At 37.8% G+C, this 72,089-nt stretch overlaps 1 protein-coding gene and 1 pseudogene across 1 annotated transcript in view; one reads left to right on the top strand and one right to left on the bottom strand.

Annotated features, from left to right (window-relative positions):
• Window positions 1–43,272: 43,272 nt before the first annotated feature.
• On the bottom strand, window positions 43,273–50,227 carry LOC107519015 (annotated as a pseudogene).
• An 18,891-nt stretch (window positions 50,228–69,118) lies between these two features.
• The window catches only part of CXCL13 (C-X-C motif chemokine ligand 13), a 5,397-nt gene continuing 2,426 nt past the window's right edge, over window positions 69,119–72,089 (top strand). Inside the window, exons 1-2 of the mRNA XM_036227815.1 lie at window positions 69,119–69,239; window positions 70,751–70,886. Coding sequence (XP_036083708.1) covers window positions 69,176–69,239; window positions 70,751–70,886 — 200 coding nt within the window. The 5' untranslated portion in view covers window positions 69,119–69,175. The remainder of the gene's footprint in view (window positions 69,240–70,750; window positions 70,887–72,089) is intronic.

The following is a 72,089-nucleotide window of genomic DNA, read 5'->3' as shown; positions in this document are numbered from 1 at the left end:
AATACAAATCAAGGAAGCGCAGTGGCAAACAAGATGGACCTAAAGAGGCCCACACCAAGACACATTATCATTAAAATGCTAAAGTTACAGGCAAAGCGAGAATCTTAAATGCAGCATGAGAAAAGCCATTAGTTACCTACAAAGGAGCTCCCATAGTACTGTCAGCTGATTTCTTAATAAAAACTTTGCAGGCTAGAAGAGATTGGCAGGAAATAGTCTACATGGTAAAAAGTAAGATTACTCTACCCAGCGAAGCTATCATTTAGAATTGAAGGACAGATCTAGAGAGCTTCCCAGACAAGAAAAAGTTAAAGGAGTTCATCACTACCAAGCCACTATTATAGGAAATGTTAGAGGAACTTCTTTAAGAAAAAAAATAAATAAGATAAAAATATGAATAATAAGAGGGCAATAACTACATATCTGTCAATAATTACTTGAATGTAAATGAATTAAATGCTTCAATTAAAAGATAGGGTGGTGAATGGATAAGAAAATAAGATCCTTACATGTGCTGCCTACAAGAGACTCACTTTAGATCAAAAGACACACACACAGACAGAAAGTAAAGCGATGAAAAAGATGTTTCATGAAAATGGAAACAAACAAAAAAAGCTGGGGTAGCAATACTTGTACCAGAGAAAATAGACTTTGAAACAAATGCTATAATAAGAGACAAAGAAAGACCTAGTAATCCCACTTCTGGGTATTTATTCAAAGAAACCCAAAGCATGACTTCAGAAGGAGTATGGAACATTCATATGTTTATTATAGCACATTTACAACAGTCAAGATCTGAAGGCAACCTGAGTGTCCATGAATGGATGAATGGATAAAGAAGAGGTGGTATGTATATACAATGGAATATTACTCAGTCAAAAAAAATAATGAAATCTCACCATTTGCAACAACATAGATGGACTTAGAGGGTATTGTGCTGAGTTGAGTAAGTCAGACAGAGAAAAACAAATGCCATATTATTTCACTTATTTGTGGAATCTAAAGGACAAAATAAAAAAAAACAGAAACAAATTCATAGATACAGAGAACATTTTGATGGTTACTAGATAGGATGGGGTTGTAGGGATGAGTGAAAAAAGGCAAGGGATTAAGAAGTACAAATTAGTAGTTACAAAGTAGTTATGGGAATATAAAGTATAGCATAAGGAATATAGATAATAATATAGCAATAACTGTATGGTGTCATATGGTTACTAGATTTATCTGGGTGATCACTTCTTAAGTTATATAAATGTCTAATCACAATGTTGTATACCTGAAACTAATACAATATTGTATGTCAACCATAATTAAAAAATAAAAAATCGTTTAAAAAAATATTTCAACCACAAGGCATCTTTACATGTTTATTTAGTTTTGTCATTATTATAGACCCCTGGAGTTGGATAGAGCTGAGGATCAAGAGACTTAGAGAGGTTTTGACATTGTGAATTCCATGTGTCTGATCATCCATCCAAACAGTTATTGGAGTCACCCAGGAAAAAAACCAAAGTGCCTCAGATAACTTCTAGACCAACAGTTGGTGGCAAGATATCCTACACATATAAAAATATGAATGGGCGAAGATAAACTGCCAATTGCAACAAGATTCTCATGACAGTCGAACTGTATGGGAAATAGTGAAGGAGAGTAAAAGAATTTTTGACAATCTTTTTAGCTAGAGAACCCCTAAATCATAAACAGGAAAAAAAATAGGATTTTATTTGTCTCTCTAGCTTTTTCATAATCTGATCAAATGTAAATTTATATTTTCAATTCTGTATTTTTTCTCAGTGTATAATTGTATATCAGAACTTTGCTTTCTTTTGAAAAGCAAGATTGCTCCCCAAATTCATTGAATTACAACTCGTTTTCCATTTCCAAAAAATGATCCAACTTATTGGAAGTCTAATTTTTAACAGAAGTGATTATCATGAGTTATTTATGTAATTAGAATGAGCAGTAGGGTAACATTTGCTTAAAATGGTTTATGTTCTAGGATTCAAGTTGATATTTAAGCCACAGTTTTGAAAAAGAAAGGCTATGGCCAAAACCAAACAAAAACACATCAGCCTAATGAAAGTAGATTCATCCTTACAGATGTATGGTTTTGAGTTGCACCCACAGTATATCAACAGGAAATTACTTGGATATCTATCATCTTAAGATTGAGAAGACAAATGTGGCTATTCTCTCTTTGCACACCATTCCCAAGACTGTTAATATAAAGTGTCTTTAAGTTGTCATTTTCCACAAGCCCATTGATATGAATGTTAACAATGTTTTCCTCTTGCAACTATGAGTGTTTAATTTATTGGTAACCTATTAATCTTGATTCTAAGGTACCATCGATGAAGTGTTTGCTTTGAGCATTTGGGTTTGCTAGTTTACATGGAGGTGCATTACTTTTATTTTAAATTCTACTAGTAACTGAGTATTTTTCCTTCAGATATGACTGTTGCAGATAGCCAGGAAGATATAGTGAATAAAAGGAGCTTTCTTGGGCTGAGGTATGAGGAGGATAGAGGCTAGAGGGCAAGGGGAGTCAAGAGCTATTCTGCATTTCCACCTCCATGGCCAAAGCTGTTACCTCACTATTTTAATCAATCAAATGGTTTCTTTAGTGTTTGTTTCATGTTCTTTTCAACCTGTATATCTGGTCATTATTATAACTTCTACAAAAATAGTGTAAACTTAAATTTGGTGAGGAACACCACTAGTTACTGAAATAACAATCAATCCTGTTATGGTATGTGGCAAATTTTAATTAGATTTTGACATAGAAAAACACACACAATTGTTTCTGGGCATATTTGCTATTTCTCAGGCTGCCTGGTTTAAGAGACATATCATGTGCCCAGGAGAGAATAGGAAATATACTGTAGAGATTACTTCGTGAAAAAAGGTACATGCATAGAAACTTGACAGAGTGCCCAACTTCAGTATTGTGTTATCTCCTTGGTTCAGCGACTCCTTTTCAAAATGATTTGAATTTATGTGACCACCATTCTTTGCATGATAGAATATACTATCGTTATTCCTTGGTTCTAAGCAAGTCTTGTTGGTATGATCATCCAAACACAGCATTTACCTTTAACACCTGGAGCTTTTAACACCTGTCCAGCTCTGGCAGTACCGGATGGACTCCAGCATGAGATCTTCAGAATCCTAGGGACCTGGCAAAGGAGTTGTGATGGACACACACCTGTTCAATGAAAGATTTGTTGCCTCAGCTACTAAAGTGTTGTTGGAAGACAGTAAGGTGACCAGCCATTCCTTTTATCTGGTATTTTTCAATGCTAAAATCATGACAGTACTGGAAAATATGGGATGGTTTGTCACCCTACCAAACGGACTTCAGTCATCAGGACCTTTAGTGATTATCTCAGTTGTAGGGAGCTAGCTAGTGTTAAGGTAATGTTCTCAGCATAGCTCACATCCAATGACTGATCTATGAGAGAATATAACAGGCCTGGCTATCTGGGCCCATTTACCTCCAAAGCTTCTCTGTGGGGTTAGCTGAGGCTATCACTGACCCTGTATCACAGCTAGACCTCCCCATCTCTTTCATACTTTTGAATCCCAAGGATGTTTCTTAATAACATACTGAATGCTAAAATCAATCCCAGAGTCTGCTTCTCAGGGAACCTAAAAAGCACAGTGGTTCATGATCTGGGCTTCCAACAGAAGAGTATCTAAGTTAATTAGCATTTGCATTTTTTTTCTTAATAAATAACCTCAAGTGCTGTTTCTTTGCTTGTGTGTGTATAAAGATTTTATTTTTTAAGGTTTAAATGAAAAGTCTGTTGTATAAATATTCATTTAAATCTCTTCATTTCTTCCCCAAATTGTAATACAAGTCTAGTAAATATTTTCTTTTTTTAAATTAAATTTATTGGGGTGTCATTGGTCAACAAAATTATATAGGTTCAAGTATATAATTCAATAATACATCATCTGTATATTGCATCGTATGTTCACCACCCAAAGTCAAATCTTCTGTCACCATATATTTGACCCCCTTTACTCTTATCTACCTCCCTAACCCTGTCCCTCTGTTAACCACTAAACTGTTGTCTGTGTCTATGTGTTTTTGTCTGTCTTGTTCATTTGTTGCTTTTAGTTTCTGTCCCACATATGAGTGAAATCACACGGTTCTCAACTTTTTCTGACTTATTTCACTTAGCATGATTATCTCAGGATCCATCCAAGTTGTCACAAATGGCAGTATTTCATCTTTTCTTATGTCTGAGTAATGTTCCATTGTATACATGTACCACAGCTTCTTTATACAATTATCTATTGAAGGGCACTTTGGTTGCTTCCATGTCTTGGCCACTGTGAATAATCCTGCAATGAACATCGAAGTGCATATATCTTTATGAATAAAATTTTTCAAAAATTTGGGGTAGTTACCGAGAAGAGGGATTTCTGAGTCATATAGTAATTCTATACTTAATTTTTTAAGTAACGTCCATACTGTTTTCCTTAGTGCTGTACAAATTTATATTCCCACCAACAGTATATGAGGGTTCCTTTCCCCCTACAACCTCCACAGCACTTGTTACTACTTGTCCTGTTGATTATAGCTATTCTTACAGTTGTGAGGTAGTATCTCCTTATTGTTTTGATTTGCATTTCCCTAATAGCTAGTGAAGGTGAACATCTTTTCATATATCTTTTGGCTGTTCGTACGTCTTCTTGGGAGAAGTATCTGTTCAGGTCCTCTGCCCACTTATTAATTGGATTGTTTGTTTTGTTGTTGAGTTGTATAAGTTCTTTATATATTTTGAATATTAGCCCCTTGTCGGAGGCATTGTTTGCAAATCTCTTCTCCTATTCAGTTGGTTGCCTCTTTATATTGTTGATGGTTTCTTCTGCTGAGCAGAAGTTTTTAGTTTGATATAGTACCATTCATTTATTTTTGCTTTTACTTTCCTTGACTTTGATTTTAAATTCATAAAATTCTTTCTAAAACCAAGGTCCATAAGCTTGGTACCTATGTTTTTTTCTGTGCAATGCATTGTTTCATTTTAAGTTAAATGATCTTTGATTCATTTTAAGTTAATTTTGGTGTATGGTGACAGCAGTCTCGTTTCATTCTTTTCATGTGGCTTTCTAATTTTTCAGCATGATTTATTGAAGAGGCTTTATTTTTTTCTATTGTATGTTTTTGGCTCCTCTGTTGGAAATTATTTGCCCATACACATGTGGGTTTATTTCTGGGCTCTCAATTTTGTTCCATTGGTCTCTATGTCTGTTTTTCTGCCAATACCATACTGTTTTGATTATTGTCACTTAGTAATATAATTTGAAGTCAGACAGTGTGATACCTCTGGCCTTGTTCTTTTTTTCTCAAGATTGCTTTGGCTATTCAGAGTGTTTCATGATTCCATACAAATCTGATGATTTTTTTGCTCTATTTCTTTAAAAAATGCTATTGTGATTTTGATGGGAATTGCATTAAATCAATATATTGCTTTGAATAATATGGGCATTTTAACTATGTTGATTCTTCCAATTCATGAACATGGAATATATGTTTCTTTGCTCTTGTCTGAAATTATGGGAATGCTCTGATAACAGTAAATCTCTTGAATTGACCAGGAGTGATGAATAGTAATTATGTATATTCTCACTGATTTTCTATTTAAATGTTTAAATGTGGTTTTATATACATATTTAAAAATGTATTCCAAAGGTAGGATGAATATATAATACAAAGAGTCCTGGAATTATAGGGTACTTTTGAGTGGCATTTGGTCAGGCAAGGTGACATAAAGTGACTGACTCAAGCTAATTTCACTTTGTGATTTTTGTAGGGAGTGGGGGTTGTTGGAATAGTTTGCAGAAGTCACTTGCTAATGCCTTTTTCTTTTAAGGATGGTGATTTGATTTGGCTCTTCTGACTACTATAAGCATCTCAGGTGATAAATTTGCAATATTGATAACACAGTAAACCCCATCTCATGGTCTTTCAGCTGCTGCCACCTCTATTTATCCCCTTCTCTTGCAAGTCATTCCTAGTTCAAATTCCTGAGAGAGAACCTGACCAATAACATTGCTTGACATAGAAGGATGAGCAGTATCAATATACAGGCCTTGGATAGGTGACTCTTTCATTGGGTGTCTATCTTTGTCCAGTCAACTGGTCATGTGATACTAAACATGATCACCTAGTGCTGCCCATTTACTGTGGGCCACAAATAGAGCAGATGTTGACTGACATGTCCAGTAGCAGTCAGAGAACCTGGTTCATAATTTGAATTTTTATTTTAATTCTATTTAAGTTCCAACTTGAGACATGGCCTGAATTTTAAAAGCATATTCCATTTGGCCACATGCCATGGCCAAATTGAAGATTTGGAAGATACTTTCAAATGAGAAGCGTAGCATGTGTTGAAATATACCTAGCACTATTCCAATGGAAGTTATACTGGTACCATGACCCTTCTCCCCAGTTTAGTACCAAAATTACAAAGAAGAGGGAATGAGAGAAGAATATTAGTGTTTGGAGTCATAGAAAATTATTTTATGATACCCACAACACAAAGGGAAGTAGGCAAACAGACTTTTGCTTCCCCTATCATAAAACAGCTAATACTGCATTAATGAAGAAAGCCAGAATATATTCTAATGTCCAATGATTAGAGGCAAAATTGAAGATAAAATGTTACCAAAAATTCACATATTAGCTCTTTGAATTCTGTTTTTTTAAAAATCATGATACTCTAGGCAGAAAGAAGAAGGAAAGGACAAAAAATATCCTAAACTGGTAGAAAATAATTATGCAAATGTGTAACAATATAAAGTTCTTTTATCTTGGGCTAATAATGTCAGTTCCCAGGCAGAGAATGAGAGAAAGAAATAAATAAAATTTGTGCCTTGAATTCTTTCCAATTCTGCATACATACTAGGTGTCTTTAGGAATACTTTATGAGAGGTCTCTATAGCATTGGGCCTCTGCAACATTAAATCATTAATGTTGTTTAGCAAAAAGTATTTTTCATTACATTTTTAAGTCTTTCCAGTTTTGGCTATTTCTCACTTAACATAAAAATATAACCTAGCAAAGCTAACTGTACAAAAAATTTCATTTATTTGCTATAACAAATGATCCTATGATGGGCAAGCTTCTTTCCAAGAGCAAAGAAAACAACCTACAAAATTTGAGCAAAACTTTTTGGTGGCAAAGGAATTAGTGGAGAGGTTAGATACATGGCATAAGGGATGTTATGGTCCTGATAGTGTTTTACTTTTTGTATTTTCCCTAAAATCAGGATCTTCTTTTAGCTACCTCCTCTGTTTTTATCTCCAGAGGCAGCTTTTTCCCTATTTTTGTGGATTTATTGGTTTACAAGTGCAGCTCTAGTAAGATCATTCCAACTCTAGGACCTGGATTTTCTTCTCTTGTCTCACTATTTACTGTCTTTTAGTGGAAACATTCATTTCTCACCTTACTGCAAAGCCTCCTGATTAATCTTACTGCTGCTGTAAGAATTACCTAGCATGGGAGAAAGACCCTACATGGTGTAGATCCTACCAACTTCATCATTTTCACCTCGCCTCTCACCCTTCCAGGTGCTTTAAATGTCTTGTAGTTCAAATGTGCCATTCAGGTTCCCTAGGAGCTGTGGCACAGCTTGCCTTGACCGGGTATTCCTCAGTGTTGTCTATGTACCCCTTGTGTATTAGCCAAGGTCCTAAGCAAACAGACGGGAATTTGAGAAGAATTGAATAAAAGCACTATTCATTAGGGTGTAGGCAGGTATAGAAAAGCCACATAGATAAAGTAGTATTCTGGTAGGGCACTGATCCTTGACCTAGGCTGGAAGAGGTGAAGGGAGGGAACCCTTATCAGAACCTGGAGACAGAGTTGTGAAGAGAGTCAGTTGAATGAGCTGTGACTCTTCAAGGACAGAAGCGAAACTCCAGGATGGCAATTTCACAGAGAGAATTGGGAACAAGGTCTCCTCCCTTCAATTCTCCTCTTCCTTCTGAATTCTGCTAGTACTTGTCCTTGGCTGAACCCCACTGGAAGCCATAGGGCAAGAAAGCTCCTTGATGAAGTCCAGGGTGGTCAGCCCCTTAGCACAAAGGGTGTGGAAGGGTGGACAGCGGCTTGGTAGAGAAATGAAAGTGTCTGTCATGCCCTGTTTTCAGTTACCTGCAGGACTTGTTGGGAAGCAGATTATTGAGGCCCATCTTGCCTGCTAAATCAGAATCCCTGTCTTGCATGTAGCAGAGCTAATGAGCCACTCACTGAAGAGCTTAGGTCCGCTTTCATAGTGTAGAGCCTGAAAGTGGACTACTTTGTATCTAGATGAAGCCCTACGATAAATTTTTACTAATGGGATATCGGTGGAAGTGAGTATATGAATTTCAAAACTCTCTTTCCCCTACCTATCTGAGCACAGAGAATGTGCAGGCACCACAGAGGCAGAGTAGAACCACAAGATGAAAGAAGTGGGGTCCCTGGAGCATTGCGAAGAGGAAAGCATCACACTACCCAGAGAATCACAACAAATTTTTGGAAAAATGATTATAAAACATTTTAAACATTAATAAAATTAGAGAAAATAATGGATCACAGTTATCCATCACCCGGATTTAACAATTATCAAGATTTTCCTCATTAGCTGAACCATCACTTTCGCCTTTTTCTTTGGTAAATTATTTCAAATTATAGACATTGTGTCATTTCACCCTTGCATACTTCACTATGCGGCTCTTAAAAAGTAAGAATGTGTTCTTATTGTACCACAATACCAGATTATACCTAATAAAATCATTAACAATTCTTTGGCGTCATGTACAAAATCCACATATCACATTTCATTGTTGTGTCTTTTGCATGTAGAGTTGTCCCCTTTCCCAGTGTTTTCTCTGTTACTGCCGTGTTGCAGAAAGTGAGTCAGTTCCGCAGAATGTTCCCTATTCTGGATTCAGTAGTTTGCTTCCTTCATGTCGTTTAACTTGTTCCTCTATCCCTGTACTTCCTATAAATAAAAGTTTGCACTAGAGACTCTAGATTCAGGTTCAACATTTCTTGGCAAGAATACTTTATAGTATTAAATGTTGGTGTTTTGTATGGTAAAAATACAGAGTTTTAGAGTAATAGTAGATATTATAGCAAACAGCCCAAAGTAATCCAAATGGACCCTTCTGTTGAAAACAAACTAACCTGGAATGTTCTCTTTCCACTTGCTGGAGTCTTATCTCTTGGAATTAAGCTCAGGAGAGTTCCTTAACTGTATGAGAAGCTTACTAACACCTCCCTTCCTTAGTATGGACTAGTATTATTTGCTGCAAAATCTTTCGTATGTTTCTATTCTAGCATTCACTTATCACATTAATCATATATATGCTAGCATTACAAGATGGGATTCTGTCTTAGTTTTTGCTGAGGGCCAAAAAGCAACCAGTCTTGCAATCCAAAGCAAGGTACTGTATGCCTATGTAGAATTTGCAAAGGAGTTGGTTAGAAACCCATGGCTATGTGGTCAATTAACCTATGACAAAGGAGGCAAGAATATACAATGAGGTAAAGATAGTCTCTTCAATAAACGGTGTTTATTAAACAGTTACATGCAAAAGAATGAAAATGGACCACTTTCTTACACCATACACAAGAATATATGGATTAAAGAATTAAATGTAATGCCTGAAATCATAAAAATCCTAGAAGAAAACACAGGCAGTAAACTCTATGACATCACTCTTAGTAATATTTTTTTGGATATGCCTCCTCAGGTAAGGGACACAAAAGAAAAAAAATTAACAAATGGGATTACATCAAACTAAAGAGTCTTTGCACAGCAAAGGAAACCATCAACAAAATGAAAAAACAACCTACTGAATGGGGGAGGTTATTTGCCAATGATACCTCCATTAAGAGGTTAATATCCAAAATATATAAGAAACTCATACAACTTAACACCAAACCCCTCCCAAACAATCCAATTAAAAAATGGGCAGAGAACCTGACTAGACATTTCTCCACAGAGAATACACAGATTACCAATAGATGTATGAAAGGATACTCAACATCACTAATCATCAGGGAAACCCAAATCAATACCACAATGAGATATCACCTCACGCCTGTCGGAATGGCTATCTTCATTAAATCAACAAACAACAAATGTTGGTGAGGACATGGAGAAAAAGGAACCTTTGTGCACCATTGCTGGAATTATAAATTGGTGCAGCCATTATGGGAAACAGTATGACAGTGCCTGAAAATATTAAAATAGAACTACCACAAGACCTAGCAATCCTACTTTTAGATATTTATTCAAAGAAATCTAAAATGCTAATTTGGAAAGATATATGCACCTCTATGTTCATTGCAGCATTATTTACAATATCCAAGATATGAAAGCAACCCAAGTATCCCAATGATAGATGAATGGATAAAACAAATATGGTACATAAATACAATGGAATTTTACTCAGTCATAAAAAGAATGAAATCTTGCCTTTTGTACAACATGGAAGAATCTAGAGGGTATTAGCTAAGTGAAATAAATTAGACAGAGAAAGACAAATACCAGATAATTTCACTTGTGTGTACAATCTAAAAAAAAAAAACCCCAAAACAATAAAACAAACAAACTAATAGATATGGAGAACAAATTGATGGTTGCCATTTGGAGGGAAGTTGAGGGGCTGGGTGAAAAGATGAAGGGATTAAGAAGTACAAATTATCAATTATAAAAATAGTCATGGGATATAAAGGACAGTATAGAGAATGTAGTCAGTACTATAGTAACATTAAAGTGAGAATGGTGTCAGGTGGGTTCTAGACTTATTGAGGTGATCACTTCATAAGGTATATAAATGTCTAATTACTAGTATGTTAACTGTAATTAAAAAACTAAAAAGTAAAAATAAATTAAAAAGAAACAAGTCTTTTTCCCCTGGTCATATCCAGGCCATAAAAGTGAGAATTAAGAATTTGGTTAAGAAATTGGAACTTAGAAAAGATTTCTTTAGAGAGGATTATTAGCATGCTGTAGGCCTTTTCTACATCATGGAAGAGGAGTTTCTTCATGCTTAGTGATCAGGGTTTCCATGAACTAGGCGAGTTTGATCTATGTTTCTCATAGATTGGGGGACAGAGTGAAGAATTCCTGTAGGACCTAAAGACAAGAAGCTGTGCTAATTAGCCAGATGCAGCAGAACAAAGAGAGATTAACAAGGCTGCATTGACAGCCAGCTAAATTTCCCTTGACAGACAGCTCAGTATTCCTTGTCAGTCAGTGAAGGAGAGAGTCAGCCTAGAGCTATTTCAAATTCTGCCCCAAAGGACTCCCTGCTGAGGGTGGGGTAAGGATTATTCTAATTGAGAGATAGATCATTCAGTTGCCAGCATTTGAGGGACAAGATATAAGCAGCCATCCAGAAGAAAATGCATCACTCATGTCAGAGGAGGTTCCTTTGCAGTTACCAGTGGGGGCCTTCAAACAACCAATAGGGGACACTGTCACCAAACATCTGCCCAGGCCTGAGGAAACCAATGTAAGATTACCTGAGTGGCAGCCAAGCCTGGTCTCCACTTTCACCTTTGGCTCCAGCCTTACGGAAGCCAGCGGCAGCCTGGTGCATGGGAAAGGAGGGGCAGGACCTCTGAGAGGGAGAGAGAGAAGCTTTAAATGAAATTCGGAGTTTTGATGGGGTATAAATTACTGAAACAAACCTTTTTTTCCCCTCAAAAACTGACCACAAGACTTTATAATTTGGGATGTACCAGAAAAGTCATGAGACTTGTTTTAGATTTCTTCTAAGGGGAAGGAAGAATCTGTTCTACAGAGCGAGTCAGAGCAGCTAGCTGGGGAGAACAAAATAACATTTTCTGATCACAACCTTGAGACTCCTTGTTCAAATTAGAGTCACCTGTGTTTGATTCTGCCACCATACTGAACTCTTCTAAAGGGCAAGGACTGACCTATTCAATTTTCTTTTTCTTTTTTTAAAATAAAATTTATTGGGGTGACATTGGTTAACAAAATTATATAAGTTTCAAGTATACAATTTAATAATACACAGTCTGTATGTTGCATTGTGTTTTCACCACCAAAATCAAATCTCCTTCTCTCACTATATGTTTGACTCCCAAGTTTAGTTAATGTCCGAGAGAGTACATGTGGTAGAACTATAATATAGTTCAGTACATATTTAATCCTTTAGATCTGGAACTCAAATGAATCAGTTCCCTATTTTATCAGTTCCTAAGTACTGTAAAACAAGTACCTGTATCTGTGCATCCCGAAGAGAGGAAATAATTTATCAAAAGAATAATTATCGAACAATATTTACTGGTGAGACCGAGTTCATTTTTATGTATGGCACAAATTTCTCTAAATGTTAATCAATCTCTTTATATTTTCCAGATGTAGTACTGATAGGATTTTAACTTCTAGTACAACGTTGTAAGATAAGCAATTAATTTTGGAACATCCCTTAAATGTATTTCCCTCTGAGATATTAGACAAGGCCTATCGAGGGAATCCAAAGTGCTGTTCATAGCATGAGAAATTTGAGGCTTAGTACATCTCCGAGGATTCTTTATCTCTAACTTCAGATTGAGGTGGACTGCTATAAATATTCTGCATGTACATTTGTACATACACAGTACTCTGAGCATTTTGCGGTCCTAGTTGTCTCCCTGGTGAAATGAGGATTGGCCCAGTCAATGAAGGTCCTTAGGTCCAACAGACTTTATCTAATCATATCTTGGCCTGTTACACTTATTCGTGGGAGTAGAAGAAGAAGATGTATGAACAAATTGACCCTGCTGATGAGGTGAGAGGTTGAATGTGTCATGTCCACAAACTCTACTGCCTGGTTAACTTCCAGAGCAAGTGTCCATCATTCCTCTTGGCCTGGGGCAGCCCTGGTCTGGAATTTGTTTCCAAGTAACTACATAGGGATGAATGTAGTTTATTCGTCCTGTGAGTCTCCAATCAAGGGTTTGGAGGCATAGTACCTTGAGCACTGTGCCATGGAACACATGAAAGGTCCACTGCCAGGTAAGAGATACAGGCCGTCCTGCCTGTGATCAGTCTGTTCAGAGGACCAACTGTTTAGCATACTTTCCTTTGACCAAGACTTTAAAAAGCTCAATCAACTTCAACTATGAATTTGATTTTTATTTTCAGATTCTTCAATGACAAGAAGATTAATTAGCCAATTTGTTTCTTCTTTATTTATTATATTCTCATTAGTTTCATCTCAATCCCGCTCCATCTATTAGCTCACAGAGGGTAGCATTAACATAATTTTAGTGACAAAATTAGAAAATACAGAGAATCAAATAGTAAATTTCCATAATTCTTTCATCATGTATTGTTGCTGTTATTAGTTTGTATTATTAGTTTGCTAGGGGTGCCATAACAAAGTATCACTGACTGCATAGCTTAAATAACAGAGCTTTCTTTATTTTCTCATAGTCTTAGAGGCTAGAAGTCCAGGATTAAGGAGTTGTCAGGGCTGCTTTCTTCTGAGGCCTCTCGACTTGGTTTATATGTGGTCGTATCCCTGGGTCTTCATGTAGTCTTTCCTCCATGTGTATCTGTGTCCAAATTTTCTCTTCTTGTAAGAGCACCAGTCATAGGATTAGGACCCACCATAATGACCTAATTTATCCTTAAATACCTTTTTAAAGACCCTGTCTCCAAGTATAGTCACATTCTGAGGTATTGGAGGGTTAGGACTTCCAACGAATCAATTTTAGGGAGATACAATTCAGCCCATAACACTACTATATACCTCAATCATAATAAATATTTTTATTTTATGAAATTGAATTATACATTGGATAACAAATACACTAAGTAAAAATTTTGTATATTAATATTCATCTAGTATGCTTAGTGGCTGAATGCAACTCGATCTAAAATAAATCTTCATATTATTGAGTGCTTCACATGGTAAAATATAATGTATATCTTAGTTTAATCTTAAGGATGGTGATAATGATAATATATAAATAAAAAAGGAAAATGATAGAAAATATATTCAAGGGGGAAAAATCTGTGGTAATTTAAAACCTGGATAAAGTAACACTGAAATGTACCTATTCATTCACCAAATCTGAGGATTTATTACATACATGACAGTTAGCCCAGGTGCCAGGACTTCAAGTGAGATAAGACCCAAGGTCCCTGGCCTATTGGAACTTACACAACATGATGTCAGTGAAGGGAGTGGCAAGCAAACAGATAAGTAAAATTGAAGACTGGGGTAAACACAATCAGAGGGAAACCAGAGCTATAAGAAAGACCAAAAAAGAGGACCAACTTAATGAAATCAGGCAAGACCTTCCTGAAGTAGCCTTTAAACTGACACTCAAAGTTAAGAAGGTGGGTCACATAGAGAACCAAGCAGATTAGTCCCAGGGCCATTGTTTTTGCTGGCCAAATAAAAAGTGTTTGATGTTCTCAAGATGCTGATAGAATAGGGGAGTAAAGCTGGAGCATGCTGGACAAGTTGGTGAATATCAGCTTTCTTTTGTTAACATCAGGACTGGAAATTTGATAAACAAGACCCCTCAGGATGAGTGGGTCATATTAAATGCTAAAAATTACCCACTATTACGCATTTTACCAAAGAAGAGATAGAGATGGCAAATAAGCTTATGAAAAGGTGGCTAATATCATTAGTCATTAGGGAAATGCAAATTAAAACCACAAGGAGATAGCGCTACAAACAACTAAAACAGAACAACTAAAATAAAAAGTAATGATAGCATCAAATGCTAATGGGGATATTGAGAGACTGGATGACTCATTCATTGCTGGCGGGAATGTAAAATGATACAGCCAGGTACTCTAGAAAATAGTTTGGCAGTTTCTTTAAAAAACAAATATGCAGCTACCATATGACCTAGCTATTGCATTTATTGGCATTTTATCCTAGACAAATGAAAACTATGTTTACACACACAAAAAAACTTGAATATGATGTTCATAACAGCTTTATTTGTAATAGCACAAAAATGAAAACCCAGGTTTTTTTCAACAAGTGAATAGTTAAACAGCAATACATCCATTCCATGGAATACTACCCAGCAATAAAAACAAATTATTGATGCACTTGACAACCTGGATGAATCTCCAGAGAATTATGCTGAGTGAAAAAAAGCCAATCCCATGCATACTATATGATTCCACTATGTAGCATTCTTGAAATGATAAAATTATAGAAACGGAAAACAAATTAGTGTTCGTAAGGGGTTAAGGAGGGAGTAAGCAGTAGAAAGTGTGTGTGGCTATAAAAGGGCAACGTCAGGGATTTTAGTGGTGATGGATGTGTTCTGTATCTTGACTATATCAGTGTCACTTTCCTGGTTATGATATTGCGCTATCATTTTGCAAGTATTACATTGGGGAAAACTGGAAAACATGAGACCTCTGTTATTCTTACAGCTGTATGTGAATCTACTACTATCTCAAAATAAAAAGTTTAATTTAAAATATATAGCTCTGAGAACTGTGTGTGTGTGTGGGGGGGGTGTTAAATTGGGACCTATTTCAAATTCTTCATAAATGGTAGAAGTCTAAGCAGTATAGACCTTAGGTGTGCCACTTAACCTCTCATCTCTAGTTTCCATGCCTGTAAAATAATGGGTTTGGGCTACAAATAGACTCTAAGGTCTCCTTTTGCTTTTACAGCCCCATGACTAGAGTAAGCTATACACATTTGTGGAACCTTGTTTTCAGCCTTATCATATTTAGCAAAGACTCTCTTAAAATCTTTATGGAAACAGCACTAACTGCCTTTCTAGTATTACTCCAGAAAAAATATATCCTGCCTTCCTATGTTCCTGAAACCACTTTGCATAATATAGCAAGATTACTGGAGTTATAAAAGGGGAAATGCTGAGCATTTTTTCCCTGGCTAAAAATATTTTCCTACCCATATTGTCCTCACGATATCCTTTTTCAAAGAGAGAGAGCAGGGAGGGAAAATTTTCTTTCAGAGGACATACACAATGTGGTCAAGAACGTACATTTGTGTAGGAAGTACTGGGGGGTATTTTAGGAACTCTGTATTTAAGTACTTATTTATTTTTTTAATCTCTTGAGGAACCCTGAATAACAGTTGTATAACTTTTCTTTTTTGACATTTTCATATTTTCTACAATACGTTTCCCCTCCTAGGCATGTCTTTCCAGTTGAGCCATACTCAGATATACAAACTTAGTTCTCAAACCTTAATCTATGACCCATTGGATTTTTCCAAAAATGACCACAAAATATCTCCCATTCTATATACTCTTCTTATAATGTGACCTTGACATTTCTCCCATCAAGAGTTGGGAAAAATGTTCCCTCTCTTTGAATCTGGGCAGAGCTTTGCGATTGTCTTGACAAATAACAGAACTGGCACTGTGCAACTCTGAAGGCTAGAACATAAAAATGCCATGCACAGCCACCAGCTTTCTTGGGGACATCCACTATAGGAATCCAGCTGTGATATTAAGTTGAAACCTTTACTCACCCAGGTGAAAAGACCAATGAAGAGGCTACATTTTGGTCAAGCATTCAGCTGAGGACCCAGCCAATAACTAACATTAGCTGCTAGACACATGAGTGAACATGTATTGAGATTAATTCCAATTCCCAGCTATGAATCCACCTTCAGCCTTGGAGTACAGATAAGACTCTAAACACAGTGTGGTAGAGACAAGCCATCCCTACTATACTGTCTGAATTTCTGAACCACAAAATTTGTAAGCCTAATAAAATGGTTATTTTATACCACTAAATTGGGGTCAGGAAATAACTATACAGCTTGTTAGAATATATATCGTAGCTTTACTTTCCTCCCTAGTGCTTTTGCTAGTGTGCCCCACTGGCCAAACCCAACTAGAATCCAAAAAGCCAGGGAGCCCACTGATATAACCCATAAAAGTCAGCTTTCTGGGACAGGAAGCAGGGTGTAGTGTGGATCTGGATAGACTAACAGATTTCCAGTAGAGTTTGGAGTTTTTTTATACTCTGTCTTATTTCAGTAATAATGTAAGGTAGATGGGATAAATATTAGAATGACTAAATTTGGTCCAGGATAGGATAAATAACCAACATCAATAATTTAACCATCCTTTAGTTGACTATGTAAAATGAGGAGTTTGAAGTAGTTTTTAAGTTCCATTTTAGCTCTGGTATTTATCACAAAGAAATAGTAGAGTTTAATTATTAAGACCCTGGTCCCATACTACCCAAAGCCATCTACGGATTCAATGTAATTCCTATCAAAATACCAATAGCATTTTTCATAGAAACAAGAAAAATAATACTAAAATTCCTATAGAACCACAAATAGCCAAAGACCCCAAATAACCAAAGCAATCCTAAGAAAATTTAAAGCTGAAGGCATCATACTTTCTGATTCAAACTATACTGCAAAGGTACAGTAATCAAAACAGTATGATGTTGGCATAAAAAATAGACACATAGACCAATGGAACAGAATGGAGAAACAAGAAATAAACCTTCACATATATGGTCAATAAATATTTGACAAGGATGCCAAGAATACTCAATGGGGAAAGAATAGTCTCTTTAATAAATGGTGTTGGGAAAACTGGATAACAACATGCAGAAAAATAAAATTGGACCACTGTCTTATACCACTCACAAAAATGAACTTGTAATGAGTCAAAGACTTAACTGTATGACCTAAAACCATAAAACTTCTAGAAGACAGCATAGGGAAATGCTTATTGAGATTAGTCTTGGTTGAATTTTGGCTATGACACCAAATGCATAAGCAATAAAAGCAAAAGTAAATAAGTGGATTACATCAAACTAAAAAGCTCTGCACAGCAAAATAAACAATTAACAAAATTAAAAGGCAACCTATGGAATGAGAGAATAATATTTTCAAATCATATCAGTTATGGGGTTAGCATCCAAAATATATAAAGAATTTATACAGCTCATGGGCAGTAAACAAACAAACAAACAAATAAATAAATTCAGGGCAAAGGACCTCAACTGACATTTTACAAAAGAAAACATGCAATTGGCCAACAGATACATGAAAAGGTGCTCAACATCGCTAAGAAAATACTGTATGATTTTACTTTTATGTAGAACTAGAAAAGTCAAACTCATAGAAACAAAGTAGAATGGTGGTTGTCAAGGGATGGGGGTGTGGAAGAAATGGGGAGATGTTGGTTAAAAAGGTATAAACTTCTCATTATAAGGTGAATAAGCTCTGGAGATCTAGTGCACAGAATGGTGGTAATGGTTAATAATACTGTATTATATTTGAAAGTTGTGAAGAGAGTAAATTTTAAATACTCTTACTACACCAAAAAAAAATGGTTATCATGTGAGATGATGGAGGTGTTAGCTAATACTATGGTGTTAATAATTATGCGACATTTAAATATATCGAATCATCACATTATACACCTTAAATTTGCCCACTGTTATATGTCAATTATTTCACAACAAAGCTAGGGGTAGGTGGGAAGGAATATAGATTCAGCAGCCACTCTGCCTGGGTTCAAGTCCCGACTCTGCTGTTAACTAGCTGTGCAAATTTGAATGACTCCCTTAGCCTCTCTGTTTTTGTTTTTTTATGTAAATGGAATAAAAATATTCCCTACAAGTTTGTTATGAAACTTAAATGAGCTAATAAATGTAAAGCACTTAGCATGGTGCTGGGTGAGAGTAAACACTAGAAGTGTTAGCCATTAATTATAGCAGGAGAAGATTGCAGGGTACAAACTGTGAGGAGAAAAACAGGGGATGGAAAAGTGGCAAGTTTTTTCCCTTTTCCCTTAATTTTTTTTTTTTTTTGTGAAACAATAGGTCTGCCATTGTCTCTGATCCTTAGATTTCTTTATAAAGACTTTGTCAGATAAAAAAAAGTTGAAGAGAGACAACAGTGAATAAGAAGGAATAAAAACTACCTCGGAACATTTTTTTTCATGAGCTAGAGATGTGGTCTATTGAGTTCTCATTATTAGAGCACACTACTTTGAGGTAGCTCTGCTACCCTGGTAACCTCTTCCTAGCTTCCATTTCAAAAAATAAAATATGAGGCAATAGTTCTATAAATAATAATCCCTAAATACCACTAGTATTAATCAGATTTCAACAAGAAAAAAATGGCATACTCAGATTGCATTATGAAAAGATTTACTAAAGGAAATAGTTATAAGAATAAAAGCAAAGAATAAGGAAAGAAATGATAAAGGATGAGCACTTCCCTATTTCCAGTAGCCATATGGGTATTATTACTACCCCTAGACCTGAGGATGCAAGAATAGAAAGTTGACAGTGGGACCTGGAGAGAAAGCTGTATGGAGAGGACTACAGAGGGGAGCTGTGTGGCCTTTCATCAAGAAGTGTAACTGATTCATAAAACCCTGAAATATAGAGTCAGAGAGAATAAATACCCCAATATTGCAATCCTTAAGCCTCCAATATATTGACAATTGCCTGTTGGTTGAACCCAAATAGAAGCCAGAGGGAAAAAGAGTTGTCATAATACATGTAAGTCAGCCTCCCAGGGCAGAGAGCAAAGCTGGAGAACAGGTCTGGAGGGACAATGGAAGACATAGTGAAGGACATGTTTCACCAGTGTGTTGGATAATAGTTGTCCATTCCCTTCTGCCAGCACAGAAAATTACATGTATTTGGCTAAACTCAGATATTTTCTGTTAAATAGTGTGTAATGGATAGCTGTTTGGTTGCTTTGTTTTTCTTACGTCCCAGGTCCCAGTGTCTGTTTTAGATTTTCTTTTTCTTTTTTTCTTTTGGTAGTAGCACGTCAATTTTCTTTGGATAATTGCTCTTCCTGTTTTCTTAATCCATGTGGTTCATGTGACCTGACTCCATTCATGGCTTCAGAATGAATATGTGATTCTACCAGAGCATTTTGTCCCCCTGTGTATGTGGATGGACTATTCATTTAAATCTAAATCAATCCGTGAGCTTCAGTCCTGAAGTTTTTGCTGTAACTATTAGGAAAGGGATTCTTGGTTTCTGTTGAGGTTATTAAGCTCATGGAATCTATGTTCAAAGCTTAGGTGATTTGGTCATTTCTACTGTCACTCAGTGAAAATCTGAGAATATAGACAACAGAGAAGAAGACAGAGAGTAGTGATGGAGAAATTGAGTCACACTGGAACTGACTGAACACCTTGAGCCCACTGTGAATAAAGCCAGGATACCCCTGGGTATTTTAATTATATGAGTTAATCAATTTCATTTTGTTTCTTGTTCAACAATTGGAAGTCTTTTGGTTGCAATAAGATAGGAAGAAGGAAGCTACATAGAGCAATAGGGGTCAAAGGAGTCCTAGAAATGGCATCTGGCTGTACTATTAGTATATTAGGAAAAATTAGCCCTCAAACCAGAAGCAAAAAAGATCTTAAGCTGTAATTAAATATTTTATTTCCTCATTTTGCGTTACATAACATAGTCCTATAGAGGATGTTAGCTCTGCAAAGTATTTCTTCACTTCCAGTAAGTGGTTTTTAGCACCATTCAAAGTTTCTGTTTAGAGAACAATGGGCCCTTTGTATGTCTTCTTGGGAAAAGTGTCTGTTCAGGTCCTCTGCCCATTTTTAATCGGATATTTTGTTTTTTTGTCGTTGTTGAGTTGTATGAATTTTTTATATATTTTAGATATTAGCCCTTTATCAGGGGTATTGTTTGCAAATACCTTTTTCCATTTAGGTAGTTGCCTTTTTACTTTGGTGATGGTTTCTTTTGCTGTGCAGATGCTTTTCAGTTTGATGTTGTCTCATTCATCTATTTTTGCTTTACTTCCCTTGGCTTTGGGGTCAAGTTCAAAAAATTCCCTCTGAGACCAAGGTCCATAAGTTTAGTAGCTATGTTTTCTTCTACATATTTATTGTTTCAGGTCTTATATTTAAGTCTTTAATCCATTTCGAGTTAATTTTTTTAGTATGGTATCAAAAGCCAATAGATATATGAAAAGATGCTCAACCTCAGTTGCTGTTAAGGAAAATGCCATAGCTATAAATCAAAACCACAATGAAATACAACCTCATACCTTTTAGAATGGCTATAATCAATAAGACAAAAAATAACAAGTGTTGGAGAGGATGTGGAGAAAAGGGAACTATTGCATATTGCTGATGGGACTATAAATTGGTACAGCCACTAAGAAAAACAATATGGAGTTTCCTCCAAAAATCAAGAATAGAACTACCACATTACTAGCAATTATTCTTTTGTGTATCTACCCCAAAATTTTGAAAACATTTATTCATAGAGAGATATGTACCCTTATGTTTACTGCAGCATTATTCACAATAGCCAAGACATGGAAACAACCTAAGTGTCCTTCAATGAATGATTAAAAAAATATGGTACATATGTACAATGGATCACTACTCAGCCATAAAAAGTTATGAAATATTGCCATTTGCAATACCATGGATGGATCTTGAGAGTATTGTGCTAAGTGAAATAAGTCAACAAAAAAGGCTGAGAACCATATGATTTCAGTCACATGTGGGATAAAACAGAAAGCAACAAACAAACGAACAAACAAAATAACAAACTCATAGACACAGACAACAATATAGTGGTTACCAGAGAGAAAGGGGGTTGGGGGAAGATGAAGATGGTAAAGGGGGTCGAATATATGGTGAGGAAAGGAAACTAAATTTTGGGTGGTGAACACATCGTGCAATATACGGATGATGTATTATAGAATTGTACGCCTGAAACTTGTGTAATCATATTGGCCAATGTTACCTCAATAAATTTAATATTAGAAATTAAAAAATAAAGAGAATAATGGGTATTTTCAGTTTCAACTACAAAACAGTTCTTAATTCATCTCTTTAAAATGGTTTTGCCAGGAATATGATACTAAAACAGTCCATTATTAAAATAGAGTACTCAAACAATCTCTTATAGCATATTCATTCTTAGGGAATGAGTACAATTCTAATGATATTTAGCAGTCTGTTTCCTGCTCCAATTTCAAAAAGAGAGAATAAGTTAGCATCTGGAAAAGGGGAAGATTTTTTCCTTGGCTACGATTTCTCTCCAAAAGGTTATAGAAGTGTAAAACAAAAGTGCTGTCGATAATAATGGTAATGATAACAGCTAGCATTTAATGAGCTAGACACGGTTCTAAACACTACATATACAGGTTTAGAGTGTAGAAGTATAGTTCTTTTTGCATATTGAAGTTTAATGTTTCTTGAATGAGAACTGACAGGCATAAATGGGCATCTTCCCTGGCTAATTTTACCTCCACCTGCAGAGAGAAAGATAAGAGTTTTATTTTGCAGCTGTTTCTCTTCATCTTCTACGAACACTGGGATGTTCTTTCTTTTTCTTTATGTTTTCTTCTTTATTTACATCTTAAACACAGGGACTCAATGAAGTTGAATAACAGTAAACCCACAATTCAGCCACTAGACAAGGAAGTAGGCAAGAGCAGGAGAATTACTCATGTAGCCTTTTCCTATGTGGTAAAGGGCAGAATTACTCTAGATTTCAGCACTACACCACCCGCTCCTCAGTCAGCAACACAGCCATTCCCACAGACAGGATACTTGTGACTCAGTTCATGGCCAACTTAAGCGGTTCTACAAACTTTCATAAAAAGAGTTCTGTTCCTGCTCAGTCTTGTTAAACATTTAAAAAAGCCCATGAAGAATGACTCATGACTTTAACTTGAGGGTGTAACAGTGAATTGTTGAGAGATTTATTTGGTGGCTTGTGCCTTTTTTTCTTTTCTTTTTTGAGCAGCTATGAACTCCTCTTAGAAGAAAGAAATCTGGAAGCATCTCCTTTTCTCTTCACCTATCCTTAACGTTTACTCCTGCATGGTAGAAGCCAAAACTGACTAGACTGGCTAATTTTAAGAGATGATAGGGCTCTGTGATTTAGAGGTAGAAAAGGAAAATGGTGTAGTTCACTCTGATGAAGCTCACTAGAGATAGTAGAAACCCTGGTAGAGATGGCTGCCTGGATACCCAAGGAAAGCACTAATCATCTCAGTCTTGTGAGCTCCTATGGGCAGCCCATGTCTGAGCTCAGCATTAGGGGAGAGGATACCCAATTCTCACCAAAGCTAGTGAATTTCCATTGAAGCATGTGGGTCTGGGCAAGGACAAATGGCAATGATATCCAAAAGGGACTAAGAACTAATGATCTCCACTATTTTCCTTGACCACAGGGTCAGAAGGGTCATAAAAACAGAACGACATTGGCATTATTCTCAACCCTAAGAGAAGAAACTAACTTGATATAACTCTTTTTGGAAAAATACACACATAACATTTCTTGCAATCAGTGTTATAGAGCAGTTGTTTCCTCATCTTTGTGTCATTTATTGCAGATCTTAATGTATCCAATAATAGAATAAAATTTAAAACACTCAATAGAATGAATCAGAATACAGAAAAACCCAACTATATGCAGTTTATAAGAAACCCATTATAAATTTTAAAAACCAGGTAAATTAAAGGAAAAGAATAAAAAATTTATACTTTTCAAACACTTATCTTAAGAAAATGAGAGTGACTCTTCTGGACAAGATATTACTGCTAGAGATAAAAGAAAATGAAGCAAAAACTGACAGAACTGGAAGTAGAAATAGACTCACAATAATACTTGGAAATTTCAACTTTCTTCTCTTAGTAATTGGTAAAACAAAAAGAGAAAATTTCTTAAGACTATAGAAGAATGAAACAGCAGTATCAAGCAACTTGATCTAGACAATTATAGAACAATGTTTATAGATTATTCCAACTAACAACAATAGAATACATATTATTTTCAGATGTTCATAGATCAATCACCAAGGCAGACTATCTGCTGGACCATAAGGAGTTTAAAGACATTTAAAGCATTGAAATCATATAGAATGTGTTGTCTGATCACAGCAGAGTAAATTATAAATCAATAATAAAGTAGTATTGAAAAATCCACAAATATTTGGAAATTAAACGATACACTTTTAAATAATCCATGTCGTATAAGATATATCACAAGAAATATTAGGATATAACTTTACCTGAATAATAACAAAAATACAATACATCATAATTTGTAGGATGCAGGTAAAGCACTAATTAGAGGGAAATTTAGAGCTTTGAATGCTTATATTAAGAAAGAATAAAAGTCTAAAATTAATGATGCAAGATTCCACATCAAAAAGCTAGAAAAAGAAGAAGAGTAAACAGAATACAAAATAAGTAGAATGCAGGAAATAGTAAAAATATAAATGGAATAAAATAAAAGGAATTGAAAACATAATTTTTAGAAAAATAAATCAGTAAAAACAAATCTGGTTCTTTGAAAAATCATTAAGCCTCTAATTAGACAAGTTAAGAAGAATAGAGAAGATACAAATGATCGAAATCATGATTGAAAAAAGGGACATCACTATAAGACATTAAAAGGATAAGAAAAGACTATTATGAACAAATTTATGCAATAAATTGGACAATTTATATGAAATGCACAAATTCCTTGAAAGACACAGCTACAAAAACTGACATAAAAAGAAACATAAAAATTTAATAGCCCTTTACTTAAAAAAATTGAATGTGCCAAAGTAATTCGATGATGAAATGATTTTCTTTTCAATAAATAGTGCTTGACCAGATAGTGAATGACCATATAATCATATGAAAAAATATAAACCTCAACTCTTACCTCACACCAAATGCAAAAGAAAACTCTAAATGGAGTATAAACTGAAATATAAAAATAAAAATTATAAAATTTTGACAGCAAAACAGGAAAATATCCTCACAAGTGGAGTAGATGAAGATTTCTCAGATATATAAAAGCACAAAATATAAAAGAAAAGATCAACAAATGAATTCAATAAATATTGAACACCTCTGTATTTCAAAAGTCACCTTTAAGAAAATAAAAAGACAAGCCAACAGACTGTTAGAAAATATTTGCTTCATATTTCTGATAAAAGACTTCCATCTAGAATATACATAAAGAAGTTTTACAAATTGATAATCAAAAGACAAACAACCCAGTTTTAAAATTGGGCAGATGATTTGATCTACAGAATTAAAAAAAAAAATGAAAATGGTCAATATATACATGAAAGATGCTCAATATTTTTAGTTATCAGGAAAATACAAGTTAAATCACTTTGACATATTATTATATGCCCATAGAATGGCGAAGAAAAACCAACAACCAACCAAACAAATAAAAAACTAAGAATATCCAGTGGTGAGGATAGAGAGCAACTGAAACTCTTATATACTGCTAGAGCAAATATAAAATAGTACAACCACTTTGGAAAATAGTTTTGCAGTTCTTTATAAAATTAAACTTATACTTGCCATATGACCCATCAATTCGACTCCTAAGTATGTATTGAAATAAAATTAAAATATATGCCCATACAAAGAAACTTGTACATGAATGTTCACAGCAGCTTTGAATGTTAATAGCCTAAAACTAGAAACAAGCCAATGTCCATTTACAAATGAGTGGTAAAACAAATTGTGGTATATCCATTCAATAGAAGACTGCTTGATAATAAAAGTCAGCCAACTATTGATACACATACTGTGGACCTCAAAAACTTGGTGAGCAAAAGAATATACACTGTATGATTCTTTTTATGTGACAGTTTTGAAGAGTAAAACTAATCTATAGTGACAGAAAAGAGATCAGTAGTTACCTGGTAGCGGGAGGGAAGGGTATTAACCACAAAGAGGCCCAAGGAAACTTTTGCAGATGATGAAAATGTTCTATACCTTGATTGGGGTGGTAGGTATATAGATGTATACATGTGTCAAAACTCATCAAACTGTACATTTTAAATGGATGGATTTTATTTTTTATATATATATATATATGGATTTCATTATATATATATGGATTTTATTATATATATATATATAACCTTAATAAAGTTGATTTTAAAACTTATTGTGAAAATAAGCTCATAAAAACACTAAAATGCAAAGTTGAAGAAATCATCCATATGGTAAAGATATAAAATATGAGAAAAATTCAAAGATAAATCCAGATTAGGGCCACCATCCAAGAAAATAAATGGCCCTGGAAAAGGAGTGGGGGGAATCATCTCTGTTTGCACCTGCCATGGTGTTGCAGAATCCCAGGCATCTGGCCTCTTCTTCAGTCTTTGGGTTCTGGGACTGAAAGTGGTTCAGATCTGGACAATGGATCATGACTATATTTTGGAGCAACTGCTGTTAGCCTCCCAATTATCCATCCTTGACTTCTTTTAGTTACAGTCATGTGCTGCTTAATGATCGAGATACATTCTGAGAAATACATTGTTAAGTGATTTTGTCATTGTGTTAACACCACAGAGTACACTTACACAAACCTAGATGGTATAGCCCACTACCATAACAGTATATACTATGCTTTTATGGAACTAGAACACAGGTTTGTTTACACTAGCATCACCACAAACAAGTGAGTAATTACAGTGTAAGCCCTGACAGTTGGCTTTCCTTTCTATAATACAGTGCCTGATTTAAGCTTTGATCCCTGAGGCATCCACTTCAAGAGGCATCTACTTCAAAAGAAGTTTTCATTGCTTTAGATCTTGATTGATTTCCGTAACTGATCATTTGGGCTACTTGTTTTATTCTCTTCCCACACTTTAAATTCTCACTCTTATGTTTTGAATTCATCAGTAAAGAGTGAGACTTTGAAACCCTAGTCCCCCCACACTTGACCCTATAAAAGCAGAACCCCAAGCCTGTGCCCTTACTCTCTAGGTAACTGCGACCCTGCTGTGGGGCCACTGGTGTGCCTTCTAAGCTCTAGGCTGCGGCCTATAAGTAATAAACTCCGTTTTTCTTCAGAGGTTCCTGATGGTTATCGCTAAAGGGCATTGTGCAATGTAATAAGAACCACAAGAGTCAGTCCAGTTGCAACATCGGTTTATTAATTTGAAAGGGTAGATGTCTGTGCACAGCTCAAGGGCCCAGGTGAGTGCCCTCAGGCATGCCTACTACTCATAGACTAAGACCAGAACAAAACAGTAATACACTGAGCGGGACCTTAAAACAGCTATTATGTCACTAAGTGATAGGAATTTTTCAACTCTGTCATAATCCTATGGGACTACTGTGTATATCTGGTCTATCATTGACAGAAACATCATTATGTGGTCACGAGTGTGTATAGATTGAGTAGTACCCTTGTTTGTTGCCCTTCTATTTTTCCCCTAGGAACACTGTTTTCTATTAATCAGCTCCACTATTATCTACAAGTCATAGCCACTCATTACCCTTTTGGCCTTGTCATACATTACAATAATTGCACCTACCTGGCTTTGGTTGATTAAGTACCACCACCTGTCATGGGGAAGGGGGTGATGTCCTATTATCAGTGAGCCCAGTTCTATCATGGTATTTCCTATCATCCCTTGTCTGGTGAGAAATGCAAACACTGACCTTCTTACAGATGCTGGTGGCTCTCTTACCAGTGTGATCCTTATTGCCTCAGTAAATGGTGTATCCTCTGGAACATTAATATTTGGTGGGTTTTCCAGTCATACATGGTATACCAACTCTAGCACGTGTGCTTCCCTGAACCTTTTACTCACTTCTTCTATCATCTGTCAAGGCAACTCTAGTATTTTTATTCCCACTTAAGTGTAAGCTATTGCTTTTTCTATGCTTCTAGGAGCAACCCTAGGAGTGTGTTTGTTTGTACCATCTTTTGGTGTTCTTGCTGGAATCTAAAATCGTGTATCCTAAAAGAGTCTCTCAAATTGATAAATTCTTTTTTCAAACAATATTCTCTGGCCTTGTGATCCAGCACCTTTAGAAACCTCTCCCATTTATAATCTAGTTTGTTTTATAAAAAATGGTTTATGTCCTGTAGCTCCTTTGGGATATAGTCCATTTTCTCCTTTGTCATGCCTAGCATGCCTCTGGTTGTGTTTGCTGTAACTTAGAAGTGCTCAAGCAGGTAGGTAGGGCCAGAGCCTGAGACTGGCACATGATGTCTTACAAGGAAAAGTTTCTCCATTGTCTTTGAGTAAGAAAGAGTGCTAGCCCTTAATAGAGAGGTGTATACTACTTCCATAGTTCTCTGGAGAAACTGGTGACCCAAGATTTGAGGAGGGGCATCAACCCAGATGTCCCCATCCCACATGTCAGGGTCTTAATTTTACTAAACCAGGTCCCTGATCTTGGTGTAGCAGATCTACCTAAGTTGAGAGTTTAACCGCCTTTGAATTTTGGCTACTCTTAGTTAGATCCTGAACTTCATCTGTAACTTCCTCAGCTCTTTTGCTGAAGGAGATGAGAGTTTCATTAGATGCTACTAAGGAGAACCTTTGCCTTTCACCCCTAGCTTATTTTTTCCCCCTAAAGCTTCAGTTGAGTTAGAAAAGCCACTCGATGCTATTGCCTTTATAGTTAGTATTTCCCTCACGTTTCTCCAGTGGCAGAATCCAGCACCAGCTAATGTATTTTCTTCCACCAGTACACCATCCAACTTCATCAACTGTGGTCATTTTAACACCTGTATTACCACATTGTGCCAGGGGCTATCTCTTTCCCCAACACCAGCAGTATCACCTGTCACAGGTTGGATTCTCCAGGAAGCAGACTCTAAGATGGAGATTACCGTACAGGGGGTTTATGAGGGAGTACCCTTGGGTTCAAGACCTGTGGAAGGGAAGGAAGCAGGACTGGGCAGAGGGAGAAACTGAGGTGAGATGCCTTCTAAATAAAGCTTTGATGAACCAACCCTATGGAGATTTCCGAAGATGAGAAGATCCTTCAGAACTGTTCCAAATTGCAATGAGAAGGCTGAGACTTTACACCCCTGTGTTAAACAGTCACTGGATGTGGCCACCCAGAGGAGGGGTGTGACTTTGGGAAGGTGGCTCTCTTCAGTTAAAGGTGCTCTCAGTAGTGGGGCAATCACTTCTTTATTCCTGAGGGGGATTTGGGTGGCCTCGCATAGCAACCTCACACCCTTTTCTTCTAGAAAAGGACTAAAGTTTGCTCTGTGTGTGCGTGCGTACATGCATGCATGCATGCGTATGTGTGTGATTGACAGTATAAACTGAAGCTATGTGCTTCTAGCTATTTGGAGCTCAGGTCTGTATGACCCCTCCACCTCCTAGAATTTCCTCATCATAAGCACTGCTGTGGTCACAATGAGGTTTTCTTCTTTTTTCATTTTCTAACTTGGAGGAGCGCTAGTCCCTTTCAGTTTTGACAATGTTAATACTTATTATTATTTATCACTTACTATAGACTAGGCCTTGTGCTAAGGAATATACATGGATTGCCCTTTATGAATTATCTCATTTAATCATCACTTCAATCCTATTGAGAAAGCACGACACTCTGGAGAGGAAGCAGGTGCACTAGGTAAAAGCAGGGTTCATCTCCTCCCAGGCATTGAAGTTACAACCAATTATAAAATAATCAATGTGGAGAATCACCTAAAGTTCAGCTAATTGTAACACCTATGTTTGATAATATAAAAGAGCCACATTGAAGTCGGTAGGAGGGGCAAAGTCAGGAATCGGGCTGTACTCTCAGGTGGTGGAGGATCACTGGGAGCGAGCGTGAGGCTGCAGAGTCTCCCGTGAAGGGGAGGGGAGTCCTGGCCTCATTTAGTAGCTGCTCAGTCCAAGAGAAGAGGAGATTTCAATAATTCTGACTATAAAAGCTAGAGGGGATTCCGGCTGTCTGGGTGAGACTGAAGGAGACTGAAATCATAGACGCTCCTTGAAGGATCCACGCACAGTCTTTCTGACCAACAGACACTCTCCCAGGACACTGGTGGTGGGTCAGAGACTCACTCAGGATCCATACTGAGAAAGACTTGCATTACCGAGTGCCAGAACAATGGCTGGAAGGGCAGCCACTATTGTGCCTTAGTCCAGCCCCTCTACTGGGCAATCTGCAGACAAGGCCAGCTTGACTGTGCAGTCCCCTCGCACAGGGCCAGTAGGAAATCTGTCCTGAGGGGATCAGCCTGCCCCATTCAACCTGCAGATACCCTGGGGCTTTTGTTGCTGGATAGCTGCCTCCCCCTGCACTGATCCAGGGCCAAGCATTTGCAGCTGGCGGAGAGGTATGAGCCACATTTCTAAAATAGGGTTAGGCAGATCACTGCTGCCAACATGAATTTGGGCAGATCTTGGGAATCTCTGGCCTAGTCCCAGACAGCAGCTGGTCTTGCTGTGATCTGGGACTTATGCAGGAATGTGTGAATAGTTACCAAAGTTGCAGCAAGACTGAGACTGTATTGATCTGACTGCCATTGTCTCTCAGAGAGACCATTCCACCCTGCCCACAGATTTCCTCAGGTGGCCCATTGACAGAGCCACAGCTCTGCCCCTCCCCACTATATTTCCCAATTCACACAGGCAACAAACTTTGGCTAGCACAGGTTGGGCACTGCATGGAAATCAGTGGCAAGCAGACCTCTGCTCCCTGCAAGAGTTGCAATAGTGCATCTTGGAGTGCAGGGGTCTGTGGGACCCCTGCAGATGGCAGTTGGGGTGACTATAGCGGAAATGCCCAAGCATAGAAGTTGCAGTAAACTGAGGCTGTATTGGCCTGACGGCCCTTGTCTCCCTAAGATCTGGCTTCACTCAAGCCACAAAGTGCCTGCGGTCCATTGACAGGCAGCCCCCTGTGCCCTCCTTGGTTCTGGGGTTGTGAAGTCTGCTCAGGTAACAGACCTTGGGTAGCACAGTGAGAGTATTTTGGGGAAAACAGTTGTGGGCAGACCACTGCTGCCTATATGAGCTGCAATATCTCTTGAATGGATTGCAGGGATCTGTACTGGCCTGACAGCTCTTGACTCCCTGAGCTCCTGCCCCATCTAACACAGAGCGCCTGCTGCACAGGGATAGGAAGGTATCCCTGCCCTGGGGTGGTGCATTCAGGCCCAAGGTAGGCAGCAGCTGACCTTGCTATGATTGTAAACTTGTATAGGAACCACAGAGACAGCGTTGGCATGTAAACTTACACTGCAGTGGCATGAGGAAATTTACTCAAAAGATCCAGGAGACTCCTAGGGTTCCTGTACCACCCAACATGTGTATCACTCAGAGGCTCTTCCAGTTTCAGAGACTTATGGGCAACTGACAGGGGGTGTCAAAACTGGAGGAGCACTGGTCCCTTTGATAAACTGTCTTAGGTCAGGGACAGGAGATAGCCACCCGCTGCCTATAGCATTATCCCTTCCACTTACCTATAGATCCTGCATAGGCAACGACCATCTATGGATCGCTTTGTAATTCCCATCAGGTAGCTATGAACAATTAAAAGCTGTGGCTGACCTTGGCCTACAGGGGAGTCCCTCCCAAGGGGACTGTGTCCAACCAACGCATCTGGAGGCTGGCACCAGACCACAACAGAGCAACTCCTGAGTAGCCCCATTAGTGCTACACACAAAGGGTGGTTGCCTCCAGTACGCAAGCCTGCTAGGGCATATCCCACTCAGTGGGGTCCGCCCCCACACAACAACTCTCACCCTGTGGGTGTAGCCAATTCCCACAATTAGTAAGCCTGAGTATTAATCCATCCCCTGATGTACTGACAAAAATTTAGGCTTGGCAACAAGAGATCACATACAACCTATACAAAGATCATGTACAGAGCCCCTGGCATAGGGGTCAGGGAAAGTGCACTGCTGGGCCACACAGGACACCTTCGACATTGGCCATCTGGCCAAGGCTGAGAGATGAAACAAATATTCCTGACACATAAAAACAAACACAGAGAGACTAATAAAATGAGAAAACAAAAAAATATACCACAAATGAAACAACAGGAGAAAACTCCAGAAAATAAGCTAAAGTAAATGGAGGCAAGCAACCTACCAGAGACAGAGTTCAAAATAATAATTATAAGGATGGTCAACAAACTTAGGGGGAAAAAGGATGAATACAATGAGAACATCAACAGAGAGACAGTAAGCATAAAAAAGGACATAGAAACCATAAAAAAGAACCAGACAAAAATGAAGAATACAATAACTGAAATGAAGAATACATTAGAAGGATTCAACATTAGATTGGACAAAGCACAATTTCGAATCAGCGAACTGGAAGACAATGTAGCAGAATACACTCAATCAGAACAACAAAAAGAAAAAAGAATTTTAAAAAATGAGGATAGTTTAAGAGGTCTCTGGGATGACATGAAGCATAACAATATCTGGATCACAGGAGGACCTGAAGAGAAAGAGAGAGCAAGGGATTGAGAATCTATTTGAAGAAATAATGACAGAAAACTTTCCTAACCTGGCAAAGGAATTAGACATACAGGTTCAGGAAGCACAAAGAGTCCCAAACAAGAGGAATTCAAACAGACTTACACCAAGACACATCATAATTAAAATGCCAAAGGGCAAAAACAGAGAATTTTAAAAGCAGCAAGAGAGACAGCTAGTTACTTCCAAGGGTACCCCTTAAGAATGTCTGCTTATTTTTCAATGAAAACGTTGCAGGCCAGGAGGGACTGGCAAGAAATATTCAAAGTTATGAAAAACAAGAATCTACAACTGCATATACTCTACCCAGCAAGGCTTTTGATTAAAATGGAAAGTGAGATAAAGAGTTTCCCAGTAGGGAAAAAGCTTAAGGGATTCATTACCAACAAGCCAGTATTACAAGTAATGTTAAAGGGACTTCTGTAAAGAGATAAGGGGTAAAAAAGAAAATAGAAATAACAAATATGAATAATAAAATGGCAGTAACTATGTACCTATCAGTAATTACTTTAAGTGAAAACAGATTAAATGTCCCAAAAGGCATAGGGTAACCGAATGGATAAGAAAATAAGACCCATGCATATGCTATCTACAGAAGACACACTTCAGATCAAATGACACTCACAGACTAAGAGTAAAGGGATGGAAAAAGATATTTCATGCAAATGGAAATGAAAAAAAAAAAAAAACCCAGAGTAGTGATACTTATATCAGATAAAATAGACTTTAAAACAAAGGCTATAATTAGAGACAAATAAAAGGACATTACATAATGATAAAGGGATCTATAAATCAAGAGGACATAACTCTAGTAAACATCTATGCACCCAACGTAGGAACATCTACATACATAAAGCGATTATTGACTGACATAAAAGGAGAGATCAATAGTAGTACAATTATAGTAGGAGACTTTAACACTCCATTCACACCAATGAGCAGATATTCCAGGCAAAGAATCAACAAGGAAACAATGGGCCTAAAAGACACACTAGATCAGATGGATTTAATAGATATTTTCAGAACATTTTACCCCAAAGCAGCAAAACATACATTCTTCTTAAGTGCATATGGAACATTTTCAAGGATAGACCACATGTTAGGACACAAAACAAGTCTCAATAAATTTAAGAAGACTGAAATCGCATCAACTGTCTTCTCTGATCACAATAGTATGAAACTAGATATCAACTGCAAGAAAAAAACTGGAAAATACACAGACAAATGGAGGTTAAATAGCATTCTACTAAACAATGAATGGATTATCAATGAGATCAAGGAAGAAATGGAAAGGTACCTAGAGACAAATGAAAATGAAAACACAATGACTCAAAATCTATAGGATGTAGCAAAAGTAGTCCTAAGAGGAAAATTCATAGTAATACAGGCCTACTTTAGGAAACAAGAAAAATCTCAAATAAACAATGTAATCTTACAATTAAAAGAATTAGAAAAAGAACCACAAACAAAGCCCAAAGTGAATAGAAGGAAGAAAATAATAAAGATCAGAGCAAAAATAATTAAATAGGGTCTAGAAAAACAATGTAAAAGGTTAATGAAACCAAGATCTGGTTCTTTGAAAGGATAAACAAAATTAACATACCCTTAGCCAGACTCATCAAGGAAAAAAGAGAGAGGACTCTAAATAAATAAAATCAAAAATGAAAGAGGAGAAATAAATACGGACCCCACAGAAATACAAAGGATCATAAGAAAATACTATGAACAATTATATGCCAACAAATTGGACAATCTGGACACATTCCTAGAAACATACAATCTTCCAAGACCAAGTCAAGAAGAAACCAAAAATCTGAGCCAACTGATTACCACCAATGAAATAGAATCGGTAATAAAAAACCTCCCATAAAACAAAAGTTCTGGACCAGATGGCTTCATAGGTGAATTTTACCAAACATGCAAAGAAGAATTAACACTTATTCTTCTCAAACTATTTCAAGAAGAGGGAAGGCTCCCAAACTTCTTTTATGTGACCACATTACCTTGATTCCAAAACCAGACAAAGACATTACAAAAATGAAAACTGTAGGCCGATATCTCTTATGAACATTAATATGAAAATCCTCAATAAAATATTAGCAAACCAAATTCAGCAATACATTAAAAATATCATACACCATGATCAAGTTGGATTTATTCCTGGAACGCAAGGTTGGTACAACATCCACAAATCAATTAATGTGATATACCACAGTAACAAATTGAAAGATAAAAACCATATGATCATATCAATACATGCAGAAAAAGCATTTGACAAAATCCAGCATCCATTTATGATAAAAACTCTCAGCAAAGTGAGAATAGAGAGAATATACCTCAACATAGTAAAGGCCATATATGACAAACCTACTGCTAATATCATACTCAATGGGGAAAAGGCTAAAAGTATTTTCCTTAAGATCAGGAACAAAACAAGGATGCCCACTTTCACCACTCCTCTTCAACATCGTGTTGGAAGTCTTAGCCACAGCATTAAGACAAGAAAGAGAAATAAAAGGCATCTGAATTGGAAAGGAAGAAGTAAAACTCTCATTATGTGCCTATGAAATTATACTATATAGAGAGAATCCTGAAGATTCCACCCCAAAACAGTTAGAACTGATCAACAAATTCAGTATAGTAGCAGGTTACAAAATGAATATTCAGAAATCAGTGGCATTTTTATATACCAATGATGGACTTTCAGAAAGAGAAATTAAGAAAACAATCCCATTTACAATTGTATTGAAAACAATTAAATACCTAGGAATTAAATTAACCAAGGCGGTAAAAGACCTGTTCTCAGAAAATTATAAGTCACCAAAAAAAGAAATTGAACAAGATATAAATAAATGAATGCCTACCATGCTCATGGGTAGGAAGAATCAACCTAATTAAAATGGCCATACTACCCAAAGCTATCTATAGATTCAATGCAATCTCTATCAAAATATCAACAGCATTTTTCAGATAGCTAGATCAAGTAATCCTAAAATTCATATGGAATCATAAAAGAATCCGATTAGCCACAGCAAGAAACAAGAAAAAGAACAAAGTTGGAGAGATCATATTATCTGATACCAAACTATACTACAGTAATCAAAACAGCATGGTACCAGCATAAAAACAAATACATTGATCAATGGAACAGAATGGAGAGCCCAGAAATAAATCTACGGCTGTATGCTTAATAAATGACAAAGGAGGCAAGAATATACAATGGGGTAAAGACGGTCTCTTCAATAAATGGTGTTGGGAAAATTGGACAGATACATGCAAAAAAAAAAAAAAAGAAAGAAACGGGACCACTTTCTTACTGTATATTAGAATAGACTCAATATTCATTAAAGACTTAAACGTAAGACCTGAAACCATAAAACTTCTAGAAGAAAACATAGGCAGTAAACTCTCTGATTTTGCTATCAGTAATTTCTTTTTGAGTGTATCTCTCTGCTCAAGGGAAACAAAAGAAAAAATAAACAAATGGGACTACATCAAACTAAAAAGATTTTGTACAGCAAAGGAAACCATCGACCAAACAAAAGACAGCAATTGGATTGGGAAAATTTATTCATTAATGATACATCTGATAAGAGATTAATATCCAAAATATATTAAGAACTCATACAACTCAACAATAAAAAAATAAACAATGCAATTAAAAAATGGGCAGAAGACCTAAACAGATACTTCCCCAAAGAGGAAATACAAATGACTAATAGACATATGAAAAGAGGCTCAAGGTCACTAATCATCAGAGAAATGCAAATTAAAACCACAATGAGATATCACTTCACACCTGTCAGAATGGCTATCATCAATAAATCAAAGAACAACAAATGTTGGTGAGGATATGGAGAAAAGGGAACCCTCATACACTGTTAGTAGGATTGCAAATTGCTACAGCCACTATGGAAAACAGTATGGAGATTTCTCAAAAAATTGACCCAGCAATTGCACTTCTGGGTATTTATCCAAAGAAAACCAAAACAATAATTTGTAAAGATCTATGCACTCCAATATTCATGGCTGCACAATTTACAATAGCCAAGATATGGAAGCAACCTAAATGCCCATCAACAGACGATTAGATAAAGATATACGGTTCATATATACAATGGAATATTATTCAGCCATTAAAAAAAATGAAATCCTATCATTTGCAATGATGTGGATGGACCTAGAGGTTATTATGCTGAGTGAAATAAGTCAGGCAGAGAAAGATAAATACCATATGATCTCACTTATATGAGGAATCCAAGGAACAAAAAGAACAAACTAATCAAAAACAGACTCATAAATATAGACAATTTGGTGATGGACAGATGGGAGGGAAGTTGGGGAGCTGGGAGAATGGGGTCAATTGTTAAAGAAGTACAAATTAGTCATTGATAGATGGTCACGGGCATGGGGAGCATGGCATAGGGAATGTAGTTAGCATTAATATATTGGGTAGGTGGAAAACCAGAGGAGAAAAGGAGCAATTAGGGGGATCGTTTTATAAATTATATAAATATCTAACCAATGTACTGTATACTTGAAACTCAAAATTTAAAAATGCATGAATTCATCATTTTATGAATATGGAAAGATATTCTGAGAGAATACTGTTTCCAAGTCACACAGCTACTTCTCGTTGCAATTTGTTAGTGAATCCAGGCCTGACCCTGAATTCCACCTTCCTAGCGATGACATTCCCACCGGCCACCTGCTTCTTGGCCTCCACCTCCCCTAGCGAAGGTGCATTGTGGGCCTCTGTTCACAACTAAGACCTATTATTGACAGGACATACTCTTAAACAATGTCCTTTCTGAAGCACATCCTATAGAATAATTTTATTAAATTTATGGCTATTTCCTGATACATTCCTACTACTGTATTCAAAGCCAAGGCTCACCTGACCTCCAAAGGCTCAGCTGAAATCTTCCTTCTAACTGTGCTTTTCCCAGTATTCCAGACTGAAACAACCGGTGCCCACCAAAGCCCTCTCACTACGGAAAACTACTTATTTATATTTTTACTGCTTCGTATCTTCATATACGTGTCCGCTGCCCTCAACAGATTGTAAACATCACATATGTTCTTTTACATCACTATCCCACATGACAAATTGTACATAGGAGATATCTCAAAGCACATCGCATTAATTTTGTATTAGTGTCATGAATTGCTTAGAAATATGCCTTTGGGCTCTTTCTCCCCATTCTTTAATAATGATGCAAATTTTATCTCTTCTTCAGTTTCCCATGATGCTGAAGTCCTTATCTACCCTATATATTTTTCATTCTGCACTTCCTCTCTTGTGTAACTCTGCTCTGGGAACCCCAGGCAGTTAAGCTTATTAGTGGTGATTAACACAGCTGGTTGTTATATCCCATATAACAGCTCTCACAGATATCAACTTTTTTTTCACTATGATTAAACTCAACAGATCCAGGGAAAATATTTTATGATTTATGGTATATAGTGGTTAAAGAGAAATTTTAGAATGGTTTAAAATCTTACTGCATAAAATATGGCCCATGGTCTAGCAGCATCACCTGGGAGCTTGTAAGAAATGGAGGACTTTGTGTCCCACCCAGGTATGCTGAATCAAAATCTGCATTCTAATAAGATAATCAAGTGATTGCCATGAATATTTAGGTTTGAGAAATACTGTTTTAAAAAACAATTTAATGATGACTCTACATACAATCAGCTATGTCCTATGCTTTAAACAGTTCTCATCATCCCAACAACCCTGAAGGTAAGTGGTTGTATTTCTATTTTATACATGAGAAACTGAGGCTCCAATGTCAACTTACTCCAAATCGTTCTGCTTCAAATCAGTAGCACTGATCTTGAAACCCAGCGTTGTCTGCTTTGAAGACTTTCCTTCCAATTTTCTATTACAGATGCAGCAGATGCTGTCGGCTTCTACCTTCCCAAAGACTTTACCATCCAGAGTGCACTGGCTGGAGTGAGCTCTGACTCCCACAGCAGTTCTCAATCAGTGACTGATGGGATTGGTGTCCCAAGAAATCAGCCCCGTGAGCCCTCAGGTGAAATAATTCTGTGGTGTGTGTTTTACACTGTTTCAGGGTTTCCCTGTAGGATTAATTTCCAATTAACCACTGTGGTAGCTGGCTTAATAATTCACCTTTTTTTGGCTGCCTTCCCTTCCCTGCTTTCCTGCATTTCCCAATAAACTATTGATAATTAAATCCTTATCTCAGTCTCTGCTTCTGGAGGGCGAGGAGGGGAGGGGGAATCAGCATTAAAACACAAGAAGATTCCTCACACCACAACAAAAGAAGTAGAGAAGTAAACGGTTATGCAAACAGAAGTTAATGAATATAATACCTTGAAGAATAGTGAGATCTTTTTTAAAGACTGGTAACAACTGAGATTCTGGCATGTTTATTAAAAAGAAGTGTCATAGAAGAATTCAAGAAAAATAAAAATTGAGTTCACTCTTTTCCCAGCAGAGAGAAAAGGTGTGATTTTCTTCTACAGAAAACCGTCATGTAGATCTTTAAAGTCTCTTGTCTTTTGTTTACAACTATTTTCTGTGGGGGGAATAAACAAGTGTCTTGGGGGCATACATACTTTCTGTCCCTCAAACCCTCATGCATAAAAGGGGAATCTCATTGTGTAAACTGAACATCTCATCTGGACTATGGCAGAAATAAACAAAGTAAAGGTTTATAGACACTGATGTTTGTACTCAGAACCAGTTTCATGAACATGTGATAGAAGGGCCTTGCACTTGGTTTAATGCTCTGCTGTCACTGCCTTGAAAGTGTAATAACTGTGAACAAGGCACCCCCATGCATTCATTTTGCATTGTGTCCTGAAAATTATGTAGCCAGTCCTATTTGTACCAATTACAAATTGTTTGAAATATGGATTTTCATGATATAGGAAGAAGTCAAGCTAAAAGGATTATAAGGGTTGAAAAACAAAGCTTTCTTTGGAGAAAACTAGAACCAACAAATGATAGAATTTCTAGAAGTTTATGGGAATTGTCATCAAAGGTTCACTGCATAAAGAGGAAGAAATTCATGGCACCTGGATGCCTGAGGTATTTCTCGAACTTATATATGTATAGGAACACGCATAGGAAACACATGAGACCATATGTTTGACTTGGAGCCAGCAAGGAAAGTTCAGGTGACCCAGAAAATTGAAGCAAAAGGGGTAAGCCATTTGAGCTAGTTGTTCTTCCTTAGGCAAGCAAGCAGACTATTCCTAATGATACCTAGTATTCACCAAATATTTACTCCGTGCCTGACACTGTTCTAAGGGACTCACAGTCATTATTTCATTTATTCCTTATGACAACCCTATGAGGCAGGAGCTATTACTGTTCCTATACCACCAGTGAGGACATCTGGGACAAAATGAGAGTAAGCGATTGCATAAGACCCTATACCTGGCAAGTCCTAGAGCCTGGACTTGAACTCTGGCAGTCAAATTCTGGAGCCCAAATTCTTAATTACAACATATAGCTCCCCTCCCCCAGTGAAATAGCTTTGTACTCCAAAAGGTGTAATGAAGCAAATTCTGTGCCAAAAGGACCCAGTAGAGAAGTGAAAGGGGAAAGGCTGTGTCCCCAATGGTGCAATCCTTAGTGAAGTGAAGTTCCCCATTCCTCAAGGGGTGGGGGCAGCGGAAAATAGTCGCAGACCTTGGGGAGCCTGTGTGGGGTTTTCCTGGGCCCATTTTGCTTCACAAGCACATTTTCCATTGATTTTCACCAGGCTGCCTCAGATTGCCAGTGGTCTTCAACTGTTCCACTGAGCCTGTGTTCAGCTAAGGAGGCTCAAAGGTCTTTTGGGGAGAGAGGGAGCTCAATGAAGGGCCTTTAGTTCCTGCTTCTTCCACCTGAGCAGCATCACTTTCAACTGTTTTAATCTAAATATAGAGATTTGGAGTAAGAATTTGCAAAAAGAATACACAGTTCTGTAGGTAGAAATAAAAGTTTAAAATCATTGCTCTGGTCGTTACTTCAAAACAACAGGGAGAAAAATGTATTAGCTGTAGGTGGATCCCATGTCCCTCTCTCCACTCCCCCAAATGTAATTCATGTTCAACCCAGGTCAGTAGAGAAAAGATGATATTGATATTTGGTGTTTGTGGAACCTGGACAGAATATAATCTCTATGCCAAAGGCTTGCTTACTGTGAGTTCGTTCCTAGCTTAAGAAAAGTTTCTTTTAATGAAGTGTTTGCACCAGGTCCTTCCAGAAGAAAAGAAAATTCTTACAAGGCCATCTCAGAAGACTTTACAATGGAAGTGGCTCTGACCTTCCTTTCATTCAAGAGCTGAAATTAATTGCTCTTTTCTCTACTTTCCTACAGCATCCAACAATTATTAGACTTTCTACTAAGTGTTAAATACAACAGAGACTGTCTTGAAAGGACTCACAATCTAGTATGTAAGAGGACCTAAGTAAGTGTGTGTACCTGTTATGGCAATTGTCACTTTCTACCTCATGCCACAGAGATAGGAGAGAGTGCTAATGGCCATATGAGGTGATGTGGGAGAATTGAAGAAAGGTTTGGTCGTCAAGAATTTTAGTCCACTAGGTAGATTTGTAATCAATTTCCCAAGAGAAGATGAGGTAATTGCTAATAGAGTTTCAAATAACATGAAAAAAAAAATCTTAAAAAATCTTCTTTGGGGGAACTTGGCTTTTCAGTATTTTCCTGGAGGACCCACTTTTCCTACATACTCTTCAACATCTGGGCCAATGTGTCCAATTTTGCAGACCTTTGTTTATGGTTCAGATGAGCTTCTGTGTAGTTCAGCTCAAGTTTGATGATGAAAGCACACTTCCCTTACTGATATAATTCTAAAAAAAATATGAGTCAGCAAGCAGTGTTTGTGAACCATCAAATATGTATGGCCATCTGGAATAATCTAATTATTTACCAGACAGTGTATGTTTTAAGATTTTCTAAAACATTCGGGGTTAGAAATGTGTCCCTACTTTTTGTTTATCAGTCCATTTAGGTGTTTACAAAAGTACACCTGTTACAAAAGCAAACCATTGCCTAAAATTTTGAATCACTACCGGGAATGCTCTTTCAGATAATATGGACTAGAGAAGAGACCAAGTATAACTTAAGACATGTCAGCTCTAAAATGACTGTTATGTTTTTGTTTCCTAGACCATACCTCCCCCTACTTTTAAAATTATTGTGGTAAAATATGAATAACAAAATTTATCATCATACCTTCTTTAAAATTGTAAAAATAAGTACATGGAATGTGAAACATAAAAAACAAGATCTTTAAAAATCCCTTTTCGATTTATAGCTTTTGTTTTTCCGACTAGCACAGAAAATGTGAAAATGAGCCTTTTCACAAAATACTTCAGAGCCTCTTGCATCTTCCAATTTTAGTGTTTCCTTATCTCCTTTTATCTTCATTTAGCCTCTTAAATGAGTAAAACTTAACCATGAGAATAGTTTTAGATGTTCAACTAGCTGTACTTCTTAAGTTATAAATTATGTTATTAAAGAAAATTTATTTAATTTTTTCCTATAACAAATGAGAATTGTTTTTTAAATTAATTTCTTTTTTAAAATGATTTTTATTTTTTAATTACTGTTGACATACAGTATTATATTAGTTTCAGGTATACAGCATGGTGATTAGACATTTATACAATTTATGAAGTGATCACCCAGATAAATCTAGTATCCATCTGACACTGTATATAGTTATTACAATATTATTCACTATATTCTTTATATCCCCATAACTATTAGTTTGTAACTACCAGTTTGTACTTCTTAATCTCTTCCCCTTTTCCACTCACCTCCCAACCCACTTCCCATCTGACAGCCATCGAAATGTTCTTTTGTATTTGAATGTTTTATTTTGTTCTTTAGATGGCATCTGTCTTTCTCTGTCTGACTTACTCAGCTCAGCACAATACCCTCTAGGTTCACCCATATTGTTGCAGATGGCAAGGTTTCATTCTTTTTTATAGCCGAGTAATATTCCATTGTGTATATATGTACCATCTCTTCTTTATCCCTTCATCCACTGATGGATGCTCAGGTTGCCTCCATATCTCGGCTATTATAAATATGTGGTAATGAACATATGGATGCTCCATACTCCCTTTGAAGTAATGTTTTGGGTTTCTTTGGATAAATACACATAAGTGAGATTACTGGATCCTTTTCTCTCTCTTGCCTTTGCTTTAAAGTCTATTTTGTCTGGTATAAGTGTTGTTACCCCACCTTTTGTTTTGTTTTGTTTCCATTTTTATAAAGTATCTTTTTCTATCCCTTCACTTTCAGTCTGTGTGTCTTTCAATCTGAAGCGAGTCTCTCATAGTAACATATATAAGCTTTTTATTTTTCTTATCCATTCAGCCACTCCATGTCTTTCACACCCTATATTTTAAAGATGTTCCTTTGCTTTTGTGGTTTTACTGAAAATTCCAGAGTTATGTCCCCTGGTATGCTGTTATGGAAGACTCTTTAAAAAAAAAAAAATCTGATGTGTGCCAAGGCCTTGAAATTAGACCTCCAGCCTCTTGAAAAATGATGTGCTCAATTGCTTGAAAATACTGTGCTTCTTTGCAGAGGATGTTTTTGGAGGATTATCTTTGGAAAATACACCTGAACTGTTGTGGCTAGGGACCCAGGATCCTTAGATTATTCTCCTTTTTGGCCTGTTCTGAGCAATTCTGGTAACTAGAACCAAGGACATAGGGATAATATCCTGAAAAACAGTTATACCAAACCAGAGTGTTATTTTGAATTTTCAGCAACAGACAAGGCACAGGCACAGATAATCACAAGAGACCTCAGCTGTGTAAACTATTGATTCAACCAAACTTGTTTACACCAGTGGCTTCTCAGCACTGGTATAGAATGATGATCAAAATGAAAGTTTTCATACAGATAGGTCCTTTAGGTATCTTATACGCATGTTTGCAGAAGGCTTCTAGGACTTATTTCTGGCTTTGTCTTTCTGTCTTTTCTTTTTAAAAAAGGTCTAGCCAGCTTTTTATTAAAGAAAAATTTTGCATGATTTACATTTCACCAGTCTGTTCTGGCATGCTTCTAATGATATCAGAATTACCTGGATCAGTGTGTATACTCTGTAGTATTTTCCACACACAGTGCCCAATTCAATATTATTGCCACTGTAGTCATAAACACCAGTTTTGGCCAGCATGTATAGTACTTAATTTTGAATTTCCTCAAGGCCGGCCAGTTGTTGGCAAGGATAACCAGTTTCACTTCGCCTTGTCTAATCATTGTCAGTCAGCTTGTACTTTAGCGTGTACTTTCTACATTTTATAACAAGTTGGAACTTAGAGTTGATGGACTCCAGCAACTTCTTCTTCTTCTTTGCAGCCACTCTCTTCTTGTCTTAAGCGTGGGATAGCCCCCAACCAAAAGCAGCTTCCAAGATGGCTGGGGAGTGAGAAACTCTCCTTTGCCTCATTTCTGAAGGATGGTTTTAAATCTTGACATACTCTTTACTCCCCTATTTGTCTCAGCTTTGGGACAATGGGCTTTTCTTTTTACTGAGATTAAAGGTCTTCAAATTCTTCATATTCCTACTTGTTCATTAAAAAAAAAAAAAATACTATCCTCTAAGTGAAAGAAGCCAGTCGCAAAAGACCACATAATATATGATTCCACTTAAATGAATGTTCAGACTAGGAAAATCTAGAGAGACAGAAAAGAGATGAGTGTTTGCTGGGGTTTGGATGTGGTGGTGGGGGGGGGGGGGCGGTGAATAGAGGAGTGATAGCTAAAGGATCCAGTAGTATTTGTGAGAGGATAAAAATGTTTTAGAATGGTCTGTGGTGATGATTGCACATATCTGTGAATTTACTAAAAACAATGGAATTAAATTAAAATGAAATGGGTAAATTGCACTTGTGAATTATATCTCAATAAAACTGTTAACTATCATACTATTGACTCTGGTCTAGAGAAACAGATTCTAAAATACAGGTTCCCAAGTGGTTTGCAGTTGACTAAATATTGGCAATTTTCATTTGATTTTTGTTTAAATTAGTTGTCAAATTTTAAAACTAAAGAAATCTTGTAAAGTCTTCAGTAACAAGGTCCCCATATTCTTGCATGAGGGCAAGTGCCGGGCTTTTAATAGCTTGGGATCCTTTGAGATGAGATCTGACTTCTCCCAGGAACTTCATCATGCTGACTTGACTTGTTTAATGCATTATTATTTATCGAGTACATCTTAGGTTCCACATCCCTTCTCTCTTTCCCTCTGTCTCAGGAAAAAAACCCCACACACCTCTATAATCTCTTTCCACTGCTTTATTCTCCTTAAGACTCTAGTCTCTATTATAAAACATTTCATGCAACTAAACAATCTTCTGTTGATTCGGCTACTTTCACAAGTCAGCCACTTTATCTTTCCTCAACTTTAACCTACAAACTTGCCAGGAATAATACATGTTCACTGACATTTCTTTACCACCTACTCCTTTACCTACTCACAGCTTTGGCTTTTAATACTCTACTGAAATTCTCCTGTTAAAGGTCACTAGAAAATAATAGTAAGTCATCAGATCTAATGCCCTCTTCCCGATTCTCACTTTCCTCATCTCTTCGCCGCTTTTCTGCCTGGAAAATACAGAAAAATAAGAAAGGGGGAAAATTGCTGTCTACTCCCCTAACATGCAAATTTTAAAACTCCATGGAAATTGCATTTTATTTTGTTTTCCCCTTCTGACATTTTATGGCTCTCCCTCAAGGACTACTACCCTTTCTGTACATATTGGGGCCAACACACTCATTCAATAAGTAATTAACTAAGCTAGGCCCTGTGGACAAATAAGGCCCTGTCTTCACGGAGTTTACAGTCTGCTGAAGTATTACATAAATGCATAATTTTCAACTGAGCAGAACTCCAAAAGCAAGAGCATGGTTCTTAGAGAGCACACATGACAAAGGAAGGTGACCTAGATGAGATGGATGGTGGGAACCAGGGAAGACATTCATAGAGAAGTTACATTTGCCCAGTTAACTTCTATTCTTTCTTGGTATCTCCTCTAACAGGAGGTGAGGGAAAGAGAAGGAGAGAGGTAAAGGGAGAGTGAGAGGAAGGGAAAGACAGAGAGAGGAGAGAGAGAGAGAGAGCGCGAGAGAGAGCATGAGCAAGCACACACGAGCAAACACCTTCCAGGCAGGAAAAAAAAGCATGTTGGATGTACTAAGAGAATACAAGATGAAGCTAGATAAATTAAACAAGGTCTTCTAGGTCATGAAAAGAGTTTTGTTATTTATCCTAAAAGCACAGTAAGGCATTGAATGTTATAAGCAAGAGAGATGACATCATCACACCAACATATTATTTTTAAAATGCTTCGGCTACATTTTGTGGAGGACTGGCAAAAGAACCAGGGAAAAGAGAGAGAATCCAGTCGTGGACTATTAATATAGGGTAGATGAGAGTTAGTTGTTGTCAGATGCAACAGAGATTTAGACAGTAAAATCAACACTAGGCATGTGGATTTTGGGGACACCATGCAACCAACAGAAAATCTCAGGGCTTTCTTCCCATTCTTTCCAAACTCGTGAAGGAAATACTCATACCTAGGACATGGTTGGAGATATTGTTTGTCATGGTGTTGTCAGGGTTGAAGCTTTTGATGTGAGGAACAAAGATTTAAAACACTTCCTTCCAGATAAACTTAGTAATTAGACTGTAATGGTTTTCCTCCTCACGTCTCCCTCAGCTCAGAAGACCAAGGAAGAACCAGAATTAGATTGAGGAGGCTATTAGAAGAGCTTCTAGTGTAGGCCTTGAGCCAGAAGAACAAAAGTTGCTCTTGTGGCTTACTTTTGGTCTGTCAAGGCCACCTGGCTGGGTTGAGGCCCAAACCTCACTCTTTGGGAACTGAACAGGGATCAATGATGCTTAGTGTAAATACAAAACCCCTCAGAGATAACTTTTCATCCTTTATCTGAAACACACTTTTCTCCTTGTTCCTTTGTTTCTATCACCTTCATGGGTTGACAAATCTTATTCAGGCTTGACCACTGTTCAAACCATTGCCTCAGATAGTGAGAAATGATAGGAGAGTAAGGATGGAGAAATCATTTTCCTTGATGCACCCCTCAGCCTTTTCCGAATGAACTGCTCCTTGTCCTTTACTTCCTTTTGCATTTCCACTAGGGCCCATTCGTACAGCAGTTCTTGTGCACCTGGTAGTACTGAGTTGTCCTTTCCCTGGATCTCAGATGCAGTTGCAATAAGGCCGCAAAAGGCTATAGGGCTTTGTTGTTACTTCGCCAGATTAAACAGCATAGAAATATGATGGCATCAACCAGTCCTTCTGGCTGGCAGAGAAAATATAGTCATTGTTCATCCCTATTTAGGCCATTTTGGGAAAGCATCTGGTAGAAGTAATGAAGGCACTGAAGGTAACTGTTTGACTTAAATGTGCTTGTCAAAGGTTAGGCAGGTTTATTTGGTATTTGTTGTTATTATTTATTTGCTTTGCCTTTTTAAAGTTTGTTTTGAAATTTTTACTGAACCAATCTAAGGAAGTACATGACACGCCCCCTCCTTCTAATTCCCACTTTCCCTTTTTCAGACTCAGTAAGTGGCAGCCATGGTGGGACCCAGAGGAAATGGGTCAAGGATGCTACTGAAATTGTTCTAATTTAGGTCCTAAAATGGAGGGGCAAGAGGAGTCTTCATGGTGGAGGTCCATCTCGTGTCATTGACTTAGGACATTACATTTGAGTTTAGGGCCAGCCCACAAATCAATGGCATTGTTCCATGGCCTAGAGTGATCTTTAAATATTATTCCTCAAAAACTGTGATGTGGCCGCAGAAGATAGCTACCCAGGATTTGTATGCCAACCACTGATTAGCACTTACCTTTTCAACTCTTCTCACCGCCCAATTCTGTTCATATCACTGTGGTCCATCTGCCATTCCACCAACATGTCCTGTCTTCATTAGACAGTTGAAACCAATGTGGGTTCAGAACAGGAAAGAAGTCCATTCCAGGCCTTGTGTCATTTTATGCTGATATTGTTCCAATATACAGAGAATGGAGAAATAAATGTTCTTTCCTTGGTTGCTACTTGAACTCAAAATAATATAGAATTTGACAGAAAAAAAAGTTATTCCAGATTGTTCTAAAGCCTAAAAATCTGAATAATCTTTAGAAGACATGTTTTTAACAGTATAGAGAAATTAACTGAACAGAAGCAGTGGCTGAATTTGACTTTCTGGAGCACAGGAATGCCAAGGAATCCATTGAGAGAGACAGAAGGAACATTATTATCAGCCCAGAATATCCAGTGCACTGACTGTCTGGGAAAGCTGTGGTCAAGAAGAAATTGGCTGAAAGGAGATGGGAAATTCAGTCAAGGACTTCTACTTCTTAGGCAAACGGTAGGAGACAATTAGGATGCTCTGATCTGCTTTCATTCCTCTAGGTTTTGCTTAATGGCAAAAGTAAGGAGATATGTCAGGCATCATAATCCAAGGATCTCAAGTTCTTTTTTCTGTCTCAATCCTAAAGCTGTTTTAATGATAGCTCTAACTTACACCTATCCAGAATCTATTATATGCTCTAAAGATTCTCTCTTCTTTGAAGACTTCAAAATGAAAAACGTGCAGCTGGCTGAGCACGCTTTGTTGGAAGAAGCCCATAACTTCATGCAAGCTTTTCTGAAGGACTGCCCTGAATCACATGTATTGGGCCACCATCCTGCAGCGTCACTGTACCCCATAATCCCCTGTCAGGCCACTAAAAGCTGAGACTTTACGAAAGCTGTTGGCTTCTTTATTTAATAAAAGTCTCGATCTTAGTGTTCTGGCTATTTAAAATCTCTCTCCAAAAGCAGATGCTCAGGGGCAGAGGGACTCAATTAATGTGGATCAGGAATGTTTAATTTAAGAAAAAAATTAAGTTTCAAAAGTGTCCTCTTAAATCATGGCAAATGTCAAAGTACACAGGGCAGTTGGGTGCTGGTGATATTGGGTGCTACTTACTGTTACAGGAAGCTGCAGTACTGATTTCTAAACTTCCTCAGCCATGTGACATGACCTTTTTCCATAATACATGCAAAAATGATAACTAGGCAGTCTAGTTAGCAGAGCTTTTGACAATCCCTCTCTTTTCCATTCAAATGCATCAGGGTCAGAGAAAGAGAAGCTGAGCCTCCAGTGAACATCAGATCTGTGACATTATAAACCTAATGACCGATGACAGTATATGACCAATGATTACTAATTATTAGGTAACCATACTCACTGGAAGAACATTTTCTTAGCACTGGACGTTCATGGTAAAATAACTGGCTAGATATATTTCGGAGGCCTTAAAACATTTGAGAAGCTCTAATAAGCCCCCAGTTGACTGACAACCTTTCCACCCCTGCAGGGCATGCAACAATCATTATCATGAGAGATCAAATCTACCCTGATGGTTCTCCTCAGAATTTAGATGCTTTACACACCTGGCACTTACCAGAGTTCAATCCCCAGTGTGATTAAGGAAGAACTATCAAAACAGAGTGTATTTTAAGTGTTTACATCTAATAAAATAACACTTGTAAAACATAAATTTTTTGCAATGTAATTGTGCTGTTCACAAAATAAGTTATGAAAATTAATTCAGTTTGTGTAGTATTATAATGAGATAATTATACAGAAACATGAAAAAAAATCTTCTTTCTCCCCATTCTGATGGCTGTGACAATATATGTAACCTCATTTGCAGTTAAGGTGAAAGTCTTAATTTGACCCATTTTGTGACATGAAGTGTAGGCCAACACTAATGGCCTCCTGGATGAGTCATCCTGAGCAAAGCCTACTTTGCTCTTACTGTTCTCAAAGATATACAATGGAATTATATTTTTAAAATGTTTTAAAGGAACAAGGTCATTATATTTGGTGACAGAGGGCTATTCTTAAAACCCAGATATTGGCAAGATTTTTTTTTTTTCATCTTTGCTAAGGTTGCAATATCTCTGGTCATGCAATATCATGAAATGTCATGTTTTTATTCATGGCTTATTGTGTACTCAGGCCAAGTCAGCTGAATATGAGCTTAAGAGAATTTAACAAACAGGCGATGCATATCAGTGATTTAAAATTTCCCTGAGTCTACAAGGGAAAGCAAGAGAAAGAGCCCTGGTCAAGAGATGTTGGCAATTACCTACATAAAATGGCTCACCAAATCTGAATATTCAAGACAGGCTTTCTGACAGTGGGGAAAGAATAGCTTTTGTACAGATTACTTAGCAGCCATATTTCCCTGGCTTCAGTAGAATAACTCATTTTTTCATCTGCAAATAGAGGACTGAGACATTAGCTTCATGTAAGCTTGCTGTTGGTCAGGGTCACTTTGGGGACAATTTTACAGCTTAAGAGAAATTTTATGGCAGAGGTTAAAGTCCAGGGAAGAAAAGGATCTAAACAGCAATTGAAAATTGGCTCAAAATGAAGGCTAGTTTGACACCACAGCTTCCATATACAAAATGCAGACCCAGCTGCAGTAGGTGGTGTTGAAATGTGAAAAGTGGACTCTATCATCTTCAGCAGGTGACAGATAATGTGAAACCACACTGTGTCTTGGCCATGTGGAGCTGCTGCTTCTTAGTCACTCCTAACTCCGCAGCTTAGTATTGAAACTCCACTGAGCCTTCCCTGCCTGGCTCTTTAACAGTACATACAGCTTAGACTTCCTTTGTTCACAAGTTGATTAATAGTACTCAGAATAAAATCCGGTAAGTCTGGTGTCTTACTTGCTAAACTAGTCAAAACAAGAAAAGGATGCTATGTTGGAATGTTCCCCTTATTTATGAAGACCTTTAGCTTCATTTCTCTCTCCCCCTTCATTCGTTCATGTGTGCATTCAGTCAGCAGAGAAACCGTGGGGGGGGGGGGTCTGGCATACTTTCATCAAGGATGTGCGAGTTACAGTGCGAGTTATTGGGTGAGGAATATAAAGCCATGAGGTTCCCGCAGGAACTCATAGTCTAAGGATAATGTATAAAAATAAGTGGTCATATTTCTTAGAGTCGAATGCAATAATGGATGTGGGTACTGGGTAGAACAGTGGCTCAAAGGAGAGAGTCAAGGAATCTGCTTAATTGGAATCTTCACAAATGTTGATATCTGTGTGTTAGCCCCTGTATTAAGCTTATTTAATTCAATGACTATCATTTTAAAGATTAGAAAACCAAGGCTCCAAGAAATAAATAACACATTCAAGGCCATGGAACTAATAAGAGGCAGAGCCAGGATTTAAGTCTAGGTTGGTCTTTTCAGGTCTCTGATACTCCTCACCAAGTGACTGATTGCAAGGACAATGAGCATGAATTTGCCCAGTACATTTGGCCTGGGGAGTGGGTCACATAAAAAGATGGCAGCAGTGAGTGGATGGGCTTGAGCCAAGGACAACTTCTGCTCCTGGATGGAGGAGGTAGCCCTGAACAGCATTCTTCACCTCCCCATCCTTTTCTGCTGCTTTCAAGGGAGACATGCGTCCACCTTCTCAGCTTCATCTCCACTCTTTAAAGGCCTTAGGCACAATGTAGGACACCAGCATTGGTGGCCAAGGGAATTTTTGTCTTGCTTCCTTTGCATGATCTCAATTTCCTCTTTTTACCCTTGGTAGATTCAGAAAAGAAAAAATTTCTCTTCACTTAAATGTTGTGACTCTTACCTTAATTTTCCAAGAGGCTAGCTCCCCATATTTCTATCATTATAGTCTTCATAGAAAAAATTCTAGTGAATAATCAAATGTTACTATGAATTTGGGTGCATACTTTATTCTACTGTTTCTTACCTCCTGCACCACCCCTGAGGTATAAGACAAACTACAGTTTGGAAGAATGGGTCACTACACGGGTTGGGTGAAAAGTGGATTGGTCTTGACCCTTAGGGATTCTAGCACTGCACTTGCTGTCCACCTCCAAGAATCACTGTTCTGGTAGGGAGAGTATGGAGTTCCTTCATACTCCAGTCAGCCTAGTTCAGCCTTATAGATGTCCAACCTTATACATTACCAACAGTGCCGGTATCAGCTCAGAGAGTATATCAGATTTAAAATCCTGTCTCTTTTTATGTGTATATATCCATGGCATGTGTATATATCATCAGTGGAGTTTCTCCCTCAAAATACCTACCTGGCTGTTCTATCCTTTAAGTTCTGAGTTCACTCTAGCTGGGACCTGAATCTGGCTCCATCTTCATTATTTTAATCTACTCTCATGGATCCTTTTTCTCTAGGTCTTTTCCTGGGTTAACTTTATGGGCTCTTCTCACTTTCTCCCTGACCCTCCCATCTCAAACATAGATAAAAAAGAACAAAACTGAACCAACACTCCCATAGCAATCACTGCTTGCTACCCTTAAAAATCACTAACTGGAGTCATGTAGGCAAATCAAATCAAGGGAGACTAGGTTAGAAGGTTCTCCTTACAACTACCAGAAATGAAAATTACCCCTCATGGTTGAAGCGACTTCCCCTGAATCACTTCTATTTTCAGTCTGTCTAAGTTTCTATTTCAGGTCCATGTGGCTGGAAAGGCTACAGATTACTATAGACTATATACATTTGTTAATTTACGGAAGCTCTTGCAATGGTCTTGCTTTGATTGCAGGCGGGGTAGAGGAAATTGTTGAAAATGATATCAAAGTTCTGCTTCCTGACTCCAGGACCAGGCACCAAGCGCCTGGCACAAAGTTGGCATTTGGCAAATGTTTAAGAGAGATTGTGCGCTTTTTTTAAGGTCACGGGGAGCCTTTAAAGGATGCTCATGTTTTCAACTGGCTCAAGCTGTCTAACATTTCTTTTTCATCAATTAGACATAAGAAGTTAGAAAGAGGTTTATTCACTTCAATAGACAACACAGAGACACACTGCCTGAGCCTTCATAAGAATAACTGTTCTTCTTCACATTTTGATTCCCCTAAATACCTACATATACATTCCCCACACTCACATCTTCCATATATCAAAAGTTCATGACCCATGTGAATGTTCTATGAAATTTGTTGATGACTGAAGTACATAGGAGAGTTTTTATTGAAGTGTGATCAGAGCCTCTCAGGGTTTGCAGGGAAGTTCCAAGTTAGAGACCTTTGTACTGAGTGGGTCCAGGAGACAGTAAGATATATATTTAATTCAGAAGAGAACAGCCTCCCAAATTTATATATAAATTGCTAACTACTTACCACATATGTCAGAAATGTCCTTTTATAGAATGTCTCTTCTTTGTCTTTAGAAACCAGTTTCCATAGAAGAAAAATACAGTCAAAGGTAAAGCAGAGTCTTTCTCTTTCAACAGAGCAGTGTGTGGGCCAAGGTCAAAAGTGCTTATTCAAGTTACCATCCCACTTCAAAGAAGCTGATGGCTGTGGGGGATTCACAGAGGCAATTTACAGGAAGTTTGAACTCTTCACCAATTTCAGAAATACAACTATTATTCCTTTAAAAAAATTAATTATTTTAAGTAGAATTACACATGGCACAATGATTTAGTAAAGTAACTCTATCAAAATGTTGATCATAAACTTACCTCTATAAAGACCTAAAGAATGTATTCTGTATGGACACAAAACACAATGTAATTCCTTCCTTTTCTGCACCTGGGTTTTAAAACCAAATAGCCAAGATAATTTCTGTTGGCATAACAGTAGTTCATGAATTATCTTCTCTCCTGTAGAGATGCCACACACAAATACTAAGAGGTAAGATTAATATAATAGCATTATACATTCAGGGGGCTTAGCACGTGTGTAATTTTTTTTTATTCTCCAAGCTCCAGAACAGGACCAATATTTTTATTTTGTAATTGGAAAAAAAATGTTAAAAGCTTTTCATGCCATGTAAAGTTTATACATAAGCAATGCTACCTGTCTCATACTATGTACTATGTATATACACTCATACTATTTATGGCTGGTGTCATCATATTAGGAATGGTTTTCAAACTTTAGAAAAAATCAATATCACCTGGGGAGCTTTTATAAATTGAGATATAATTGATATATAACAATGTATAAGTTAAAATGTACAATGTGTTGATTTAACACACTTAGATTGCAAAATGATTACCACTGTAGCATTAGCTAACATCTCCATCACATCACATAATCATTATTTCTTTTTCTGGTGGGAACACTGAAGATCTGTAAAAAGGGAATAGCAAAGGTCTACACAGAGTTCTGGGTTGTCAGTGACAAGCAAACAAACTACAGCAACAAAAATAATTCTAGCCACTTAAAGAAATCATTGGAAGAACTTTGGACAGGCCATGGAATCTGAACAAAGGCTGCAGGACCAGGGGGAAGCCATGGGGAACTGAGCAGCAGGAAAGATGCCCAGACCATGCCCACAGGGCAATTCACTAAAAACACAGACTATGAATCATTCGAGATTTAAAATTTTGGTGAGAACACTAAAGTTGCCATCCTGGCTCTTATGCCCTGACTACCACAGGCCTTTTCAGATTCCATAGTGGAAATGAGACCTTACTGTCCTCCAAGACTTACACAATAGGAAATTTCTCCAAAATAAGAAATTTTGAATGCTGGGCAGCTAATGTACATTAGAGTATGATTACCTTCACTTTAGAGATGGAATAATTCAGAGAGGCTGTGTAAGTTTAAAGTGCGCAATGTACATATAACTTATATACATCTGAGCAGAGTTGTGATTTTACCTTACATCTTTCTTTCCTCTCTCCAGACAACTCTCTCCTTTTATCATTACCTTGGCTTTTGGTGGGTCACAGGTAACTCTTTAACTGCCTTCATTCTTCCAAACCAACAGATAAGAAATTCTAAACCAGAAAAGATTATTAGAAACTGAAAGCTTGCTCCATTTCCTTGATTATGTGCTGTTATGAATCACCTGTTGATTAAAAAAAAAAAAAAAAACTTATTCTAAGACAAATTAAGTTTTTAAGAGCCAATGAGGCTTGAAAGAGCAGAGAAAATCACCTCCAGTTTACAGTAAGAAAGAGCAAACACCATTGCCTAACATCACATCCCGTATGTGCCCTTTGTTGGGGGTTGTACCAAAGTTGGAGATTTGTCACTGATGTTGTCAGTGGACAATGAGTGGACATTCCCTTGAGACACAGCCATTCAAAATCAAGCTGATAAATTCACATGGCTTTGAGGAAGTTGACCTCAGGAATTACATTAATGGAAATGTGTAACTGGAACAATGAAGAGATAGTAAAATACCTTAAATCTCAAAATCATTTCATATTTTACGAAGCACTTTCACAAATGTTAGTGTCTTATATCATCCCTGTGTAGACAAGTTTAATCATCTTTTTATAAATAAGAATATTTGGAACTCCGAGCATAAGTAGTCAGTTCAAGAACAATGAGCTTTCAAATCTAGATTTCCTGATTCTAGTGAAAACCTTGGCAGGTTTGAAAACAAAGGGTGTTCTTGCACAAAGCAATGCATGTCACAGTGGTATTACCAGCTGGGCAAAAAATCTGTCTTCCATCAGTTGAGGGGAGGGGAGGACCGGTGCTCTCCCAGAGGTGGGAACAAGACAGATGGCTGCTTGGAAGTGAGAGGACAGGGGTCTAGGGTTCAGGGACTGAACCCAGAGACTGGGCTGGGTGAGAGGATAAAGAAAGACAGTGCCATTCTCTGAGTACCAGCATTGCTCCTGGATAATGTGGAATTCATACCAAAAGCCGTGTCAGCAGGCAAAGCTACTTTTTCCTAAGAAGTGACATCTACCTCCTGGTAATACTTGCTGCAATGCAGGTGCTTGGGGGCTCAGCTTACCAGTAAGAGCACTGGATTTTATATCTGGAGGGCTAAATATGAGCATCTCGGGAGCCTATCACAGTGAGTTATAAAAATAAGGGGAGGGATGAGCTGTCAGACAACTAGCTTTAGATCCACAGAGATCCAGGTTTTCCCTCAGCCCTGGAAACCTGTCTGTAGAGCCCAGGGTAAAGGCCATAGCACCACTTTTCTGGAGAGCACAGTCATTGGCGTCAATTTGTCTCTTACAAACAGGGACAACAGTAAAATTTTTGAGACAGTGGGCTGGTCAGAAATTTTACTGATGCTGGAATCAAAATCATCCATTTTGCTAGCTTTGTCATTGGAGCTGGGGGCAGTAGCAATGCTCAAAAACTCCCTCAGGCCATCCACTTACAGCAAGCAGGGAAGCCTGCCCAGGCTTCTGCTAAGATGAATATCAGGGCACAGAATAAACATTTCATGTCACTAATCCTAGGGACAGCCTGCTCTGGCTCTGCTGACAGGCAGCTGGGCATGCCCTGTGGTGTGCTGGTATCCATGAGCTCCAACGGTGCTCATCAACCCTCAACTCCACATTTGGTGATACCACTTAGTTATCTCCCATGTGGCTATGATGGAAGTCTTTACATCATGGAAACAGGCAAATGCCATAAGCCAGAAAGCTGGCTTTAAAACATTTATCAGCACCCCCCACCCCCACCCCCTTTTTTTCTGCCAACAAAAGAAAGCCTTTTGCATATCTTAGAGGCAGAGAGATCTGCAGACATGATTCTCTAATTTCTGTTTACTTAATTTAGTATGGGCATCTGCTGCTTTTGAATTCTCTACTAAGACCACACTTATGCTTTATAATTAAGAAAGCACATTGTATCACAATATTTGACCCACCCTGAGGTATCCTGAGTAAAAGTAATTCAAGTTTGTGCTTTTAAACTCTGGGCCAGAATATGTTGTGCTTAGAAACTTGAGTGCATGCAGTAAAAGTACCAAATTTTTGTCTGACTTTCACAGGGCATAGAGCATGTCTCTTTTGTGCATATTGCATAATGGTTGGCATATAATAGACTTTCAAATGTTTGCTCATTTGAAGGCAAGAAGAGAGCAATGACAGTAATTTAGTTCACCTATAGACCCTAAATAGAATTGAACCATGGAAGAAAATTGAATAAGCTTTTCTTTGTTCATGACCCACAAAGACAGCAGTATAAAAGTGTGAAAGCCACAGCCTTTGACTATAACTGTAGCCATGTTTACAGTACTGATATTGCACTTCTACGACTTTGACCTGCTTGTCTACCGAACTTCTGTCCCACACTCTCAAAGACTATCCTACTAGTTTTTGGGAGATGTGCAACAAGACTTTTAATTTTTGCTCTAGCTTCCTTGTCAAAATACATCACTGCTGTCCTGCAAGGGCCTTCTGTGAGGATGCTCTGCCATCCTGAGCATTCACAATCTTGGAGGTTTACTATCATCTGCAGAGCAGTTAAAGTAATGGCCTTCTCCCAAATTCTCTGTCCCACTTCCTAAGACAATGTCTCTTGGGTTCCAAATAACATGCTTCTGTCCAGAGATGTTATAACACAGAGCCTCCTCAACTTGGCATTGAACCTCCTCTTAATGGTCTCAAATAGTCTTTCACATTGGGTACGGACAGAGAATTGACTACCCCCATGCTACTCTTCGACGGATCCTGTCATACTAAAAAATTGTGGCCTATATTTTGCAAACAAAGCAAAATTTCTTTGTATGTCACTGAGGCAGATAAAAGTCAGTGGACAGGAAATATAGTGGTATTTTTCCTTGTGTATAGGATCTAAAGCTGACAAACAAAAGCACTAAGAACATGTGTCTGTTATGAAACTGGCAGTTAACAGTAAACATGTTTAGGTATTAGATCACAGACTCTAGCGATATAGGCATAGGCTTTGACCAGACGTTTCAATTACTTTGTTTGTCACATAGCTTATAGTCAAAGATTAAGAAAGTATGTTGGTCATGTCCTAGGGGCCTTCCTGTAAAGCAAGTTCTAGGAAAAATGTCTAAAGTATACTTTGCTTGAGATAATAGAAAAACAGAGCTAGTTAAGTGCAAAACAGTGAGAGCTTAAACAAACGATTATCACAAGGTGTTCAGTTCCTGCCTTTTGCTTTAAAGATAATGTCACTGACATACAATTATGAAATATGTCTTGCAGAATTTTGATTCCTCAACCTGGTTACATCACCTGACCACAGTGACAGTGACATCTGACAAGGTGATGTCAGAGACTAAATCAAGCTAAGGAAAACTCCTGAAGCTTGCATAGTAACTAACCAATCAGTTTCACTGATGACCTCTAACCCCTAACCCTCAAACGTTGCCTTTAAAAACTCCTGATTAAAACCATTGGGGAGTTTGGATATTGAGCACTATTTTGTCATTCACCTGGCTTGGCACCTTGCCAATAAACTGCTTTAATTTCTCCACTGCAAAACTTGGTGTTCAGTGGTTAGCTCCATTGTATGTAGAGTAGGTGGACTCTCTTCTTTTTGGTAACAATTAAGATGTTTTTTAAGTAACCAAAAATTCATCTAAAATATCTTAAACAATAAAAAAAAGTCTCAAATAATAAGACTCTCTCAATTCTTTTGACAAGGACTTCTATGTGTTGTGCTTGTTATTTTTGGATATGACATCTAGAATTGCTGTTACCATCTTGAACATGAGACGATCTAGCCTGAAGTCAAGGCCCAATGGCAGCAAGAAGCTTCTTCTTATGTTATCACTATTTTAAGAGTTAAAATAAAAATGTCTTTCCCAGACCCTACTTTCCACTTGGAAAAGTGGAGTTGTTATGATTGTCTTAAGATAATGAGAATTTCCTTCAAGAGTCTTAGAATAGCCTCATCTGATGCACATGGCTGTGTGGAAGAAGTTGAATACTCAAATTAAATGGGGTTCTGTTCCAAAGGTGGAAGTGCAGGAGTGGATGCTGGGTGGGCGCCCTGCAGGGTCTGCTGTGTGGTCAGATTCTATGTCCAGAGTACCAACAGCACCAAGGCTGACCACCTTCCCATAAGGCTACCAAGAGGCATCCAATCAAAGAATCCTCCCTCTCCCCCGCTCCCCAGACAATATAAAGGAAAGACTATGGGAGATGAGAGAGCTTTGGGAGATTGCCAGGTGTATAAGAGCAATGTTTTCTTTTCTTATTCTAAACTTTGGTAAGCCATTAAAGTGATAGAGTGCTTGATGTGGTTGGAGCTTGGAAAAAGGGTAATAAGGAAGAAAGGGTGATGAGAGGGGAGGTGCCAATGAGGCAGCCTGTTTTTTGACCATCTGGTATGGCAACAATGCTTTAATCTTTTGTGAGTCTAGTGGACACTGAAGGAGGTAACCAGGCTTAGCTGTCCCACCAGTACTCTACTTCCAAAGGCTGGCAAGAGGTGAGGGGATTCCAGCAACAAGTGGCTGTGGAGTGTGCCCCTGTGGTAGGGACTGAGGAATTGTGGAAGGAGTTGGTTGGTTTAGGGAGCTGTGCAGTAGGGAGGCTCCTCAGGACCTCCCTGAGAGATGAAGCCCTACCACAGCAGGCATCCATAAAGCTAACAGGGAAGGAATGATGAGCAAAGGGGAGGGTAGGGGCTGTCGCCTTGCCATGAAAGATCGCCACCCCCCTCCATCCCTCTTTCCTGTTAGTAGCACAAACCTATAAGAAGAAAGGAGAGGTATAGGTCTTCCAGACTATGCTTCTCTCACCTACTCCAAGACACTTCGGTCAAAATTTTCATCTACATTGGCTAGAAGAAAGGGTAAGAGCTTTAAATCATAGAAATATTAATTTTTTAAAATAAACAGAGGTAAGATTATTTTAATAACAAAAAGTAGCAAAATAACATTATGGAATTTGGAGAAGATGCCTTACACAGCAGAAAAGGGAGCATCAATATAGTGGTGTTGGTGTTATTGGGGGAAATTTTCTTCATTGTACACCAACAAGTTGAGACTCTACAGTAAACATATTCTATTCAGAAGGAAGGTAGGATGTTACCCAATTCTAAGCTTCAAAATATCCATGTTCCATTTATAGTCCAGCTACAACACCGAGTTAGTTATTCAGAATAAACAGAAATGGAGCATAGGAGCAGAACTAGAGGGAAAATCATTAAAAATATTCAGCTACTGCCAATGAGGAAGAAAGTATTCATTTGGAATACAAAATTGGATCCCTTGCAGAAAATGTTCAACCTGTGAACTTCGGACCCCCTATGTAGGTCAGAGTGATTGCAAAGTATCCTCGAATCCATCTGGAAAGTGGAGTAGAGAGTAAGTGAGTGAGGCAAGAGATCAAATTGGGGAAGAGGTCAGGATCCACAAAAGGACTTATCCAGATAAGAATGATGAGAAGCTTCTGAAACAGAGCAATAACATGATCAGCTCTGTGTTGAAAAGATGACTGACTGCATTGTGGAAAACAGATAAGAAGAGGATTGGAAGAGAGCAGTTAATGGGCTATTGCAGTAGTTCTAACAAAAGACAAATGGAGAAGACTCACATTCAAGATGATGACATGAGAGGCTCTTGAACTCACCACCTCCCACGGACACACCAAATCTACAGATACATATGGAACAACTCCCTCAGAAAATTAGAACTGCTCTCTGCAACTAAGGAAAGGGACCACATCAAGACAGGTAGGAGATTCAGAGACACAGTCTCACAAAAAAAACCCTACTTGGGCAGGAACAACACATAAAAGGAGGGATCTCACCAGACAAGTGCTTCTTCCAGAGGAGAGAGGGATTGGTGCCCAACATAAGGTAGTTCATGCCCTGGAATCTGCACCAGAGAGATGAGCTCCCAAAACGTCTAGCTTAGAAAACCAACGAGGCTGCCATGCAAAGGTCCCAAAGTGCTATAAGAAACTGAGATTTCCCTCTTAGTCCCATGTGTGGTTTCATTTTCCCCCAGTGAAAAAACAGCAGTTTGGAAAGTACTTAAATTATACATGAAAAAGATTTGTTTGCTAATCTCAAAGCATCAGATTATCAGATGCTCCTGGAAGGGCAGAGGACAGCTGAAATGATCCCCGGAGACAGAGATGCTGGTGGACGTCATTATTGCACTCTCCACCTAACTGGCCAGCATAGACAGATGAGCTCTGATGTGGCACCCCCCCCCCCACCCAAACACACACATACATTGCTTTGCTAGGACAAGCAGGCGTGAGCAGTTGTGGCACTATCCCACTGCCTCACTGAAGCTGGAGAACTGCAGCACTTTCCTGCTTCCTGGCTGGGACAGGCAAGGGGGAAAGGTCATGGCATTCTCCTGCTCTGTAGCTAAAGTCTGCAAGTATGGGTAGTCACAACACTCCCTTGTCCTCTGGCTGGGGCTAGTGAATGTGAGTGGCTGTGGTGTTCTCCCACTCCTAGCCTGGAGTCACATGCACACACGAACAAGTCACTAACCTACTGTATTGCTGAAGTCTACAGTCGTGGCAGTCAAGACATTCTCCCATTGCCTTTCAGAAGCAGGCTATAGTGTCCTGCCACTATGCTCTCCAGCTGCCTTGCTAAAGCCAGTGGGCAGGTGCGATCCACATGGAGGATACCCTTGATCACCTGGCACTCATAGTCAAGGGAACTGGCACTCCTGGGCTCCACAAGACTACAACAATCAAAAAGACAGTTCTTGGAATGCCACAACCCCCAAAGCACAGCACAGATAGCAGACTGAAATATAACCACAGTCTCCTTATGAAAAAGGGGCTACTTACTTAGCATGGAGCTTAAGCCTGAAGGAAAGGCTTCAGGTTTCCCACACATCTATAGGCTAAGGCGGCGCTCCCAGGGAATGTAAGCAAGAAAACGCCATCTTTGTACACCCCTCTGGTCTTACTACTGCTCAAAGAAACTTTCCAGAAAGGAGCTTATATATTTGTCTGGAGTGTAATTTTTCCAAGTGTCACCCAGGGATCACCTCCAGCTCTCCTGATTTGGAAGCCAGCACGCATTACTATTGCAGCCCTAAAGGACTGTATATATTTGTATACTCTAAGAGCTGCTGCCTAAAGGTCTGGCTTCCAATCAGCCTGAAACTAAGTGCTAAATGGGATTCCTCCCCTTTGGAACATTGACAGGTCTTGGCACACCGTAAACAATGTGGGCATATCAAGAATAAATTAAGCTACCAAGACAATCACAAAGGTTTAAGAGACAACCAAGAGCTAAGGCAAGGGTGAATGAGAAGAATTGTCACCTACACAAGGCAACCATTTCAAGACAGAAAGAGTTGGCTGTTTCTCCTAATACATAGAAACAAACACAGAGAGTCAAGCAAAATGAGGAAATAGAGAAACATTTTCCAGATGAAAGAACAAGACAAAACCCCAGGAAAAAACCCTTAATAATACGGAGAAATAACCTTCTTGATAAAGAATTCAAAGTAATAGTCATACTAATACTCACCAAACTCAGGAGAAAAATAGATGAACACAGTGAGAATTCAACAAAGAGATAGAAAATGTAAGAAAGTACCAAACAGAAGTAACAAACTTGAAGAAAACAAAAACTGAACTGAAAAATATACTTGGGTTCAACCTCAGATTGGATGAAGTAGAAAAATGGATCAGCATCTGGAAGATAAAGCAATGAAACACTCAGACTTGCAAAAGAAAGAAAAGAATTTAAAAATAATAATAAAGATGACTTAAGGGACCTCTGAGACTATATTAAGCAGAACAACATTTGTATCATAGGTGTCCCAGAAGAAAAGAAGAGAGAGAAAAGACAAAAAATGTATTTGAAGAAATAATGGTTGAGTACTTTTCTGACCTGGGGAAGGAAACAGACATCCAGGTCCAAGAATCTCAGAGAGTTCCAAATAAAAGGAACCCAAAGAGATCCACGCCAAGACACATTATAATTAAGATATCAACAGTCAAAGACAAAGAGAATCTTGAAAGCAGTAAGAGAAAAACAAATTGCTACATACAAGGAAAACCCCACAAGGCTATCAGCAGATTTCTCAGCAGAAACTTTGCAGGCCAGAAGGGAATGACATGAAATATTCAAAGAGATGGGAAAGCGAAACAAAACAAACAAAACAAGCTTCTATCAAGAATACTCTACCTGGCAATGTTGTCATTCAGATTTAAAGGAGAGATAAAAGAGTTTGCCAGACAAGCAAAGGCTAAAAGAGTTTATCACTACTAAGTCAACCTTATAGGAAATATTGAAAAGATTTCTTTAAGCTGAAAAGAAAGGGCACTAATTAGTAACAAGATAACATACAAAAGTAAAAATCTCGCTGGAAAGGATAAATATGGGAAAGGTAGTAGATCAATCACTTACAAAACTACTAAGAAGGTAAAAAGACAAAAGCAGTAGAATTAACTAAAACTATCATAATTAGTTATGGGATACATAAAATAAAAAGATGTAAATGTGACCTTAAAAACATGAAACGTGGAGGGGGAGTAAAAATGTAATGTTTTTAAATGTGTTCGAATTTAAGTTGATATCAACTTAAAATAGACTGTTATAAACAGAGGGTGATATATGTGAACCACGTGGTAAACACAAAGCAAAAACGTATACTAAATACACAAAACAAATGAGAAAGGAGCCTAAATAAATACTAAAGATAGTCATCAAACCACAAGAGAAGAAAGAAAAGAAGAAAGGTACAGAGAGTAACTATGTTAAATGAAATGCGTCAGACAGAGAAAGACAAATACTACATGATTTCACCAGTATGTGGAAGCTAAAAAACAAAACAAAACAAAACTCAGACTCATAGATATAGAGAAGAGATTGGTGGTTGCCAGAGGAGAGGGGAGTTGGGGAGTGAAATGGGTAAAGGGAATTAAGAAGTACAAACTTCCAGTTATAAAATAAATAAGTCATGAATATGTAATGAGTATGGAGAATATATTCAATAACATCGCATTAACTTTATAAGGTGACAGATGGTAACTAGACTTATTGTCGTGATCGTTTCATAATGGATACAGATATTGAATAACTATGTTGTACACCTGAAACTATTATAATATTGTATGCCAAATATATCTCAATAAAAAAAGACAGTGGTTTGGAATAGTATGTGGCAATGAAAGTAGAGAAAAGTAGACAAAGCCAGACACTTTAAAAGATACCAGTAGAAGTTCTTGGAGACCAAATAAATGTAGGGATTAAAGGAGATGAAAGAATTAAAGATGATTTACTGGTTTCTGAGCAACTCGGTGAATGATGATACCATTTACTAAGACTGGGAATCCTTGAGGAAGAGCAGATATGGGAGACACTAAGGTCATTTTTAAATATGATTGGTTGGAGTGACCTAAGTGGCCTCTATGAAGAAATGAGATACCAACGTGAGTGGACTTACATCTAAATTTGAAGCAGGGAAAAGACATGTTTGCCTAGGGAGAGAGTGCACAGTGAGAAGAGGAGCTTAATGTCTAGTTAGACAAAGAGCAGGTACTGGCAAAAGGATATGAGGCCAAGAGGATTACCTGGGGGCACCTGAGGTCTAAGGATCAGAGTGATAGGCCCAAAACTTTCAAAATGAAATAGGGGTGCTCTTGCTGGAAAATAAAACCCTTGATTTTTATTTATAACATCCAGGACTTCATACATGGTTATGATATAAAGATATGCTAAGTGAAAAAAGTAGATGGTAAAATCATCTGTATATGACAGAATCTTAGCCAGAGAAGCAAGGTGACTATTTTGTTAATTTTCACTGTGCTATGTTTTAACAGGGGTCTCCAACCCCGGGGCTATGGACCAGTACCAGTCCATGGCCTGTTAGGAACCGGCAGGCACAGCAGGAGGTAAGTGGCAGTGAGTGAGCAAAGCTTCATCTGCATTGGCAACCGCTCTCCATCACTGCCACAGCTCCACCTCAAGATCATCAGGCATTAGGTTCTCAGAGAAGCAGTGGTCCCTGGTGCCAAAAAGTTTGGGGACTGCTGCTTCAAAAGACTGGAAAACTTGACCATCACTTTGACATTGATATGTGGTAGTCTTACTGTTCTCAGAAAACTTTCTAAACTTATAATATTGTATGCCAAATATAGGTTCACACTCAGCTGCTGCTGAGGCCTAACATGATTGCACACCAGAGAACTGATATACAATGTGATTTTGCAACCTCAGGGCCAAGAAGTTGGATTTGGACCAGAATTTGTTGAATTATTTCAGAGTTTTAGGGGGTTTTCTCCCCTCCTTAGTTAACATTTCAGTCTAATCAAAAAATCTCAAAACTTACAATATTTAAAAGACAATAAACCAAATCAAATAAATAATTCGAATGTCGAAATAATATGCAACTCAGCTCTCTTGTCAGCACTGCAAGATTTTACCTGAGGACCAGCCTTTCTCTTTCTGCAAGCTGTTTTGTAAGTAATACTGCCACCTAGCAGTCTTCTGGCAAATCATGATCCTAATATGTAGAAAGAGTTTTAGATAGCTACATTTTAGGTTGTCTGGGATTCACCATATTTGAGTTAAACTTGAACAAAACTCGAAATATGAATTTAACTACCTTCGAAAAGTACCTTTTTCACAGGTATGGATCTTGAAACCATTGGCTGGCAAATAACAGATTTGTAAGCAATTCAGTTGAGATGAAAATGATAGCAAAAGGTAAAACATCCCCTTTGTAAAACTTTAGCATATTTGTAACTTATACAAACCTCCATAGGTATCTTATTAGGGAAAGGAGATCAGTAGTTTTGTTGCAAGTGGGTAAAAGTAAAGTGTGGGTGACCAGTTTCAATTGAACGGCTTTTTGACCAGAGGATCTAAAACACAAAGAATCATATATGTCCAATGGAAACCTAAGTGACATTTTAATTCGCTTCAGGAGCTTCCATTGCAAAGTAAGCCAAAGTTGCTTCTTAAGAAAGACGAATAAGTTCTAAAGATCTAATATACAACACTGTAGCTATAGTCAACAATACTGTATTGTACACTTAAAAATTTAAGAGGGTAGATCTCGTGTTAAGTGTTCTTACTACAGTAAAATAAATAAAATAAGAAGACAACAAAAATAATGATTTTTGTGTATTTACAAAGGTGAAAAATATCTAACATTTATTGAGTATTTTCTATTTGTCCAAATACTGAGCAAAACATCCAACACCGTTATATTCTCGACACAACTCTCTAAGAAGTGATTACTGTTCTAAGTCCTATTGACAGAGGAGAAAGTGAGCCTTGGGGAACACAACAAGGCAAAAAAGGGGATAAAAAGCCTGATTTCAGAACTTGAGCTCTTACCTGCCAGGTTTTAATACTTTCCTGTTGTGCCAACAGGTTTGTGGAAGCAAACAGATGTCAGATTTTCAGCAGATTAAAATATTTTTTTAACAGAATAAAGTAAGTTTCTGTTTTCTAATTGAGTTGATTTGTAAATGGCATGAAAGAAAATGTTCTTAGTTTAGTCACAGTGGCATTTGTCTTGTCTCTTATTTTATTACAAACTACTTAAAATTATAAGAATTTTATCCCTGTAATCATATTAAACTTTACCATGGGCCCTCTGTTCAATGTCTATTGGTTAGCTCGATTGATAGATACTTTGACCAGTTATGCCACCTCTCCATTTTGTGACATTTCACTTTTTCGTATCTTGAGAGATATTTTTCTTGTGGTTGTTTTAACTGCTCTGCATTTAGCTGTCAGCGAACATGTTTGTTCTGTCCTCTTTCACTAAGGAATTTGTGCATTATACCCTGAGGAGATAGCTTGTGCAAATATTTCCCTGAAGACAATTTTACTGTACACTTGGCTCATGCTATACTAGACCAGACTTTAAGGTGCATTCAAATTACCTAGGAGTCTTGTTGAACTGTAGGGCCTGAGATTCTGCATTTTTACAAGCTGATTATGCTAGTCCATGGACCACAATTTGAATACTAAGGTACTCACAACTACCCAGCTTTTCTTGGGCCTGGAGAGAAAATCTGGTTTGATTCTTAAGTCAGGAAAAAATCCCTCCCCACGATTTTCTCATTTTCCCTCAGTTTTTATATATGTGATCATAAAATTCAGGTTCGCTATAAATCAGGTTATATGATTTTATGTTTGTAAACAAAGGTATCTATAAAACCTATTTTTAAAAAATAATGTTTCCATTTGGGCCTTAAATCTATTGGCTCAAAATATTTTTATTTGTGGCTTCAAAGTTTTTGAAATTTATACCCCTGCTGTAAATGAGATCATGGAGTCATACTTGAAACTTCTAGAATCATCTGGCTATCTGAGAGCTGCGCAGCCTCCAATCCCATCTTGGGGCTGGCAGGTATAAGTTCTATGGTCAGAACAAGCTAAACTGAGAACTCTGGCATTAAAAGGACCAATATCAGATTTTAGAATTATTCTGGAATTAGCTCCTTGACTTGGCAATCCTATTTTAACAAGAGCCAATTGTGGAATTTCCTAGATTTATTTAGAGTCCTCTTTCACGTACCTGGTCCCTATGCTCTTCCTGTTATGTCAGCACCACTCATTTTTGTTCTAACAAGGAGATACATGAGATGTACAATAGAGGCAAATGTAAAACTCCCATGCTCGGATGCCTAGATCAAATTGCAAAAGAGCGAAGTGGAAGAGACACAGTCAGAAATTGATCATTTTCAAAAGAAATGGAAATTTTGTTCCCTGCCAAATCAACATAAGCGACTAGAATCCTGCTATTCAGTCTCAGAATGTATTATAGAGCAATAGTGCCTGGGACAAAAACAGTAATGGCTTCCTCTAGTTTGTATTGACAAAGCCATACTTGGGGTAGTATGGTGTTCAGATGTGGGTGCATGCCAGAGTGTGTGTGTGCATGTGTGTGTGTCAGAGAGAAAATATGGGAAAGCAGAAGAAATGCCAGTCATGGTTTTGGAGAAACAATGAAAAAGATCACCAGATTTTAAAAGGATAAGCCAGGTGTTGGTTTATCTTTTTGAAGATAAGTGATGAAAAACAGATGTTGGGAGAGCTTCGAAATGGATTTTGGTTAAAAGACATAGGGATATTTACCTCTGAAGTGTGTACATGTGGGTTTTAGAGTAGAAGTTAGTAAGACCTATTGAGAATGGATGGATGGATGGATCAATGGATGGATGGACAGATAAGCTAGCTATTGAATTCATTCTATGTGCTAGCCACTCTGAGAACTCCACATATACTATATGATTTTATTCTCTAAATGGTTCTTTAATATTAGTATTATCCCTATGAAAATCCCATTAATATGAGGCATAGATAAACTAAGTGACCAATCCAAAGCCATTGGCTACGTAACTCCATAGTTTGCACTCTTAACCTCTAGTTTATAACCCTGTGTGATAGCCACAGAGGTCCACTACTCAGCTGTCCCTTAAAGAAATAACTTGCTGGCCGGCTGAGAAGTGTAATTAGTCGACAGCCTCTAGCTGTTAACATCCTCAGGCTCTGCTTCGGGTTCCACTAGACCATAATGTTTGTGAGAGGCCCCAGCCGGCAGCCATGCACTGCGGGAGGGGTAGGACTTAGACATCTCTGCCTATTGTGGGGCTCCTCTGATTATCTTTTCAAATCATCTGATCAAACTCTGGGAGTTTTCCATTGAGTTGTCATAGATTGTCGGATGAGCATTGCAATCTGAGGCTCTCCCTACCCACTCCTGCTTCCTCCCCCTTTTATATATCATGGGAGTTATTCTGAAAAACAATAACAACAACAACAAACATAAAAGTTCTTTTACTCCATCATCCCATCTCAGTGTCTGCTTCCTGGGGGACCCAACTGACATACCATGTCTTCTCATTTTTGGAGTGCTGTCATATGAAAGAGCATTTAGAATTGTTTTCACATGTGATAAGGGGTTGATTAAGACATAATGACTGAATTATTAGGGAAGCAGCTTTCACATATACATAAGGAAGAACTTTTTAATTACTAGACTTGCCCAAACCATAGAACGGGCTGCCCGAAGACTGGTGAGTTCTACGTGCCTGCAGTTATTCAGGCCAACCAGAGAACTGCCTGTTGTAAGAAGGTTGTGTGACATTACCACAACCCCCACACTGGAACACCTAGGATGCTGAACATCCACAATGCGTACTGAATAGCAAAAACCATATTGTTGTGAAAGCCACACCAGGAAGACCTTACCCCTGATTTCCCAGTGAGTCTGTGGGTCTGGTTTTATACATGCATGCTTGTGTACTCCCAGAGCGGCCCTGTCATACTCTAGGCCAGACCAGCCATTGTCCACATACTGCTTTTTACTCAAAGGACTTCTAGCAAGTGAGTCAAGGCTGTGAATTGATTGTCTCATTGATCTGGTTATTTGGCCAGATCAAAACCAAACTGCACATATGTTTTCTTAAACAAACCGTAATAAGGGTTCAGCATCTGATAAAATTCTGACGACACCTTCCATTGACTCCTGAATCTCAAGCTCAATAACTGCATGCCAGAGCCAGCAAGCTTCACCTCCTCAAAGCAATTGCCTTCTTCCCTTCATCAAGACTCTAGCACACCAGCGAAGGGACACATACTTGCCCCCTTCCAGGATTTCCATGATGGTCAGATTACATACATAATCATATATTTCACATAGTAAAGTAAGAGAGGGGAAAGTCTGGTAGAAAAACAGTAACCTAGTAAGCATAAGGATCTGTACATAAAGAGACAATCATTAGGTATGCTGATATTTACTGAGCACCTACCAAAGGCTCGACTCTTGGTGGTGGGGGCACAATAATGTGTCTGACAGAGCCTCTAATTTCATGGAGCATACAGTCAAATGCTTTTTAGAAAGCCTGTTGACCCTTCACTGAGAGAAGCAGTCGAAGCCACAATCATTGATAGTAACCCTAAAGAAATTGCTGTGGACCCTCCAAACTGATGTCTTTTCCTCCTCTCCCCACCCCAAATTCTCGTAGCATCCCTGCCACCTAAGTCTACACTTTCAAGAAATATTTTATTATACTAATAGTGCTCTGAAGCAAATTCATAAAATTTGCAAGAGGAGTTTTTACAAAAGCAAACTCAGCAGTATTTGGGGGCTTTTAAATCTGATGATGCAGCTGACAAAGGCAGTGGGAGGGAACTCTCTGGTGTAAATAAATAGGAGTTCCTGCACTGAGAACCCACAGTTTAGACTCAGAACTGAAGTCTGAACTCCACCTTCAGGCAGAATGAAGTTTATCCCAGCATTTCTGCTTCTCATACTGCTGGTCAGCAGCCTCTCTCCAGCCCATGGTGAGAACTTTCACTTATGTTGTCATTGTCCTTTGAACAGAAATGGTCTTCAGCCATTTCAATTTGTTTTGTTCAATTAGAAAATGAGGAGGGGTGGGAATATGACTTAAAAAGGGGAAAACTGCTCACTGCTCCTGAATTTCTAAAAGTAAGGTGTTAAGGATTTAATTCTTGAGGCCGGAAGCATGTATATTATTATGATTGTTAGCGGTAGAAGTCCAAAGTCCATGTGACTTGTACTTGGTTTGTCTATTCCTGGCCTTTCTCAGATTCAGCTTTGCTATAACTAATTCTTTCCATGTATCTCTTCTTTGTCCTGCCTGTCAGTGCTATCTCTTCTGAGCAAACCCTCTATAGAGTTTAAAGATTGATCTCAACCAGTTGGTCTAATGCAATTCTGCATGGTTAGCTATGGAGTGAACCATTTTTAAGTACAGCAGGGGTACTTAAGTACATGCTTTCTGCAAAGAAGCAGACTTCCAAGTCTAAATGGGAAGGCTTATCTTTGTGCAAATAAATATCTAGTGGGAAGTTTTTATACAACTGAAGGAATCCAATGCATGTTCAGGATAACACACTTGACAAGTTTAGAGGACAAATTTTTTTTTCTTAAAACGCAGGAAATATTTTCTTTTCAATTGTCATTTTGCTCCACATGCTATTTTTATTCTTCAGAACCCTTGTCTTAGTCCTCAATGAAACTTTTCCATTGCTCCCGGCAAAGCCCTCTGTCCCATCATGCAGTTTGGACTTTGGGTGAAATATAACATTCGGTATTATTTTAGTTTTTGCTCATTTGGTTCCCCCACTAAATTGTAATCACCTTGAGAGCTGAGTCTCTTATACATGTCAAACACAGTGGTAGGAACTAGGGTTAAAGAAAGTAGAATTCATTAAAATCATGAGAAAGGTTACTTATAGTATTGTTTAATACTGATGATTTTTGTTGGATAAAAATAGTCTCGAATTTTTATTATTGGCTTTTTGTTTGGTAATGATTTGCAAATGAGGTAGAAGACAACTTATTAAACAAAAACGAAAAATGTCTTCTGCAGTGTTAATGGGGAATTGGGGAGGGGGCAGCGGATATGATGAAGGAAAGAACTGGTACGGCTCGTTATTGCTCCAGGGGCTCTGCCGAGTTCTTGTTCTCAGTTTTTATGTGCTGACAGTGAAGATCAGTTAATTTTATATTGTATTTATTATAAGTGAGTTGTAAGTCTGCACAGTGTGGTTCTCAAATTTTATCATATAGACAATTATTTGAGTGGCAATATAATTCTACCAAATTTCAGTAGGTATTGTGTTTTTAAAAGTTAATTTTCTTTTTAAGGTTTTGGTAAAACATATTTGAAAATGATCCAGTCAAGCGAAAATACACATACTAAAGATATATGATTGGAAGAACTGACTTGAAATTTTTAAATCTTTACATGTACTGTATGAAAGTAGTTAAATTCTAGTAATGAATTATATGCCAAAAAGATGAAAATAACTGACTGTGTTTACAGGTGTTCTGGAGGCCTTTAACACCAACTTAAAATGTAGATGCACCAAAACGACCTCCAAGTTAGTGTCCTTGAAAAAGAAAATTTCAGGAGTTCAATTTTGGCCCCCTGGGAATGGCTGCCCAATGCAGGAAATCATGTAAGTTGCAAGAAAAAATATTTGTGATTCCTTTTTCCCAGTGAAAATCAGATCGTATGTTGCCGTATAGTATTCTTCCTCATGAATCCCAAAGTGATTCACTTTGAGAATTGAGAATCAGCAATGTTTGTTAAGTGCTTATTTCGCAGTGCTTTACATGCATCCATTCATTTTATTCCTTCAGCAGCCTCCTTAAGGTTTTATTGTTTCCATTCCTTTACAGATGCAGAAATTGAGTTTTAGGCAGGACCCCACCCACATTTTCTCCATTCCTAAGCCCCTTCTCTATCTACCAAATTTGAATTGCCAGCAGAAGCAGACACTTTGTTGCCCAAAGTTAACAAGTCAGAAAATAAATATCGATAACAGTCCTTTGTCTAAAGGTCTATTTTACGGAAATGTCCTTTAGCTTTAAGTTCTATCAACTTTGATCTCATAACTCTGAATAAGGAGTTAAGCTAAGGGTATAGTAGTGGCTGCAAGAAATTTAATAGATAACAAATAGATAGTTGTTTTTATAGAAATGGCATGACCCCTTGCCTCTGTGACCATCCCTTTTCTGTATCCCAGGGAAATCTGTAGCTACTTCTATCATAGCATTTTCCATAGCACTCCAAATGTGACTACTCATTGCATGAAAAGCCTCTGCTACAGTGCCTGGCAATTAGTTAATGTTCAGTAAATGTTAGCTGCAACTATTACAGCATCGCTATGTTGAAACAATCAGGTTTTCCCCCACCGCTTTTACTCCTGCCAGAAAATAAGTTCTTTATAGATAGGGGTCAGATATTATTTATTCATCTATTCACAATGCTTTATCCCTTACCTGTTATGTAGTAGAGGTTCAACAAATATTGGGGTTGTTGCACTGAATATTTTAAAGGAGCCTGTTGATCTTTTGCATATCACTGCTTAGAAATTTGATTTCTCCTTCTTGGGTCTATCTTTAATGAACTAAGCACCCGCAACACCTTGAAGTATTAGGCAAAGATGCCTGACTTTGCTGTCATTAGCAGCTATTCCTTTGGACTTTGAAGTGTTTTTAAACAGCTCACTTTCTGTCCAATTTTGATATCAATGCTTCGGGCCTCAGACTAATTGTATTCAACTTGTAAAAACGAAATATGTGATATTGAAATGTGTCTGGAATTTTTAATTAAAAAGGCATTATACTTTAACTAATGTCTTTGCCAATTAAAGTTT

This window comes from Rousettus aegyptiacus, unplaced genomic scaffold (genome assembly GCF_014176215.1).
Source record: "Rousettus aegyptiacus isolate mRouAeg1 unplaced genomic scaffold, mRouAeg1.p scaffold_m13_p_10, whole genome shotgun sequence".
Taxonomy (NCBI): domain Eukaryota; kingdom Metazoa; phylum Chordata; class Mammalia; order Chiroptera; family Pteropodidae; genus Rousettus; species Rousettus aegyptiacus.
The sequence above is the reverse complement of the archived record's forward strand: the minus strand, read 5'-3'. Positions and strand labels throughout refer to the sequence as shown.